Source organism: Mustela nivalis (assembly GCF_964662115.1).
Source record: "Mustela nivalis genome assembly, chromosome: 1".
Taxonomy (NCBI): Eukaryota; Metazoa; Chordata; class Mammalia; order Carnivora; family Mustelidae; genus Mustela; species Mustela nivalis.
The window spans coordinates 6251646-6323734 of NC_139020.1; positions in this window are offsets into that span (position 1 = coordinate 6251646).

Here is a 72089-nt window from a genome sequence, read left to right on the forward strand (position 1 = left end):
CTAGGGCCCGGGGTGGGAATGACCATGAAGGGTAGGAGAAACTTTCAGGGGGTGGGATCCTTCTACATAATTTTTGCTGTGTTGATTATGTGAGTGTTTGCATTGGTCAAAGATCATCCAACTGAACAAACAAAACGGATGCACGTTACGTGCATAAATTATGGATCAAGAATGCTGACTTAAAAACAAGCAACATCAGAGTCATTGCTTGGGAGAAGGGAGAAGTGAGAGTCTGGGTTGAATTTGGATCTTGCCCCGATGATGGTGTTGCGCCTGAGCCAGGTCCCTGAGCGCTGCTGCTCCATCGTCAGAAGGAAGCGACGTCCCTGACCCTGTTCCGAGGCACGGGGCTCAGCTGATATGCTCACTGGCCACCATGCAGCACTTAGAACCAATTACCAAGTGTAGCTGAAGTGCTGAGCAGCAGCTTTGCTCATAATGATGGACCTGTTGGGCAGGTGGCTATGAAGCATCTAGCTGGGTAGAGATGACCCATTAGATACCGAGCCTCCGCTTTCATCTCATGCTTGTTCAGTATCCGCACAACAGGCGTCCTTTGAAGAATGACAAGTCAGCAAGCAAAGTCAGGGGAATAGGAGTTTCCTTTTAGACTCTCCACATTTCCTGCCCTCCCATGACTGGACAGGGTGGTAAGCTGCCCTGATGATTTCCCAGGCAGCCCACAGCATCTTACCAAACGCCTCGAGCTCTTTGCTGCTTGTTTCCCCACCTGAACCACAGCTCGGGAAGGCCTGGTGGTTAGCGTGTGTGCGCACGGAGACAGACCCGGGTTTGAGTCCTACCAGGCAGCAATGATGAGTAGACGAGGAATGGCCGGGAGCTTGGGGGAAGCCCGGAGCACCTGGGGGAGGGCTAGGGGGTGTGGAGTCAGAGGTGGGGGCATCAAGCTGGTCTATGGGGTCTTCACTGGGTTACTGGACTGCTGTGCCTCAGTTCTTCAAATAGGGCAGACTCTGCTACCAGCATGTGGCGAATAATTTAGATAAGCTAATGCTTTTGGAGCACCTGGGTTGTTGCTGGGAACACAAGTGCTTATTAAACAAAGCAAAGAAATGAGTAAATGAGAGGTCATAGACAGAAAATTCTTACCACTCTTTCCGGGACTTTGTATGTGCTCAATGTATCTTGGAAAGTGTCTACTTTGGTAGAATTAATTAAAACAGAATTAGGTATTAAATAACCAGTTTAATGGTTTTAAACATGCAGTGAGCTTCATGAGATGATCTTCTGTGCCTTGGGTCTTAATTTTTTAAATATGCCCCCCCCAAGAAAACCCAGGTCAAATTCACCTGTTCCCAGTTCCACGTGTAAAGGACTAGAATCATCAAACACAAAGGCCAACAAATGTTGAAATTCTTAATTTTCCTTGCAGACATACCCAACTGTCTCCTTTCTCTCTCCACACCCCATACACAGATTTATCCAAAGTATCCAGAGTCCTGTATCTGTTCCTCAGTGGATTGGACAATAGATGAATATACATCTATGTCTTCTTAATGAGGTCACAAGAAGGGGAAGGCACTGGTAAGAATGGACAACACAGGATGCCTGGGTGGCTCACTCGGTCGAGCAGCTGCCTTTGGCTCAGATCATGATCCCGGAGTCCTGGGATTGTGTCCCACATCGGGCTCCTTGCTACACAGAGAGTCTGCTTCTCCCTCTGCCCGTCACTCCCCCTACTTGTACTCACTGTCTCTCTCTCCCTTTCTCTCTGAAAAATAAATAAACAAAAAATTAAGAAAAAAAAAAAAGAATGAACAAGACTAGTGATGGTAATTTTTCCTTTCCAGGATCCTTAACCAAGTATGCCCGTGGCCCTCTTCGGCAGCCCATGAGCTCGTGGACCCCTTCTCAGAATAAGGTTTTTAAGTGCATGAAATAGAACACATGCGTTATAAAGGAAATAAGTTATATTGAGATATAATTAGAAAATAATGAGTTATAGAGCCACCTGTATGCTCTGTCGTAACCAGACCCATAACAGGACGCACGGGTAGGACTAACACCCATACCCATTTTGAAGTGGTGACAGACATAAATGATGCGTCCGGGTATCCACCGTACCTGGAACCTGGTGTGGAATGATCTGTGACTTCTGTTGTCAAGGTCGCAAGGACGGCACACACACTGCAGTTGTTCCCTACAGCAAACCGGAAGGAAATGATGAATTTCAGTGAGGCTGGTCGGAATTAAAAAAGGCAAGGTTTAACCCTTCAGATTCCGGGATGCAGGTAGGGGTCCCGCCTGCTTGATTCGGCTCCATGGCATCCCCTCTGTCCCTCCCCCCTTCCTTCCTCCTTCCCGGGTGAGGTCCCAGAAGACAGGGGCGGGGTCTGCCCTGGGCCCCGTGGTCCCCTCAGCACTGGAACCCCTACAAATCGTTCTTCCTCGGTGCATCTAACAATGGAGTCCTTCTCTTCTCAAAGACGTTGGTATTTATACCAGATGACTGTGTCTCAGAAAGACACAGGGCCCTCATGCCCAGCAAAAGGCCAAAGAGGCAGTGAGAGTTGTTTCCTTAGAATCTGACCCAGTGCTATTTGGACATAAATTTCTTCGAGCCCAAATGTGAGAAGGGCCAGAGCTGATTCTTGAGCTGCCGCAGAGCGGCCGCGGTCCCTGCGGAGGGTGATGGGTCCCGGCCCCGCAGCAATGATTAAGACCCCACACCAAAGCGGACTTAATTAAAGTGCTTTAATAATCTGTGGTGTCGCTGAGGGTAATGAGGGGGAGGCCAGAGCAGGGGGTCAGGCAGGAAGCGCCTGTCACGTTGTCAAGGCAACGGGGTCCCTGGCCAATCGCAGGCAGGGCTCAGGCCTGCGCTCTGAACCAAGGGTTTGGTCAAATCCTCTGTGGTTGTTGCAGCAAATTTGGCGGCGGTCGGGGGTGGGGTGGACACCGAGAGAAATCCTAACAGAGAGAGAGGAGAGAACAGAGGAGACACACAGAATGGGAGAAACACTTTTGGAGCTGTTAGTGGTATTAGAAAAAGGAACATTTCTCTTTGAACAGGTTTGCTGCCCCTGCTGCGGGTAGGCTGGCGCTTCTCTCGGCTCGCTTCTCTGCTCTGAGCGTGGCACCGGGAGGTTTGGCAAAACCAACCAGAGCGAAAGCGACCTCCAAGCCACTGCATCCAAAGCTGATCTCCTCTCCTGTCACAGGGTTGCTCTGTACAGTTGCACAGGTTGCACCCTGCACCAGGCACCCAAAGAAGGGTTCCTTGGGGCTAAACTTGCCTTTGTTCATTACATAGTCTATGAGCCTGGATGAGCACCTGGTCTATCTGGAGGAAGGGGAGCCTTTTCTAACATGGACAAAAGCACCAGATGGGCTAAAGCAGCCTGTTTCCTCCCACATTCTCCATTGTGTAACAAGAATGGGGAGGCTATTAAACATATATTTAAATGCAGCAGTGACTTCTCATCCTCTACCTCCTACCTTTGACGCAGACAGAAAAGGCCAATTTCCTGACAGGTAAACAGAAATGTGTGGTGATTCACAGTCGGTCGTGGGGTCTGCGTGGGCACGAGGTGGGCCCTTGCCCGCGCCTTCTCTGGGATGCTGTGAGGACCCTGTAGCTTCCAGGAAGTGACCCCATGTCAGCTCTGTGTTCGGAGCTCAGCTCCCCCACTGGTGAGCTGATGCCTCGGGAACAGGCTTCACTTCTCAGGGCCTCGTCTGTGCAATGACAGGGGGCTTGGCAAGGACAGCAACTTCATACGGAGGGTTGCCGCGAGGATTCAGAGAAATAAAGTCTGCGGAGTATTTAATCTGCAGTGAATGTGTGTGCATGTGTGTGGGCAGGGCCTGATATCCCAGGCTGTGTCCCCACGCCTGGGACCGTGGTAGCTGGGGAGCCCTGAAATGGAAGGGCTGCCTGTAGGCAGAATCCCGGTCACAGCTACGCATGGGATGCTACAGGGCTCTGTCCTGACACCCGAGGAAACCTCCATTTGTTAAAACTCCTGTTTCCCCAGGTGACCTGACCCAGGCTCAGGAAGGGGTGTTTTCCCTTCCTTCCTTCTGGGGGGAGCGAGGAGCGGACAGCTGTGCAGGAAACTGTGGTGTGTGGTGACAGACTGAAGCAGCCAGGAAGTGACTTCAGAGTGAGTGGTCAGAAGGGGCTCTTTCAAGAACCAGCCCCGGGAAGGGCCCTGATTCAGGTCTTTGGAAAGACCATGTGTGACTCCTTCTCTGTGAAGAAGGAATTGCGGGAGGGCCAGAGCATGAACAGAGAGTCCCTGGGGGGTCCTGGAGGTCTGTGGGGAGGTGCATAGATGGTGGTAGCTTCCAGGGACTGGGGACGCGGACAGAGAGGTGGTCACCACAGTGACCCTCCTCCAGCGCCTGGCACTGCTCCCTACGGGATGCACTTGTAGTTCCTTGGTCACAAATGTGATCTGATATCCCTTTATATGTTTATTGCGTTTGTTTTGTCTTCTCTGAAATGTCAGAGAAAGTATATATATCACCTATATATTAAAATTGGCATGTGTGTTTGTTTGAACTTGACTTATTTCATAGGGGTTCTTTATATATTCTGATTCTAATCCTTTTTTGTTATGTGTATTAAAGTATTGTCTTTTCACTTTAAAGTATTAATTATTTATTTTAGAGAGAGAAAGTGGAGAGGAGCAGAGGGAATGGGAGAGAGAGAATCAGAAGCAGACTTTGCACTGAACACGGAGCCAAAGGCGGGCCTCAATTTCGTGACTGTAAGTCATGACCATATCCGAAACCAAGAGTCAGACGTTCGACCGAGCCACCCAGTGCCCCTTCCTTAAGGTATTTTACGATGAACAGAAGTTACTAACTTTAAAAGAGTCAAAATTGTCAAGTGTTGGGGCGCCTTGGTGGCTCAGTGGTTTAAAGCCTCTGCCTTCGGCTCAGGTCATGATCCCAGAGTCCTGGGATCGAGTCCCACATCGGGCTCTCTGCTTAACAGGGAGTTTGCTTCTTCCTCTCTCTCTCTCTCTCTGTCTGCCTGCATCTCTGCCTGCTTGTGATCTCTGTCGAATAAATAAATAAAATCTTTAAAAAAAAATCGTCAAGTGTTTAATTTAAAGTTCGTGTCTTTGGTGTCTTTCCTACCCGTGTTGGGAAAATACTCACATCACTTTTCCACTTTTCTGAGTCTGGCGTTTGAGTCCTAGAGCTACCTGAAGTCGTGTGGATAGCGTGAGGGGAGGGCTCAGTTTCGTTTCTTCTGCATGGAAAGGCTCCAGCTCTATTGCTTGAGCCATTCCTATTTTCCGCATCAGTGAGGACACTACAGATCACTGTGGATGCAGAATGGGTGCAACTGCGTTGGAAGACTCTGGCACGATCTGGTGAACTTGAACTACCATGCCACGGGAAATGCAGAAACATCTTTGCAAGCAGCACTGTTAGGAAGAGCAAAGCCTTGGAAGTAACCCACTCCCACCAGCTGTACAGTGGATAGATACATTGTGGCAGAGTCACGGAATGGGGAATCTTAGCAGTAAGGAAGAATGACTTATAACTATCCACGCTGTGCTAATGAGTTTGGCACTCCAGCCTTGAGTGAAAAATGTGAGTCCCAGACAATTATGTTCAACACGATAAACCTTTGGCAGAAGTAGAAGACAGCTAAAACTCAAAAGTATGTTTTTAGGAATACTTATGTGTGATAAAATGATGGTATTAGAGAAAATAAGGCTAACCCAAGTTTCAGGGTAGTTGGTGCCTATAAAGGGGAGGTGTGTGCAAATGGCCGTGAGTCCTGGTTCGTGCTCTGGATCTCCTGTTGCCTGAGAAGCCCCAGGGTTTATTCTGACCCTGCATGTGCGTATACACATGTCTAGTCAGGAGAGACCATTTCTGTGAGCCTGAGGTCGGAGGGAGGGAGAGAGGGGGACGTGTTTGGGCTGTTTCCCGGGTGGCCTTTCACGCTGGCCCTGTAACGTGTTACCCCGGAAGGGAATGCTATCAGCGTCCACTGTTGGCGATGAACGTAAACGAAGACTTCTGTGTCCTGGGCAGAGCTGGAGGACGAGTCTCTGGAACCGTGAATGGCAGTTGCGTAGCAGGAGCACAGAAAGGGCAGCCCATGGGTTTTAGCAAGAGTAAAAGAAACCTGATTTTGAAGGACTTCAGGACACGCTACCTCAGTATGGGCTGCTTTGGTCCACTGATGCCTTTGAGCTGAAGGCACCAGACAACAGCAGGTGTGGGGTGAGGTTCTCTCTGAGCCCCACCGTCTGCCCGAAGGCAGCTCCTCCAAAAAGACCTCAGTCATCATCAGTCTCCTCTTGGGAGTGTCTTCCACAGGGAAGATGGACCCCGTCATGGAAGACACGAGACCAGAAGTAGGCACCGCACCCAGACACACTCTGTCCCAAACTGTCAGACTCCCCAACGAGTCTTCCGAGGGCCCCTTCTGCTTCTGTCTTACCCTATGAAGACATGTATAAACTTTCAAATCTCACCCATTTGGGGGTTTTCTCTATGATGCCCCTGAGTACATTATATTAAAAATGAATACATTTGTCTACTTTCCTGCTGTCAATGTGCCTGCCGTATGTTTCTTTCATATACACAACTACAGAGCCTCAGAGGGTAGGGGAAAGTCCTTCCTTCCCTACAGTTCATTAAATGTCATTTTGTGGCCATATGGTCCAAAGTGCTTACTTTTCAGATGGACGAATTCTCTGTAGCGAAGAACTGTTTCTGGGGCAATGACTGTGTGCCTGAGAGGCACGATCCTAGGACTTTTGTGGATTGTCCCATTTCAACCTCACGTGGAAACCCCACCACGTGGTCCTCCTGGCTGGCATGGGCACCACGCCTGCGTTCTTCTCTGGCTTGACTTCAGTGGTGCAGGAGACATTCAAAATCCCCTCTTGGGGACACCAAACAAATGATCAAGTGTGTACAGAGGAGAAGCAGCAAGTGTGCATACACACAGACAACGAATGGTCTTCTTCAAGGAGGCTGAAGAACAGGCAAACCAGTCTCTGGTGATAGAAACTAGGACACCGGCCACTGCCCCGGGACATGGGATGAACCTTCTGGAAAGGGGGACGGTGTGCTCTTTTTCCCCATTGCCGTGGGGGCTGCACAGGTGTTTACATTTGTCAAAATGTATTGTGCATTTCACTCTATGAAATTTGCCTCTGGAAAAAATGTTTCATATCTCAAAACCTGAAGAAGAAACCTTTTCAAAACCTTAAAAAAATTAACACAACCACCATGCAGGTTCTGAAGACAGAATACAGGGGTTTAAATCCTTTCCCTGCTGTAGGATAATACCACCATCGCATACCGCGGTATGAACCACCCCAAGTTAGTGGCTTCAAATGGGACTGTCTCACAGTTCTGGAGGCTGGAGGTCTGAGGTCAGTTTCACTGACCAGAGCCAGAACCAGGGTGTGGGCAGCGCTGAGCTGCCTCCAGAAGCTCCAGGGGAGCATCGATTCCTTGGCTGGTCCAGCCTGTGGAGGTCCCCGCGGTCTCTGGCTGGACGTCCCTTCCTCTGTCCTCAAAGCCAGCGGCATGACTTCTTGCTTCCATAGTCTGCTGCCCTTTCCTCTGTCGGATCTGCCTCTGCCTCTGCCTTGTGACAGCATTTAGGGTACATGTAGATAATCCAGGATGATCTTCCACATCGAAGTTCTTAAGGGAATCACACCTGCAGAGTCTCTTTGGTAAAGTTCACAGGTGCCAGGGATTAAGATGCAGACACCTTGGAGGTCAGTATTCAACCCATTACATGCACCACTTGCTCGCTGTGTGTCTGTAGGCAAGTTTCCTCGCCTAACTGTGCCTCAGGATCTTCAGTTTTATTTCAACTAATTAATTAATATATTTATTGAGGGGGGAGGGGCGGAGGGAGAGGGAAAGAGAAAAATCTTAAGCAGGCTCTGTGCCCAGAGTGGAACCTGACGTAGGGCTTGATCTCACATCCCTGAGACCATGACCTGAGCTGAAATTGAGAGTCAGATGCTTAGCTGACTGAGCCCCCCCGGCACCCCAGGATCCTCATTTTTAGAATGGAGATAATTATAGTGCCCACATTATGACCATGAGGATTAGGTATAAAGTGCTAGACAAGCAGGGCCTGGCACATAGTAAATGCTCAGTAAATGATAGCTCTTGGTATTATGTTATTATCATTATCATTCTTATGCCTTTTCATCACGCCAGGCACATGCTAAGTGCTGGGAATTTGAAGATAAAAAGACATAGTTCTTGTGCTCAGGAGTTTAGGATCCAGTGGAGACACAGGAATGCCAGTAGTATGTAGTTGTCAGCCTGGGCTGCGTGACAAAGGACCTCGGGCTGGGAGCTTCAAGACTGAGACGTAGTCACTCATAGTTCTGGAGGCCGGAAGCCCAAGACCAAGCTGCCAGCAGGGCTGATCCTTCTGACGCCTGTCTCACTGGTGTGTGGGTGACATCTTCTCCCTGTGTCCTCCTATGGCCATCCCTCTATGTGTGTGTCTATGTCCTGATCTCTCTCTCTCTTCTTTCTTAAAAGATTTTATTTATGTTTTGAAGGGGCGGTGGGTGGGAGGTTGGGGGAACCAGGTGGTGGGTTTTGGAGAGGGCACGGATTGCATGGAGCACTGGGTGTGGTGCAAAAACAATGAATACTGTCATGCTGAAAAATAAATAAGTAAATAACTTAAAAACAAGATTTTATTTATTTATTTATTTGAGAGAGAGCAAGAGAGAGAGAGAGAGAGAGAGAGTGAGCGCACAAGCAGGGGGAGCAGCAGAAGGAGAGGGAGAAGTGGCCTTTCCGCTGAGCAGGGAGCCTGATGCAGGGCTCGATCCCAGGACCCTGAGCCCCAGGCAGACGTTCTACTGTCCTGATCTCTTACGAGGACGCAGTCAGATGGGAGCAGGGCCCACCCTCACCGCTGTATTCTACCTCAGTCACCTCTTTAAAAAATCCCTTTCTCTAAATACTGTCACTTTTCATTGAGGTCCTGAGGGTGAGGACTTCAACAGGAGTTGTAGGTGAACACAATTTAGCCCATAATACAAGGTACAGCAAAATAGTTCCAAAAAGAAAGCACAATACGGCCAGGAACAGGTGGGAAAGGAGTGGCATCTCCTCGTGAGCACCTCAGTGACCCTTTCATGCATGAAAAACCCCCAGCGGGGGACGCACGGGGCACTGAGCCGCCTGAGCCTGGAGGGAGGCAGGTCATGGAGGATGTGGGTTCCTGCAGGGGAGACAGCTGGGATAGACCGTCCAGAAGAGGTTAGGGGAGGCGAGGGCCGTGAGGAGGGACACATCCTACTTTCCCTCACTTTGCCCCCATCACACGAGGGCTGGAGCACTCGGACTCTGCGCACACCCAATGCCATCCCATGGTCGCGTAAGCCAATGGTTCCCAATCTCTGGAGCCTGGACTGACTGCCCACCGTTGCCTGGAGACATGCCAGCAATGCAGAGCCTCGGGCCCACCTGGACCCACTGCGTCAGAAACTCTGGAGGTGGGTGGCGAGGAGGGAGGGGGTCCAATCAGGTCCCGCAGGCGATGCTGATCCTCCCTGGAAGTCTGAAAGCAGCGGCTATGATTACACTGACCTGATTTTAAAGTAAGGGATCCGCGTGAACCCTGGACAGAGGACAAGGACCAGGCTGGGGGGGGGAGTCCCGTGTGACCTCTGCAGCAGGAGACCCCGGCCCAGATCTGGCTCCCACGTGGTGCACCTACAGAATGGGAACCCTGGCCGTCACCTCACGGGGGGGAGCGCAGGGGTTCCGGGGGCCATGCACAGCATGTGATCGGATGTTCGTGAACTGCAGAAGTTCATCTTCTTCCCTGCCTCCGCCAGCCCCTGGCCAACCTATCACAACAGTGTGATAGTACTGTGTTTCTATCTGAAGAGATCATGGGGGAGGAAGGGCTGGCAGGGGCACCCCATTTTCCCCCTACAAAGCTGGTGAATTGCCAAGAGGGCGTTGGTTATTCTTGCTCGGATTTGCAGCCCAAATCAAGCTTAGGAAACATCCAGAGGGGCTGGGAGAAGCAGAAGAGATATGTGAAGCACAGAGCCAGACATCAGCTCTTGTGTTCAAGTGACCAAAAGGGGCATCTGAGGGCCTCTCCCTGTGTGTCCTTCGCTGTCCTCTGCTGCTGTGAAGCACAGACCACCACAGAGTGAGCGGCTTAAAACCACAGAAGTCAATGGCTTCCAGTTCTGAAGACCGGGAGTCTGAAATCAAGGTGTCAGTACAGTGCGTTTTTTTCTTGGGGGCTCAGAGGAAGACTCTGCCTTCTTCTACTTTCTGGAGGCCTCAGACCTTTCTGGCTTCTGGGTTTGCAGAGATGCACACCCATCGCAGGGTGCTGTGCCTGGGCCCCCACATCCCCACACCATCCTCCCTCTGTGTGTCTGTGTCCCAAATCCTCCTTCTTATGAGGATGCCAGTCACTGGATGGAGGGCTCAGCCTGATTCAGCCTGATGTATCTTAACTTGATTATATTTGCAAGTAAGGTCCCATTCATGGTACTGGGGTTCGGGATTTCAACACACTCTTTTGGGGACACAGTTCAGCCCTTCCCACCCGGTACTGACAGCCTAGGCGGGTAGCAACAGGCAGGTGGGCGGCAGGTGGGCGGCAGGCTCTGCCCAGCTCAAATCTTTGTTCCTCCCGGGAAGGGGAGTTTGCTTGGGAGCCCCCCAGTGCTTACGGAGCAGCCTCAGCTTCTCCAGACCTGCAAAACAGAAAATGAGGAAATGTCTTCAGCCATTTTCTAGAACTGGCAATTGCCTGCTTAGCTTCATTTAATTGAAAAAAAAAAAAAAAAAAGAAGGAGAAGCAGCAACTTAGGTCTTTATGACTTTTTTCGTTTTTGTTTTTGCCCAAAGGCAGCTTAATAAAACGAGGGTGGGCGGGAACAATAATGAGGGTGGTCTGAAAATAAAAGCTTTAACTGTCCTCCGCATCTGGACGGAATGTACTGGAAGGAAGTCGTATATGTTTAATGATGTGTTTGTTAGTATTCGTGCTCCCTGTGACTCTTTGGGGGCCACTTCTTAAAAAGCATGCTTTTAGGGGAAAAACTGCAGGGTCAGGGGACGAACATGAGCTAAGCCAAACCTCCACCAATACCTTGCCAGTTATACTTGGCCATGCTCTGGCTAAGGCAGCAGAGAAGGGGCTGAGCTCACCTCCCATAAGTAGTACATTGCACAACCTCAGGGGTTGGGGAGGAGGTCTGGGAATGAGGATGTCACCCCTTCCAGAGTTTTCCAAGTCTCTTAGATTCTGCCTGTTGCCATCCTTCAATAGAATGGGTGACTTCCGGCCCAAGAGAAGGTCTCATCCCTAACACTGTGCTTGCCATTTGACCTTTCTTCCTTTCATCCAAAAATATGAGGAAAATGTTCTGGGCCAACTTGGAAGCATGGCCCACTAGACGGTCAGCCATACCCCAGCTTCTCTTGAAGGGCCTTCTAACACACAGGTTGCCAAATTAGGTTGAGTCCCACAATTTTACCACTTTGGCCACCTGCCCCCCATCTCCGTGGACTGGCTGGTGACCAGTGAAATGGGCTGGCACAAAAAATCTGCCTTGAGGTCTCTGGTAGGCTGTATAATGCTCCCGGCCACAAAGATGTCCCAATCCCTGGAATCTACGAATGTGCTCCCTTGCATGGTGAGGGGGACTTTGTAAATGTGATTAAGGATCTGGGGACGGGACAGGATTCTGGATCCTTGAGGTGGGACTTGCATGCTCCACAGGTCTCATGAAAGAAAGACAGAGGGAGATAGGACGCAGACAGAAGTGGAGAAGGTCATGTGTGATGATGGAGGAGCTGTGTGAGCCAAGGAACGCAGTTCCAGATGCTGGGAGAGGCAAGACAGCAAGTTCTCCTAGCCCCCTGGGGACAGAGCTGGGTCTAGGGAGACTGCTTTTGGACTCTGGCCTCCAGAATGTGAGAGAATAAATCACTGTTGTTTTTAACTCCTAAGCACATGGTAATTTGTTACAGCAGCAAGAAGAAACTAATACACCATGCTAAACAATTTCTTGGTGAAGTCATGAGCCCCTGCCCCCTCTTCCTGGCAGCGTTCAGAGACCGCTTCTCAGAGTGTGTCCATAGAGGAGATGGTGGCTCTGGGCAGCAGGGTGCACGGGAGAATCCCTGAGCCCCTCTCAGCTCTAAGACTGCTGTGTTGGTGTGCTAGGTTGCATCCACAAAGTAACATCGACTAAGGGCTTAAACAACAAAAGCTTATTGTCCCACAGTGTGGAGGCTGGAAGTCCAACATCAGGGTGTGGCAAGGCTGGTCCCTCCTGAGGCCTCTCTCCTTGGTGTGTAGATGCCATCTTCTCCCTGTGTCCTTGCATGGTTGTCCCTCTGTGTGTGTCTATGGGCTAATCTACCTCTTCTTCTCAGGACACCTGTCATACTGGATTAGGGCCCACCCTAAAGACCTTGTTTTACCTTAATCACTGCTTTAAAGACCCTACATCCATGGTCACATTCTGAGGTCTTTAGGGTTAGAACCTCAGCATACGAATTTGAGGGGGACACAATTCAGCCCATAGCAATGGCATTGTGCAATGACATTACCAACATTTCTATTCAAAGGTATTTATAGATACACCCAGCTTTGAATTTCAGAGCCTGTATGGCCATGTATAAAAGGAGGGAAAGGCTAAAAGTGCAAACTGACGATGCCAGAAAGTCCCTACAGCTTTAAGCCTTGCCTCCAGTCATTTCACCTGGGGAGGACCCAGCTGGGTGTGTGCCAGCTTCTGGGGGCTCTGAGGGTGGTTTCTCTGCCCACGTTTATGTCTCTGGGCCCTTCTGGGACTTCTCTTCCTGATGGACAGCAAGCCACACTGAGCTGTCCAAGATGCATCAGCCAAAAAAGCCAGCCAAACAGGCAGAAAACCCACCCCACAGACTGAAATAGAAACTCACTTGTTTTCCAATGTGTGACAAAGGAGGGAGGTATTTAATTTTGAAAGAAGCTGAGCCAGCTTTCTTCTTGGTCATTTTTTTCTGGAACAAAATCCTCCCCAGTAATCTCCAGGGGATGGTCTTCCTTCTTATCCATCTATGGACATTTAGAGGGGATAATTATCTGTCGTTAGGGGACTGTCCCATGCACTGTAGGAGATTAATAGCATCCTGCACCTACCCAGTAGATGCCAGTAACCATCCCCACAGTGTTTGTGCCAACCAAAAATGTCTCAAACATGGCCAATTCTCCCAGGGAGGATATCACCCCCAGTTGAGGAGGACTAATCTAACTCAACAGTGAAGAAAAACGGAATGATGGAGAGAATGGGCTTGGGTCTTGGCTTGGTCTTCTTTGTTCAGAATACCATCACTTGTAAGTGGTATGTGGATAATGGATAGAAATGTTTAAGGTGGATGGCAGGAATACCGGGGAAGGTAGAAGTCTCCATCCTCAGTGTACACAGGGGAGAGGAGGTCAGTCTTGTTGGCTGTTGAGTCAGTTTGTCCTCTGGCCTTCTGGGGGCTCCAGGTGAGCACAGAGAATGCGCCAGAAGAAGCTTGAACTCCTCACCCCCTTTACTCCTCCCCTCTGAGCTCTGAGTGAGGGCACCTTGCCTGTGTGTAAGCTCAACTCCCTACACGTCCCTCTTTCCTTTCGCTCCAACCACATGCTGAGTTGCTCCCTGAACACCCAGGACCTTCCTTCCTCAGGGCCTTGCCGTGTTACCCCCACGCAAAAAGCTTTCCTCCTACAGTTCTGTTTTCCTGGCTCCTTTCCATCATCAAAGTCTTAGCACAGCTATTGCTTGACCATCCACCTAACCTGCCATCTGTTTGTTGCTGGGAATATAGAGGCCCTAGCTTGAGACTCCATCGGGGGCTGGCCCTGCCTGCAGCCTCTCATCTGGTTCTTTATGGTTGAAAATGTTTCTAAAAGTTCAGGACATACCTGTGTTGGCCACCACACCTCCCATCCAGAGCAAAGGACACCCCTTCACACCCAACCCCAGGCCCTTATTCTGAACACCAGGGAGGTCTCTTCCCAGCACCTTTTGGGGTTTACGTTGGGATTTTTAAATGTCTATGCTGCGCTCCAACCATGCCTGCCTTCCATGGCCACAAAATGTATACTTTGTTGGGAGGGGCTTTCCTGTGGCTTATCTTAGGACCTCCAGAAGATTTCTCATCCTTCTTTCTGCCCAGAATTTAAAGGAAGGCAGAAAAGAGTGTGTGTGGAGGTGGGGGGAAGATCGACAGAGCTGAGAGGAAGATGATCTTGCCTAAGTTAATTTCCTGCCTTTATAAGAGCTGGTTGTCATGGCTGGAGCAAGATGGCACCCAGCCTTGCATCTCAAGTGATAATAATCAAATCCAGCTAAGCCCCATGCCCTTTACACTGTATTATTTGGTAGCTCCCATAGTCCTGCCCCAAAAGAGAGCTTCCTAATTAGGTGTCCAGGAAACTGGTGTTAATTGAGTTCTTATCTATCTTCCCCACCTTCTTTGACCCTGGGGTACATCAATTGGAGTGGTCCTCGAGTGAGAATGTAAAGCCAACCGGAGTGCTTTAACATCCCTCCTAATTAGCCCCAATTAAGACATTGAGAATGGCCTGCATAGGACACACAGGTGGCAGACTTTCTACTTGTAAAGTTTATCTGACAATTTGGTCTCTGCCTGGGACACTCAGTCCCCTACAAACCTTACTTCTCCAAAATCCATCTGGGTCCACTGTAAATAGAGAAAGTGGCTATGTAAGTACGAGGAATAAGGACAAATCTACTTAAGAAGGTTATGTTTAGCAAATATTGTTTTGGGGATGTTATAGAGGTCACTCGCCCATGTATATGTATCTTTTAACATGGAATTCTAAAATGCACAATGTGCTTTAAAGGGAAAGCATGAGAATACATATATATATGCATGTTTATTGTGTCTATGGCCATGCCAAAGACTTTCAAAAATGAAGTTCTGAAAAGACCTTTATTCTAGTGGCACGAATAAAGATCTTTATTTTTTATTTAAAGCCCAAATAACAACACTTCTTTTGAGGTCTGCGGTTAGCATGGCTCGTTGTTCTTAATAGGAACCCATGAAGTCCTTATTATGCACAACATTACTTTACAGGAGTCCTCAACAATTACCTAACAAACAAAATGCTTAAAAACTTGGGCTTGGCGCACAACTTGAAATGAAACATGGAGCAGTCTTTCTTTAGATTAGGGTGAAGTTCATAGCCAAATGGAGAGCCACGTGTCCAAGAGCCCTCGCAGCTGTTTATTACGCAAGAACAAAGGGTACGTGCGTAACTTATGTAACAACTAGGGGAGCCTGGATAGCTCAGTGGTTAAAGCCTCTGCCTTAGGCTCAGGTTACGAACCCAGGGTCCTGGGATCAAGCCCTGCATCCGGCTCTCTGCTCCACGGGGAGCCTGCTTCCAGCTCTCTCTCTCTGTGTACTTGTGATCTCTCTCTGTCAAATAAATAAATAAAATCTTAAAAAAAAAAAAACCCTTATATAACAATTATAGTGACTGAGACAAATCTCAGGAGCCATCCCATTTCTGTGGCGGGGACTTTTTCCCAGGAAGGAAAGCCTACACCTGCCTCCTGCCCAGACCGCCCATCATATGCTGTATGAAAACTGCCTCCCTCGGTGGGAACGTGCCGGTTCTGTGGTGAAGGAAGCAGGACCCAGGTCTCGCTGGGCATTAGCTTGGAAGAGCAAGCAACTTGGTTATTTCTGGAGCAGTGGGTTGCTCAGATGAAAGCCAAGCAGGGGGCAGCTTCAGGCCACGGGCATTGTCCCGGGTCTGCTCCCAGAGGAACGAGAACTTTGTGCGCACGTTTGGTGAAACATACATAACAAAAACTTAACCGTTTTCTCCATCTCTAAGTGTACAGTTCAGTGACATTCAGTACACTCACAGTGTCGTGCGATACTCATCACATCCGCCTCCAGAACTTTTTCGTCTTCCCAGACCTGCACTTCATCTCCATTAAATAATCATCCCCCCGTCCCCACACCCCTCAGCCTCTGGGAAGCTCTGTTCTGCTTTCTGCCTCTGTGAATTTGACAACTCTAAGGACCTCACACATGTGGAACCATGCAGCCTTTTGTGACTGGCTTAGGTCACTTGGTATCATGTCTTCAGGCTTCCTCCATGTTGTATCATGTTTCCGAATTCCCTTCTTTTTTAAGGCTACGTAATATCCCATCGAGTATACATACCTCATGTTTCTTATCCATTCATCTGTCAATAGACATTTGGTGAATACAGAACTGTCTATATCACTAGCTTGCCCGTGAACAGGACTCATTCTAAAAAAACGGTTTCTGCAACTTTACTGGGGAATTTGCTGGAGCTCTTTAATCTGATGGAAAAAATAGGCGATCAAGGACAAAAGTAAGTGGGCAAAGAGCATATACTTAGATACGGCAAATATGTAAATCGGGTGTCATTTCTCTCCCAGTTTTTTTTTTCTTTTTTTTTTTGGTTATTGTTGTTGTTCTGGAAGAATATTCAGGGTACAGAGTCTGCATTTCAAAAATAGAATTCATGAGTCTAATCATATTAACTCAACGGGGAGCATAAATGCCAAAACAGACCGTGTGAGTCATTTCTTGGATCCTAAAAGGAATCTGTCTCAGACAGGAGTTTTCTCTTCTTTGAGGTTTGTTTTAAGAAGTTCCAAAAGCAAACAGCAAAATAACAAAATGCCTACAGCCACAGATCTCCAAGCTGCCTTCCAAAATAGCAGCCCCGATGCCGGTTATCAGGGTCTGGCTCCAGGCTGGAAAGGACTGCCTCCCTCAAGCAGGTCAGGCTCGCCGACCTTCCCCGGGTCTTGACAGATCATGCTAAGTTTATTTGATCTAAGAAACCGTGCTGCCGAGTGAGGGGGTGGGGTTTGTGGAGAACACGAGTGTGAGGAAAAAAAACCCCAAAGAATCTGGGGCTTTTGGAAAGTCATAGCCATTTCTGAGAATAAGTCTTAGCCAGTAGCACCAAGTTGCTCTGCTGACTTTTCTCTTTCTAGTTGCCAGCCAGAGTCTAGAGCAAGTTTCAATGTAGGGCTTCAGTGTGGGAATGCAGAATAACAACATGTTTGTCCCTGGGCAAGCCGGGGCTGGCTTCTGGGTTCGGGTCTGACCTCCTGGTCTCTAAGACAACTGCCCCTCTCTGCCTTCCCCGGTGCATTCACGGGGGCTCCCTCTCCCCCCAGCACGGCTGGGTCCCAGCATGGGTTTGTCTCTCCCTTCTAAAGCCACTGCTGAGTTGTCTTATTGGCTCAGCTTTACCCATCTTCCGTGTATGGGGAGTTACACCTCCCCATCAAGAATAATCAAGCACAGGTCTACAGGGCCACAAATATGCGATAAGTTCTCCGGCACCTGCGAGCATGGCATGAGCATCCTTTCCCTGGATCCGTGTGGGTCAAGCGTGCTGCTGACATTAGTGCCTTCTTCCCCCATGATCAAGTAAGTTTGGTGATCAAATAAGTTAGGGCAACACCAGGTTGACCGATGACAAATATGCATATTTACCAGAGAAATTATCAGAAATTTAATATGCGTTGGGGATCACCAGGAGACAGACGGGTGAGGGATAACACGTTGTGCAAACGTAGTTAATTACCAAACCTTCTCATCAAAGTGCGGCTCCTTGGAACTGTCCTCAGGGCCCACTTTGAACACCCCAGTTTAGACCCCTGGTACATCGGAGTTCTCTGCGGCTTGTAACACATGGTAGGTCATCAACATGGTATCGAAAGTGTTTCAGGGACTAGATATTCTATGTACTCGTGATCCCCGTCCTCCTCCGGGGGACCCCCTCCCCTCCCCCAGTCTGTAACCCCTGCTGGGTCTTGATCTTTTGGAGCAGTACAGGGGAAGGAACAGGGAGCAGGTCCGGGAAAGAGAGAAGATGGTGGGATTTTCAACAGAAAGCTTTGAGAACTGCTATTGCATGAAAAAGGGAGAGAGAAAGTAATACAAACATCCCGAAGAGGGTGGCCAAGGTTGGGGAGGACAGAGTCTCCAAGAACTGAAATGTGATAGAGAGAGAACGGAAGCGAAGGTAGGAAGGTTTACCGGGTGTTGCGAGCGAATGCTTGCTTTGGCGTCTGGGAGAGAGACTTCCTTCCCTCTCTGACTTACTCTTTGCCTTGCGGGTTGTTTGGTGTTTGAATCAGATGTCCTGCCCCGGCCAGCTTCAGGGTGCTAGCCAGTCAATGGAGTTCCTGCAGATTTCACGGATAGTAATATTAACCCTTTCCTATCATCCCCTACCTGTAGGTCTTCTGGCTTGCTCTCCCCAGAGTAGGATACTGGAACCAGAACCGCCGTGGATCTGGGGATTAACTCTCCAGATGTACCAGGTGCGTCACCCCGATTGAGTCAAATGACCCCCAAATCTCTAACTCGTAATGTAGAACGGGCCAAGGAAAGCCAAACTCAGACAGTCTAAGGGATCCCTTTTTTTCCAGAAGCTTGGACAGCAAGGTGAGCATTCGTTTCTAGTAGGTAAGCCTGACAGGTAGGTCCCCCCTGGTCTCAGCCCAGCTATCCCAACTCAGGAGCACCTCCAGGGGAGTCAGAGCAGGCCCCAACCTGTTGACTTCCCTCCACCCCCAGATAAATATGGTGTGTAAACCGACGCTTCCAGCCACACTTAGATTTCAAGGGCAAGTCTGCATCCAGGGGTCCTGTCCAATTTTATGAAATCAAATGAGTGCCTTTTGTTTCCTGCTTATAATTGCTGCCTAAAGCATCTGGGCAGGTGACCTCAAGGCCTGCTTTGAAATCAATCTCCAAAGCACACAAGGATTCTTTTTGCACCTTTTGTCTTCCAGGGACTTAGAAATCAAGGATCTGATAAGCACAGTTGATGATTAAACCTAATGAGCGGGCTCCCCAGGGAGCTTTGATTCCCTTTGACAAAGGCTCTTTGAGCTCCTTTAAAACTAGAATTGGTTTTTGTTTGTGTTTGCCTTAGCCTTCTCTGTCCAAGATCTTGACTGAAGTCTCTGAAAGACTAAGGTTTGCTGGAAGGTTCTGTAAGTTGAGGCACATGTCCTTGGCAGATTTCTGTGGGGTCTAAATGAAATGATCCCTGGGCCACCCCGGGGAGCATCTGGGTGGTGGTGGTACCAGCCAAGGCCATTTGGAAATGGTACCAGCCAAGGAAATGATTTGTGTCTGATGTATCATTCGATATGTCCAAGACCAATTTGTGATTTTTTAAAATTAAAATAGTTTTGGAAAATTGGAGGGGATACAGGAGGAGGAGTATCAGACAGCAGCTTGACTTGGTCATCCTGGAACAGCCAGTTTGCCTTTGGATTGGCTTGGCTGTGGGTCCTGGGCATGGAGGGCGTGTGCATGTGCTTATCAAATGGACAGCATTGCCTCTTACGTGAATAACATGTGTCATGAGATAGACACTTCTTCCAGGATTTACTCATTTGTTCATGCAAGGTGTAGCGTTGCCTGGTGCTGGTGAGGTCTAGCAATGGTTCCTGGCTCCCATGGGAGCCTTCGGTCATGCACTCTCAGGGGCCCCTCAAGCCAGAGAGGCTGACCCACCAGAGCAAGGAGAGCCAAGGAGCCTTCGGAACACAGATCATAACTTTCTTGTGTAAGCAAGACACGGCTCGGGGAATATCAACCGTGGAGGAAGGTTTACCATGGAAAACAAGAATTTCCCCAACCTACCCTCTCCACAGGGTCTAGCTCTGCAGAAATAACCCTTGTAAAGGCATCCTTTAACTGTCACTGTTTCTCATCCTTGTGGTAATCCCTGCCAGTTACTAAATTAGGTATAGGTGAACCTCCTAAAAAATACCCATTTATGGCAATATCTATATATTTCTGTCATAAAAATTAGAGATGTCTATCTGTTCTTCTTCCCTCCTGCCAATATAGTTCTTACACTGTTTTGGTTTCTCAACTTTGTAAGTCAAAATCACAGCTTTGTTGTCTCTTGAACAGCATCTCTTAGGCTCTCACTTTGAAAAATAATGACAGGAGTGCCCTGGCCTGTCCCTCCTCTCCCCCACCAACTCCATCCCTCCTGGGAGAGCTAGACCTCATATCCCCACCCCCAAGCAGGTTCTGGAATCCCACCAGCTCCCACTTGCTCCCCTCTCTAGAAGCCCGTCTCTCTCCCCATCCTTCCCGAAGAAGTCAGGTGCATCTGTTCAGAACTCTGGCTTCGGCATTTGGAGAGGTCTGGAACATACCTTTTCAGCACATGGCTGGGGTATACATGGTCTGCAACGTGACTTCAGATCCTGGAAGGCACTGACGTGACACGGCAGCTCCTGGCTGTGCAATGACATCAGGAACACAAAAAGTTGACATGGGGTCAGAGTTCTGCAGCCGGCCCCATGGAAAGTGGAGTACATTATACCCAAAGATGTCATTCGGGGCTAGAATTCATTCCACAAATATTTATTGAGCTAATTCTTCTGCGTATATTGCAGTTCTTTCCTTAGCTATTTTTACTATTTGGATGCTTTTACATATTTCTAATTCCAGGAGTGTTTATTCAGCGTACTGTTTCCAGAAAAAGAAGGGCTTCATACACGAGGGCAGCAGGCCAGGGCCTGTCCTGGGGAAGTGTCCACATGAGACCCACAGCAGGCAAGGCCTTTTCTTTCCTTCTGATTTACAGGTCAACAAACGGGCTAGGAGGAGCTAGGGTTAGCTCTAGTTGAAGGAGTGATGCTTGCTTGCTGAGCATAGGCTCCTCATCTTCCTCCCCTCCCCCACCCTCGCTCCCCCGCCCCCTTCCTTCCCTCTCTCCTTTCCTCCCTTTTTTCTTTCATCAATCCTTATTTCTTTGTAAAAAATTTGCCACTCAAATTTGTTACGGTATAATCAGCATACACTGTCATATTAGATTCCGATGCACAGCACAGCGATTCCACGAGTCTGTACATCAGCAACGCTCACCACCGTAAGTGCACCCAACATCTGCCATCAATCCTTATTTCTAATGAAGACATCTAGAAAACAAAAACACGAATTTCAGTAACCTTATAGGCATCTTTGGGATTAGCCCCCAGAAAGTAAAATAACCAAATCATTATTTGATTTTTTAAAATTAACTTTAGTTTTTTAAAGCATTTTTGCGTTCCCAGGAAAATTGAGGGGAAGATGTAGAGACGTCCCACACACCTCGAGCCCTGACCCTCTACAGGCACAGCCTCCTCCTTTATCAACACGAGTGGACATTTGTGACAGTCGATGGGCCTACATTGACATAATCACCCAGAGTCCATAGCTCATGTTACAATTCAGTCTTGGTGTTGCACACTCTATGGGTTTCGACAAAGGTATACAGGCCGACCTTGGAGATATTTCAGGTTCAGTCCAGAACACTGCAGAAAGGTGAATATTGCAGTAAAGTGAATATCACATCAAAGACAGTCAAATGGATTTTTTGGATATCCAGTGCTTATAAAGGTCACATTTATAGTATACAGTATTCTAAGTGTGATATTATGTCTAAGAAATGTACACCTCCATTTTTAAAATACCTTTTATTACTAAAAAATGCTAACCATCATCTGAGCTTTCAGCAGTTACAACTTTTTGCTGGCTGGGAACTCCTCCCTGATGTGGAGGGCTGCTGACCGGCCAGGGTGGTGGTTGCTGAAGGTTAGGATGGCTGTGGCAATTTCTTAAAATGAGACAACAGTGAAGTCGAACGCATCGATCGACTCTTCCTTTCACGAGTGATTTCTCCGGCACAGGACGCTGTTTGATACCATTATACACACAGATGAACTTCTTTCAGAACTGGAGGCAATCCTCTCAAACCCTATTGCTGTTTTGTCAACTAGCTTTATGGGATTGTCTAAGTTTTTTGTTGTCATTTCAACAGACTTCACAGCATCTTCACCAAGAGTCGATTTCATCTCAGGAAAACCACTTTCTTCACTCATGCATGAAAAGCAATTCCTCATCCAATCAAGTTTTATCATGAGATTGCAACAACTCAGTCCTGTCTTCAGGCTCCACTGCTGATTCTAGTTTTCTAGTATTTCTACCCCATCTGCAGTGACTCCCTCCACCGATGTCCTAAACCTTCACTTTGTGAAAAATGTAGCATCTGCAACTTGCAATAAATTCAAATGCAGTGAATAACACGAGATAATGACATCCCCTCCATGGAGGGGATGCCCTAAAAACCCTTTGCACTCTGCTTAGGTATCCCCTTGCCATCAACTCCTGGAAACCATTTTTTTTTTTACTGTCTCCATAGTTTTTACCTTTTCTAGAATACTATATAGTTGGAGTCATACAGTATAAAGGTTTTGTAGATTGGTTTCTTTCATCTGGTAACATATATTCAAGGTTCCTCCAGATCTTTTCAAGATGTGACAGATGATTTCTTTTTTAGTGATTGATAATATTCCACAGTTTCTTCATCCACTGAAAGACATGTTGGTTGCTTCCTAGTTTTGCTATATATGAATAAAGTGACTGTAACCATGTACAGGTTTTTGTTTTTGTTTTTGGTGCAGACCTAACATTTCAACTTCTTTGGGTAAATACTAAAAAGTGTGATTTACTGGACTGTGTAGTAAAAGTATGCTCAATTACATAAGAAATTGCCAAACTGTCTTCCAAAGTAGCTGTACTATTTTACATTTTCACCAGCAATGAATGTAAGTTTCTATTGCTTCACGTCCTCACCAGCATTTGGCATGGTTAGTGTTCCAGATTTTGGCCATTCTAATAGGTATGTACTGGTGTCTTATTGTTTTGATTTCCATTTCCCTGATGACACAGGGTGTGCAACATGTTCTCATACTTGGTCTCTGTATATCTTCTTCGGTGAGGTGTCTGTTAAGCTCTTTGGCCAATTTTATAATTTTATAATTTTTAAATAAACATTCAATGTATTATTAACCCCAGGGATACAGGTCTGTGAGTCACCTGGTTTACATACTTCACAGCACTCACAATAGCACATGCCCTCCCCCAATGTCCATAACCCCAACACCCTCTCCATATCACATCCCCACCACCCCGGCAACCCTCAGTTTGTTTTGTGAGATTATGAGTCTCTTATGGTTTGTCTCCCTCCTGATCCCATCTTGTTTCATTGATTCTTTTCCTACCCCCCAAGCCTCCCACGTTGCATCTCCACTTCCTCATATCAGAGAGATCATATGATAGTTGTCTTTCTCCATTTGACTTATTTCGCTCAGCATAATACCCTCTAGTTCCATCCACATCATCCCAAATGGCAAGATTTCATTTCTTTTGATGGCTGCATAGTATTACATTGTATGTATATACCACATCTTCTCTATCCATTCATCTGTTGATGGACATCTAGCTTCTTTCCATAGTTTGGCTATTGTGGACATGGCTGCTATAAACATTCGGGTGCACGTGCCCCTTCGGATCACTATGTTTGTATCTCTAGGATAAATACCCAGTAGTGCAATTACTGGGTCATAGGGTAGCTCTATTTTCAATTTTTTAAGGAAACTCCATGTTGTTTTCCAGAGTGGTTGCACCAGCTTGCATTCCCACTAACAGTGTAGGAGGGTTCCCCTTTCTCTGCATCCTCGCCAGCATCTGTCATTTCCTGACTTGTTAATTTTAGCCATTCTGACTAGTGTGAGGTGGTATCTCATTGTGGTTTTGATTTGTATTTCCCTGATGTCTTTGGCCAATTTTTTAATTGGGTTTTTTGCTTATTCTTGAGTTCTTTGTGTATTTTTGGATAATAGTCCTTTATAAGATGTGCCTTTTGCAGATATTTTCTCCCAGTTGTGGCTGGTCTTCTCATTCTCTTTACATTGTCTTTCACATAACAGGCGTTTTTTTATTTTAATGAAGTCCAGCTTATCTTCCATGGATCATGCCTTCTGTGTTGTATCTAAAAAGTCATCACCATACCCAAGGTGATGTACATGTTCTCCTGTGTTATTGTCTAGGAGTTTTATAGTTTTGCAGTTTATATTTAGGTCTATGATCTAGTGTGAGCTAATTTTTGTGAGGGGCGTGAGGTCTGCATCTGGATTAATTTTTTTCTTTTAAAGATTTTATTTATTTATTTGACAGACAGAGATCATAAGTAGGCAGAGAGGCAGGCAGAGAGAGAGGTGGGGAAGCAGGCTTCCTGCTGAGCAGAGAGCCTGATGCAGGACTCGATCCCAGGACCCTGAGATCATGACCTGAGCCGAAGGCAGAGGCTTAACCCACTGAGCCACACAGGGGTCCCTAGATTCATTTCTTGCATGTTGAGTTGGTTGAGAAGACTATCTTTGTTCCATTGTACCACCTTTGTTCCTTTGTCAAAGATCAGTTGACTCTATTTCTAGGCTCTCTGTTCTGTTCCATTGATCTATTTGTCTATTCTTTCACCAATAATACATGGTCTTAGTCACCGCAGCTCCACATTAAGTCTTGGAATTTGGGTCGTATCTGTCTTCTGACTTTGTTCTTCTCTTTCAATATTGTGTTGTCTATTCTGGGTCTTCTGCCTCTCCCTATAAATTTTAGAATTAGTTTGTCATCATTTGATTTTCTAAGGGGCATAAAATTAATTATGGGAAAAAAATACAAAGGCAAAAAGAAATGCTTCCTATGTGCTAGAGTTTTGTAGACATCATCTCACTGAAGTCCTTCAACAGGCTGTGAGGGGTAAGTATTCTTTCTGTCCTTTGTTTAGACAGGGGAACACCAAGTCTAGAAGGGGTTAATTAGCCTGGGGTTATTCAGTGAGTAAATAACAGACCCAGAATTTGAACTCTTGCCACTATTACCAGCAGCTACTGATTAAGAACACCCAATATGAACCTTCTAACAAAAACACATAAATCAATCTTACAAATAACATGTTCACATTGTTCCCAGTAAGAGACTATCAAAATTCATCTAACCTAACATTTCAAATCACTTTGACCTAAATACAACTCACCTGGTTTAACTGTATTTTGAAGATGACACATTTGCCCTGAGTTCATGCTCACTACCAAAGATGTCCACAACAGCATTTTAAAAATGGTCTTAGTTAAAAAATCCTAGTTTAAACAAAATGAAAATGGATAATATTTCCAATGAAGAGCTCAGAATTGAAGTTCTAGATAATGCTCATTCTCTTTTCTGAAGTTTTTCTATAAGGTGTATCTAGGTGCTTCTCTTTTGGGTCTCTTTTGCCTTCATATTTGTCTTTTCTTTAATGCCCTTATTAAAAAAAAAAAAAAAGAAGTGAGTGTACTTCTCTGTGCCTCAAACATGCCCAAATAATTGTTGAGACCTAAGATGAGCAGTTAGCCCAAGCTATGAATGAAGAAGCCAGTGTTGTTTCTGTTGCCCTTGGTCTTGAGTTGAGCAGTTCCTCTTTCAAACACCTTCCTAGATGGGTGGATCTAGGTAGTGATGGGACCAAGGAAGGTGCCTCTACCAAGTAGTGTTATTTTCCATGAGACAATAAACTTAGCACATCTTTCCAGGTCCAAGGACAAGGACTTCTGAAGTTAAGCTCTGTTCTACATGACTCTTTCAGAGCGAGGAAGGATGTTCGCTTCTATGGAGGGTTTTGAATGAGGGGAGAGATTCTGCCCAGGATCAGCCTTCCAGAAAATGCCCACATGGAAATACAGGTCTTCAAAGCTCTTTCACTTGAGAAAGAATTTCCATCCCACTGGTAAGTTCAAACAGTGTGTCCACTTTCTCTCAGATACAGAAAGATTTGTCAGTGTGATGTGTTGGAAAACTTGCCTGGGAGTGAGGTGTGTTGATGTGGTAATAATGAATCACTCCCGTAAATGAGAAATGAATGAACTAAATCCATGAGCCTCTCTGAGGCCTGACTCTGCCAGCACAGGGTGAAGAGTGCAGAAGTGGCTGCTGCCCGGGCCCTGTGGGCACCGGGAGTTTGGGCCCATCCTGGCATCACAGCTGTCTGCGACCAACCTGGCCTGTTCAGCTTGGACAGGCAGGAGGCCAGCAGACTGTTCTCCCCCCTTGAGCACAGGATATCAGCTGGAGCTGACCTCATGTCACCAGCCACCAACCACCCTGTCTTCCTCCTTTCTTAACTCTTTAGCACCTGAAGAACTGGTTCCTGCCTTCTGTCCTAATTTGACCCCCTTTCCCAGAGAGAGGTCGGTGTGTTGGCTGGTCTACCCGAAGCTGAGCGCCAGGGTTGCTGTCCCATTTTGGATTCAACCTGTGCCTCAGGGCCTTCCTTCCTTCATCTGTACCACAGACGACAGACCTCAGCAGCTGGGGTGCGGGGACCCTAATTAGTTAATGTTTGTGAAGCTCTTTGAAGACAACAGTGCTCCGTAAAAGTTGGTCCTCATTATGCTAAGACAAGACCATGTGTTCTAGTCTTTCTGGTAAGAGTGTGGGCCTTTGTGTTTTCCTTTTTTTCTGGAAGCCTGATTGGCTTGAATAAGTTAAACGACTCCTCTCATTCACTCAGGATAACATGGTGTGGAGAGGGAGAGAGACAGAGTGTGATGGGTGTGGTGTCTGTGTGCTGTGTGTGCATGTGGTGTGTATGTGGCATGCCTGTGTTGTGTGTGTGGCCTATCTGTGTATCTAGGTATGTATGTGTGGTGTGTGTGGACTGTGTGTGTATGTGTGTGTGGTATGTGTATGTGGTATGTGTGGTGCAAGTATGATATATGTGTGTGTCCGTGGTTTGTGTGGTATGTGTGTGTGTGGTACAAATGTGATACATGTGTGTCGTGTGTGGTATGTATGGTGTAAGTGTGATATGTGTGTGGTATGTGATGTTGTGTGTGCTGTGTGTACTGTGTGTGTGGCATATGTGTGGTATGTTTTTTGGTGTGTGTGGTACAAATGTGATATGTATGTGATATGTGTGTACGTGCTGTGTGTGTAGAGTGCTGTGTGTGGTAAGTGTGTGTTGTGCATGTGGCATGCATGTATGTGCAAGTGTGTGCAATGTGGGGTGTGTGGTGCAGGTGTGATATGTTTGTGGTGTGTATGTGTGGTGTGTGTGATGTGTATGTGGTGTGTGTGTGGTGTGGTATATATGTGGTGTGTGGTGGAAGTGTGATCTGTGTGTGGTGTGTGTGTGGTTTGTGGTGCGAGTGCGATCTGTGTGTGGTGTGTGGTGTGAGTGTGGTGTGTGGTGGAAGTGTGATGTGTGTGTGGTGTGTGTGTGGTACATGTGTGGTGTATCTGTGGTGCGAGCGTGCGGTGTGCGCGCTGTGTGTGGTGCGCGTGAGGCGTGCGTGTGGCATGCGGGCGGCACCGGGGCGGCGGGGCAGGGGCGGGAGCGAGGCCGCGAGAGGCAGGGGCAGAGCCAGGGCGGGTGCGGCGGGGTGAGCGGCTGCGGGGGTGGGGGTGGGGGTGGGGGCGGCGGGGTGAGCGGCTGCGGGGGGTGGGGGTGGGGGTGGGGGTGGGGGGTGGGGTGGGGGCGGCGGGGTGGGGGTGGGGGGGGCGGCGGGGTGAGCGGCTGCGCGGCAGCAGCCGTGAACTTTTGTTCTGGGAACACCGCCTCCGCCGTCAGGCAGGCCGCCAGGCGCTGCGCCGCCCCCGCGGAATCCGTCAAGCCCACATGAAAGGAATTCTCCGCCAACGGACAGAGGGGTTCGTCCTTTTTTCCCGTATTCTTTTTTAAACAAGCCCGAAGTGCGGCTTCTGCGCTTCTCGGGGCTGATTCGCGGCCGCCTTCATCTGGGTCCCCCACCCCCACCCCCACCCCCACCCCCACCCCCACCCCGGCCCGGGCGGCTGGTGTAAACGGACCCCGCTCTGCGCGTCAGTCCCAGGGCGGTGTGACCCGGGCAGCGGGGGGGGGGGGGGGGGGGCGGTGGCACACGCGGCAGGTGGCAGGTGACCGCATGCGGTCCCTCCTCACCTGCTCACACCAACGCGCAGCGGCAGGGAGGACCCGGCCGGTGTGTGCCGGTCGCTCCCAGGCCCTTCGCGGGAAGCCCTGCGGCCCTCACGGCGCGGCTGGGAGCCCAGACAGGGTTCCCTGTCACAGCGGCCTCCGGGCCCTTCCTTTCTCTCCCAGTGTCCCTGGAGGCGGGGTCCCCCGGCTTTGAAAACCAAGTTCGCATACCCCGGAGTCACCATTTCAACCACTGCGAGGGGGCGGTTCAGAGGTCGGGGGTGTGTCACAAGTTCGTCTCTGACTCTAGGACGTTTTCACCCCCACCGCACCCCAGAAATGCTGTCCCGGCCGGCAGCCCCTCCCGCCCCTCCCCTGCAGCCCCAGCTCTGGGAACCACCGCTGCTTTCTCGCCATATGGATCTGCCCCTTCTGGACATGTCGCCTGAATGCAAGGAGGCCCTAGGGGTCTCCTGTGACAGCTTTCTGTCACGCAGCAAACCGGGGACAAGATTCATCAGGGTCCGCGTGTCGGGCTTCCTTCGTCTCCCGGCGGGGGATATTCCCCTCCCCCCGGGGGCTGCAGTGCAGGTGGGTCGTGTCTCCTCCGCGGTCGGGCAGTCGTGGCTCTTCGGTGTTCTGGCTTGACGGACCTGCCTAGCAGCTCCCCACCGAGGCCGGGGGTTCTGTTGTCCGCTGTCGCTGTCGGAATCCTCCTGCAGAGTTGGGGGAACGCGCCCACCCTGTCCTTGCTGAGCGTGTGACCAAAGGACGCCAGGGTCCGGATGCTTGGCTCTGCCCTAGATCAGGCAACCCCGTGGGCGCAGCATCCCTTCGCCTCACCTGGCTGCAGTTTCTTCGTCTGTAAAACGAAGGGCTTCAACCACACGGGCTCTAACACCTCCTTTGGCTTTAAGGTTTTTAGGCGTCTCAGCAAAGTGATGAATAAGCAGCCTCATGATACGTTCTGGAAAAGGTAGAGAAAAGCAAGGTGTGGGCTGACTTGTTTCGGTCCATCCATAACTCAAACTGCTTCATATATATATATATATATATATATATATATATATATATATATATTTCTTTTCAGCCTAATAGTATTCATTGTTTTTGCACCACACCCAGAGCTCCATGCAATCCGTGCCCTCCTTAATACCCACCACCAGGCTCCCCCAAACTCCCACCCCCCGCCCCTTCAAAACCCTCAGATTGTTTTTCAGAGTCCATAGTCTCTCATGGTTCACCTCCCACTCCAACTTCCCTCAAACTGCTTTTTAAATAATAATCTGGGTCACTTTGCAGAAGGCCTTTGTACTAGGTTTCCAAAAGATAGAAAATGACCACAAAGGGTGGGGAAGAAGCGACAGGCCAGATTAAAGGAAGAAACAGAACAGGAACAAATGCAAAGTCTGACATTGAGCTCCCCAACCCACCAGAACAGCGACCAGCTAGGGAAGAGGAAGCCAGACAGGGTCACTTCTAAAAGGCTTTTGGTCGACTCTAGATAAATCTCATCATGAGCCACCATTTGGTTGAGCTGCCAAAATAGCCAACGGGATTTTCAATGATATTAATAATAGAGTAGTGTGGTGGCGGAAACAAGGGAGGTGACACTGGTGAGACCACCGCTGGTATGGCTGTCACATTCTGAGAAGAAGGCCACCGAGAAGATTAAGGCTGGAGGAGATTGGATAGGAAGGTGGGCTGTTCCAGGAAGCCCAGGGAAGGCAGAAAGAGCTTCACAAATGTGAAGCAACACCCACTGACCAAGGCACTTGGCCTGTACCGTGTGGACCTGGAGGGTGGCTGGAGTTGTGAGATGGTGAATTGTCACCCAGTGCAGGAGGAATTTGGTGGCAGTAAAAGTCTCTGGGACATGCAGAGTTCTGGTGAGGTGCATCAAGGCAGGTGCCCACTTTTCGGGGGCAGTGGCCAGGGACCAAGTCACGACTTGAAGACCCTTTTTCATTTATGGAGGAGGGGGGCATGCGGGGAGGCATGGCGCCCCAGGAGTCCTCCTGGCTTTCGCTGGGCGCTGCCGCCCAAAAACCAGCCTACTGCAAGCTGGCTTTACACTTTTATCGGCAATGCATTGTTGTGTCTCGTACCTGAAACTCCCAGCGGTAAATTACCTGCTGAGGCAATTGTGGATTACTCTGAAGCAATCAGCTCTCTGTCTCAGTCCCCGCAAGTCCGCATCTGAATCAGGTAGGGTGATTCACAGCCATTGGAAGTCCACGTTGGCTTTTTCCCGAAATACCAGCCAGGTGCCCTTGGTGACCCGTCAGGCCCAGGGCTGGATCGGTGAGGCCCATTGGCGGGGACTTTTGGACCCTAAGAACTTTGGGAGGAGGAAAAGGAGCCCTTTGGCGGCTTCCAGGTTTAGGGTCTGAAAACCATTCCATTTAGCGTGGTTGGCCCTTCTCCACCAAAGTTGGTCAAGTGTGGGACCAGGGAGGTGGGTAGCCTCCCTCACAGTGGAGAGGGCCTGTGGCATTCTCGAGGTCCGTGGTCACTTCTTAATGATCCTGATGGGTACACGGTCTCCAAGGCCTGGGTCCGGCTCTGTAGAGGCAAATGTTCCAAGGGGAGCGCCTTCTGACGCGTAAGTAGTTAAGTACCTTAGCCACAGATGGCCAAGGCCGGGTGACACCATTCATTGTTTGGATACCACACTCCTCCCTGCCTTGCTCAATGCAAATAAAGGGCCAGGCCCGGGAGGGAGGCCTTGCTTCGGGAAAGCTCTGTGTGGCGGGACTCACTCATAGGAATCCTTATTGTTGGTTCTGTTGGGCCTGGGGCTGCCTCAGTCCTCAGGGTGGGAGGTGTGAGAAGGAGCTGGAGCTCAAGCCACTTGGAGACCAGAACCACACATTCCAAAGTGCTTAGTGCACAAGGAACCCCTGAATTGGGAAAACAAAAGAACAGGCATGAAGAGGCATCATTCAGCAAACACTCTGGGAAGGCCAGGCTCTCCCGGGATATTCCCGTGACCCTTAAGACCAAGTGTGAGAAGGAAAGGTGTGTTAGCTTAGTGTTCTGAGCTGTGAATGGGGATTAGACCTGCTTCCTAGGGTGGAGATGAGTGTTAATACTACAAGTGCAGTGCCCCGTACAGTGTCTTGTACCTAGGGATTCATGCACGCACGAATCCGTCCAAGCAGTGCACATGGAGCTCCTACCTGCCAGGGACTGCTTTGGAACAAGACAAAACTCCTTGCCTCCGAGAGCTGAGGTTTTAGTGGATTAAGGCTACAGAAATAGTAGCTATTTTGATTACTTCTGTTATTATTAACAGTTGGATTCAGAACTCACCGCTACACCCACTTTTATGTCTACTTATGGCTGGCTTCCCAACTGCGTTGTCCTCTGCAGGGCTGAAGGGTGGTGAACTTTCAGTTTGTGGGAAAAAGCCTCCTCTCAGTCCCTTTGAGACCCTGTAATAGTCTTCATGCCTTAGTCCCCTCATTTTCTTTCTTACTGTGATGTTGTTTTGTTTTTACAAGATTTTATTTATTTATTTTTGAGAAAAAGAGTGAGGGAGAGAGCGGGAGAGCACAAGCAAGGGGAAGGGCAGAGGGAGAGGGAGAAGCAGACTCCGCAGGGAGCCGGATGCAGACTTGATCCCAGGACCCTGGGATCACAACGTGAGCCGAAGGCAGATGCTTACCCAACTGAGCCACCCCAGTGCCCCTCTTACTGAGCCACCCCAGTGCCCCTCTTACTGTGCCACCCCAGTGCCCCTCTTACTGTGCCACCCCAGTGCCCCTCTTACTGTGATTTTAAAGAAGCCGTTTTGACTGAGGGTTGCTGGAGGGGAGGGGGTGGGAGGGATGGGGTGGCTTGGGTGATGGACATTGGGGAGGGCATGTGCTATGGTGTGCGCTGTGAATTGTGTAAGACTGATGAATCACGGACCTGTATCCCTGAAACAAATCACACATATTTGTTAATTATATGTTAATTAAAATAAACAAATAAATAGCCACGGCCTCCAATTTCTAATGAGGAAATTTCACATCTTTCTTCCGATGAATTATTTAGCCCACTATGAACTTGTGTTGAACTATGATTTTATGAGCAAACTGTCCTCCGTCATTAAGAATTAGCAAGGAGACCCCAAATGGGACTGTGTAGACAGCAGAGCTGGGTCACCAAGTCACAGTGTAAATGCTTTTAGTCACCACTCCTTGCAATTCCAGCTTCAGGTCTCAGGGATCTGATGAGTACCCACGTTCTGGCCCACTTTTCCCGCTCAGCCAAATGTTGTTTCCCAAGGGAAATGATTTCCAGGTCCCAATTTCGAGCATGAGTCTGTTTTCCCCTAGGAAATCTGGAAGCTCCAGAAGCCAGCAGGACTGTGCCGTGAGGTGTTGGCCAATCTCATCCTGCAGACGTAGGCGGGCGAGGCTGGCCTGATGGCAGGATGGCAGCTGGAAAGGGCTCTGGCCCGAGGCCTGGGCCCTGCTTTTGCTGACGTCGGAGCCCTGGAGCAGAGCTGCTGACGTGCGCTCACTGGGCTGGCTGTTTACTAGACTGCTTTTTAACAGCTGCACTTCCAGTAAGACCTGAGAACACAGCATGACACCCTCATTTACAGCACTGAGCGTGTCACTCAGGTGGCATGTATGCCAAGAAAGGGAGAGTCCAGGAAAGGTGAGATTAGCCGACAGTGGGGTAAATCACCTGATGTGCAGGGAGAGCCAGGGCAAACCAGATGGCTGGCGCTGAGGCTGTAGAGCAGAAGGGCTGATCTGAGCAACATTTCTTCTTGAGAAAGTCCAAATAGCCAAGGGCCCTTGCTCTGGGAAGAGGAGTTGGGCTCAGGTCGGGTGATTTGTCCAGAGTGACACGGACAAATCATTCCTCCTCTTTGAGCCTTAGTTTCCCGACCTGTTCAGTAAACACGACCCTTCATTGATTCCTCAGTGGGCAGCACTTGGCCACAGTGTTAGGAATGGGGGTCCCTGGGTCCCAGTCCTCATCTTTCTGGCTGCGGATCCTCGGGAAAGGCCTCACTCTGCAAAGAGTTGGTCTTCTGTGTTAAGGGGACACATTCATGTGCCTGTGATGGCTCAGGGCTGAGTGGAAGGTTTTTGTGAGAAAGCACAGAGTTCCTGGCAAAGTGGCAGGTGCCCAGTGGGTGCTCACTGTGCAGGAGCTCTTGTCAGTATTAGTACCGTGAACAGGCTTTTGTACAGTATGCGCTCCGAGTGCCTTCCATCTAGAACATTCCATTACTAGCCCTGTGAAGTAAGAGGAGGAGTATTATCTATGAGTTGCAGGTGAGGAAACAGGCTGAGAGACTGTCCAGGGTAACATGGACAGATGGGGGCAGGGGGAGGACTGAAAGTCACGTCCTCTGCTTCCAAATCTGGTGTCTTTCTAAGGCAAAAGTGATTTACTAGTTGACTCTTTAAAACCTGAAAAAAAAAAAAAAAGAACAGCACAAAGGTTCGTGGTTTGCTGTTCCATTTTTGCCTATGGTTGGCTGCTTGGAAAGCAGTGGACACGCACAGTCCAGATGTGCTGTCTGGGATATGGACACGGTGTCCCATGTAGGGGACAGGCTCCGGAGCTGGAGTGGTTCCTTACATGTGCCTGGCAGAGGACGTGTCCACAGCTGCCACCTGGCATAAAGGGGTCCTTCTCTCCAATTCAGTAGTTCTCTTTTTTCTAGGCCAAGCTGGGTGAGCCCTTGAGAAGATAGGAAATCCCTGGTGAAACTGAGGAATGACCCAATTCAAATCTCCCAGGGGACAGGGGGGCTATTCAAGTTCAACAAAGGGAGGAGAGTAACCTGGTTCTTAAAGACATTTGTGATGAGTGGCGGGGATCTTTAAACCACCACTACAGTGACTTTTAACTGGGAATTGCCAAGCACGTAAAGGTTAGAGGCAGAGTAGACTAGAGGGCTTGCCAGCACACTGCCACTCCATGTGGCCCAGGTACAAGAGGACCTATGCAGAGGAGAGGCGGCCCGGGCAAGTCTCATCAGGCTGCAGGGGCCCTTCCCGGACGCTGCTGGCATCCTGGAAGCAACACACCTCCTCTCTCACACGTAGGCAGCTTATCTTGGGTCTTGTTTTGGCTTAGAAATCCTTTAATCTCCCAGGATCATTTTAATGGATCAGCCTCTATTTTTATTCTTGGATGGCAAAGTGAATCAGAGACTCAGCCGACTCCGCTGGACCTGTGCAGGCCTGTCCCCGAGCACTAAATTCCTTGCAGCTTCCAGCAAGTTACAGACAGAACAGAGAGACTGAAATGAAAACAGCGACAGGATGGGGCCTGCTCTTAACCATGAGGCTGGGTGCATAGTAGGCACTCAGCAAATACTTGTTGGAAACAAACACCAAAGGATCCTGCTTGCACCAAGTAGCTTTCTTCCCTGCTGTACAGCATGTGAAACGAAAGTCAATGTTGGCCAATAGGTTGTTTTCTGAATTGATGAGACTGATGCTTATAATTTTCCCCAAGTGGAATATTTATGGATGTGGGTACATGCCAGGGAACTTTCTAGGCTTGGTGTAGTCTTGAGAACCTTTGTTTTCCTTTCCTTATCTGTGGTCATTGCATTTACACTCCACAATCTAAGGGGAGCCCCCAGGGATGTGGGTATTCTCTGGAGCCAATGGTACTGTCTGCATTCTCTTGGTGCTTATCAAAATCCATTCTGGTCCATGAAGAAATGAGATTTGTGTCTTTCTAGATGCCATCGACTGGGAGCTGGGGAGTTACCAGAAAGCAGCAGGGCTGCTGTCAAAATCCTCTGCAGCCTGAAGACTGGGGAGTTAGACTGTTGGCAGGCGGAGCAAGGACAAGATGTTCCAAGGGGATACTGAGGACTCAGAGTCTGGGGCCTCGGGCATTTGGGGCAGTGTAGTGAGCTTGCAGCAGTCCCAGATGTCCTGAGGAGAGTGCTTTCGAAAGAAGAGCTGGGCATAGCTATGGTCAAGCACAGAAGCCCACTGTATCCCCTGGTTGGCTCAAGCAGTCGTGTTTTGTGTGCTGAGGCTGTGACTCACTCACCTTCCATGGATGCCCCTTACTGCTTAGACCACAGCTAAGCCGAGGGAAACAAATCTAATCTGTTCTTCATTCACGGGTCACCATGTCTATATTAGTCAGGATTTTCCAGAGAACAATAAGATCTATCTGTCTGTCTATCATCTATCTCTCTATTTTAACACATTTGTTTTAAGGAATTGACTCATGTGGTTGAGGAGGCTGAGAAGCCCCAAGATAGGCAGTCAGTAAGTTGGAAACCCAGAAGAGCTAATGTTTCCATCAGTCTGAAGCTTGGGGGAAAAAAAAAACAAAAACAAAAACCCCAATGTCCTAGCTCACACAGTTGGGCAGGAAGTATTCTTTCTTATTTGGCCTTTTTGTTCTATTCAGATCTTCAGTTGGTTGAATAAGTGCCCCTTGTATTAAGAACAGAAATCTGCTTTACTCAGTCTACTGATTCAAATGTTACTCTTATCCAGAACCCTCACAGACACACCCAGAACAGTGTTTAGCCAGATATCTGGGCACCCTTGACTCTGCCAAGTTGACCCATACAATTTAACCATCACAGTGTCCCATACCACAATTCCCATCCTTGGAGAGGTTAAGCTTGGTTCAGGGGTCTGCCCAAACCAAGGGAAGCTACACTGTGGGACGAGTGATGACCTATAAGAGGCTGAGGGATTAAAAAAATGTCCTAAGCTGGAACCATACAGGTAGCAAGGATGGCCTCATTCTCTCTCCTGGAGAAATGGATGAAATCAACTTTTCCAAAAGGAAAAGCAAGAAGATACCTAGACAGAAACAGAGACCAGTTGGCAGGAGGGGATGCATGCTAATGGGAACATCATAGTGAAGATCCAAAAATACCTGATGTTGATAGGATGAGATAATGTAGAATCCAGAGCCACATTCAGTCCTGAACAATCTCCCTAGCTCACCCTCTATGGGGCCAGTAGTACATTAGATTCTGTCCTTCCTCTATGTTGCTTATTACCAGGTTGTTCCTTAAATGAATCATAAAACCCCAGTTCCTAAGGCTGACTGAATGAGTCCTCTCCTTACCATTAAATGAGATGAACCAATTCGTCTACCACGCATGATAGACTAATGCCAATTACATTATTCTACTTGACTTTTCAGATTGATTGGCATCCAACATCAAGGAAAGACTCACTCAAATCCTTTTTCATCTGTTCCCTAATTTTGTTGGCTGGATAAGAGTTATACTGATGTAAGAGAAGCAGAGGGGAAAGAGATAACAGGATGGGGTTGGAGACCTTGTCTCTGTGGACACGTAACTATTCATAGATTTCACAGGATAGGGAAGTTGGGGGTCAAAGGCTGCTTTTGCAGTTTTCTCTGCTATATTTGCCACCAGAGGCTTTTGAGACTACTCAGCTCACTAATTTACTTTGATGTTCAACACATCACGTATAGATCTTCCCTGAATGGAGGGTTGGGTTCATGGAGGGAGGCATGAGAACAGAAATGCTTACAATGGCAATATTACAGTCAGAGTTTATGTTAGCTAGAGAAGCGTGGACAAATAAATACTTGTTCACTTGATAAATATTTTTTGAACACCTGCTGTGACAGGTAGGGTCTTAGGTGCTTAGAAGATGTCAGTGAATAAAATGAACATAGGACAATACACTGTAGCAGGGGGAACAGTCAATAAACAGTAAATATAATAAGATAGTAGTATAAGAAATAATAAGTAAAACACAATAAAGTAATAATTATACTAAAATAAGCCAACGTCATGGTATGTTGAAGGTGATGAGTGTACTGGAGAGAAAGGAAACGTTAGAGCAGTGTAGCAGTCCCACTGAGATAATGGTCCTTGTAAAGAGGCTTGGCTTGCAAGAGGTGAAGGAGTTAGTCACTGGGACATCTGGGGGAGAGTGTTCAGGCAGATGGGACAGCCACTGCAGAGGTGCAAAGACAGGAACATTGGGCATGTTCCAAGAATACCAAAGAGGCTGATGTGGCAGAAGCTGGGGAGGCAGGAAGGAAGTGGGAGGCCAGGGCAAGGAAGGAACAGGGCAGACCACATAGGGTGTTAGGGAGAAAGAGAAGGATCAAGGAAGGCTTTGGGTCTCAAAGAAAAACATAATAGGCATCTTGGTACTTCATTAGTTTAACCCATTATGGCATTCCCTCTGTGGGAAGGGGAGCTGGAAATCCTAACTCCCCACCTCCAGAAAGTCTCTGCGTGGTTCCCCTCTTTAGAACACCATTGTCTTATGGAGGCACAGGTACTGATGGGTGAAAGGCAGCTGTCTGCATGTTGGGACAGGTAAAGGGTTCAAGATCAATATTGTAAACACATGGAAACTCCATCACATTTGGTATTGCCTGAAATATACAAACCCTCTTCTAAGGCCATTCTGTATTTCTATCACTCATATGCCAACAAGGGGATCTTAACTTGAAATACACTGCAGGGGCGCCTAGGTAGCTCAGTGGGTTAAGCCTCTGCCTTTGGCTCAGGTCATGATCTCAGGGTCCTGGGATCGAGCCCCACATCGAACCCCACATCAAGCTCTCTGCTCAGCGGGGAGCCTGCTTCCCCTCTCCCACACCACCACCTGCCTCTCTGCCTACTTGTAATTTCTCTCTGTCTCTGTCAAATAAGTAAATAAAATCTTAAAAAAAAAAAAAAAACAGAGAAATACATTGGAAAATGAGGTACAATTTTTGGAAGGCTCTTAAGGAGTGGATCTGAAAGAAGCAAGTGGGGTTCCAGTAGACCTTGCAGCATGTTCATTTCAGGTCACAGAACCAGCATCACCTTCCCCCAGCGTGGATGGAGCCAGAGTCTGAGGAGCAGTGATTATAGGACGGGTAAACCCCTTAGTTGTTGTGGTTTTATTCCTCATTTGAAACATTCTCCATGGCTTCATCTGGTGTTTCTACTAATCTATCTTGCACAGTAACTATGTTTTCAGATTTAAAATTCCCCTTTTGAGTATTTGCAAGCCACTGTAAGAAGTTAATGAGGGACGTGTGGTGACTCTTAAGTTATTTGAATGTTCATACACCTTCTCTGGGGAAGTGTCTGCTCAAGGATTTTGCCTACGTCTAAAATTAGTTGGGTTTTCCCATTGAGTTGTAAGAGTTCTCCTATTTATTTCTGTACTTCTCTTTTCTCCCCGAATTCCTCAAGATATCTCATCAACTCTCTCTACACTGCCACTGTAATTCCTTGTAGATAGCAGGGGCTTAATAAATATTTATTGGATTATCAGCTAGTATTAGGCTCTGCCTGTTGAGTGAGTGGCTTAACTTGTTGATTTTATTTATTAATTTATTTATAATTCAGTCCTGTTTAGGTGTTTAAGTTTTTGATTGATAGCATCTCTTACTGTTCTGTTTTTTTTTAATTTGACATCACTTCTTTCCAGTTCGTTGACCTTTCAAAACATCCAGGATATTAATTTCTATTTTTTTAAAAGATTTTATTTATTTAATTGACAGAGAGAGATAGACATAGTGATAAAGGGAACACAAACAGGGGGAGTGGGAGAGGGAGAAGCAGACTTTCCCCTGGGCAGGGAGCCCAATGCAGGACTCGATCCCAGGACCCTGGGATCTTGACCTGAGCCGAAGGCAGATGCTTAACGACTGAGCCATCCAGGCGCCCCATGGATATTTATTTCTAAATGTTTTAAACCAATCTGGTATATATTACTTGAGTTTGGAAACTATAATAAACTTTACAGTTAATTTTTATAAGACAGGAAGACCTGACGTTTTCATGATAGGTGGTCCCTCTAGTAGTTAAAATGTTTATGATCTTAAAAAATAGAACATTATATACTATCATCTTGTGCTTTTCTTTCCTTCTACAGTTTATGAGACATTTCTTAACCAAGAACCAGAGCCTAAGGGGCAGAAATAAAAATATAAATACTTTTATTTGAAGATAAATGTGGTAAGCATTGACAGAGAATATCTGAGGCTTTTAAAAGCTTGTCTCCTTTCCAATTTTGTCAGCCAAAACATTATAAATTTATGTTCTACTTTGAAAGAGCACCTGCAATGATGTCATCTTCATATTCTTAAATTAGATCCTAGGCAGACTGGCCAGTACAGGAAAGCCAGAGAAATATTTCCACTCTCCATCCATCTGAACTTTGCCCCAGATTCTTGCTCTTGGATATTAATTACCCCATCCTGCAGAGAAGCTCTCATCCCCACGTAACTCAGAGAAGCACAATCTTGAGTTCAAATACTCAAATTTAAATTATAAAGTCAATGAGTTTATTATTTTTCAGTTGATTGGTTTTACACTCAAGACAATTCAACACATTAAATTTTTTTTTCTGACCTCAAACATAATATTGGCTTGTTGTAGATGATCTAGCATAAAAGTATAAAAAACACAAAAATGGTCTGAAAAAATCTCTCACAAAAATAATTATTATTAAAGTATATTAGAGGTGCCTGGGTAGCTCAGTCGGTTAAGCGTCTGCCTTCGGCTCAGGTCATGATCACAGGGCCCTGGGATCGGCGCCACGTAGGCTCCCTGTTCAGCAGAGAGTCTACTCCTCCCCCATCTCTTTCTGCCTGCTGCTCCCCCTATTTGTGCTTTCTCTCTCTGTCCAATAAAATCTCTAAAAAAAAGAAAAAATCTCTTAAGTTTACTAGCAATCTTTCATTTTTATTTTTTGGGCATATATATATATATATATATATTTATATATATATATAAATTTACTTTCTCCAAAAAAGAATCATACTGAATATATGCTTATGTATTCTGCATTTTATTTTTTTTCCCAGAATGATTTTCACACATTGTTATAAATTCCTGGCAGCTGCATAGCACTTCTTTGTGTGGTTGTGTGCTGTTTGCCCATTACGTTTGCGTTGTGTCTCAGTCAAGTTTGTTCTTTCCTTTTTGCTAAAAAGAATGAAATGAAAGAATATATTTTCTGCTTGGTTATGTTGGTATATGGAAATGCTATCGACTGTTGTACATTTATCAATTTTTTTTTAGTCTGGCCCCTTTACTAAGCTTTCTTTCAAATTCTAAGTGTCTCAGAGTAGATCCCCTCCAGGGTTCTGGATGCAGAATTGTATATCATTAGTATGTAATACATCTTAGCCTCCTCCCTTCCAGTACTTAGAGCCCATATTTCTTTTTGAGATCTTATTACATGAGTCATGTCTTCTTAAGCAACGTGAACTAGCAATACTTGAAGCAGACACACCTGCTCTGTTTCTGGCTGTAATAGGAATAATTCAGTGTTTCACTATTAAGAGGTTGGCCATTTGCTTACATAACTATCATGTGAAAGGAGTATCCTTCAGTTCTAGTTTTCCCCAAGGATTTTTTAAAATTCAGAGGTGTGTTTCAGGTGGGGGCTACTGACATAAAACACCAGGATGTCAGATTTCCTAATCTCGAACTCTTTTGCCTTCCCAGGCAAAAGCCCATTTTCCTGGATCATGATAGAAAATTTTTTCCAGAGACCATTTATTTTGCTGTTACTTTATTTAGGATTTTAAAATTACTCCTAAGTGAGGCCAGTTTATAGTTTTCTTTCTTTCTTCTTTTCTAAAATTATCTCTATTAGATGCTGGAATTAGGGTGACTGTTGCTTCATGAAATAGATCACGTTGCTTTCCTTTTTTTAATGCTTTGAAAAGTGTATATAATCTAATTCCTTAAAACTTTGAAAGAAATCTTTGAGATACAGCAAATGTATTTTATATTTCCTCTATGGTTATTCATCTATCGACATTTAATAACCCCCCCAAATTGCCTGTGTCCTTTAAAAAATTTTTTTGTATTATATTTTGGATGAAATAGAATAACACAATTTCCTATACAGAATTTGAGAGAAAAGTACAAAGTCCTACCATTCCTGTCCTCTGGCTTTGATCTTGATTGCGTTGTGGGCAACTTCATTCTGTCTGTCCCCCCATTTGTGTTCCAACTCACTGCCCTTCCTTCATTGTTTTGAACAAATCCCATCATCGTTAGGTTCATCTGTAGATACCTCAGCATGAACGACAGGGATTCTAAATAATAATGAAAATGTTGCTACCTACCTAACGCACTAACAGTAATTTCTTAACATCGTCAAACATTCACTTAAATTCCCATTTCTCCAGTGTTCTTCACTTATTTATGATTTAAGTCGGGCATTATGATTGGCTGATATGCCCTCAACATTTTTTTTTTTTGGATTATATGTTGCTCCCTTTTATTCTTTTTTCTTTAAGTTTCTTATTTCTAAATTCTTATTTGCTCATTTTTTTCTTGATCATATGTGCCAGAAATTTACTTATGTTAATGCTTTCTCATTTCTGTATTTGTTTAATTTCCCTTGTTTTCTTCATTATGTTTCCCTAGACTTTATCTGCTTTTTAAAGGAACCAGTATTTTATCCCATCATATAGGACACTGTCCTCTTTGGCTCCTTCAAAATATGTTTATGTTATTGCAATTTTGGTTGCAATAGAATCCTTCCTTTTCTCCCCTAAAATGATTAGTTTTTCATCTTAAATAGTTTTGGCTCATCTTACATAAAAAAGAAAAAAGATCGGGAGAGAGGGGTGGGGTTATGGACATTGGGGAGCGTATGTGCCATGGTTGAGTGCTGTGAAGTGTGTAAACCTGGCAATTCACAGACCTGTACCCCTGAGGATAAAAATATATTGTATGCTTATAAAAAAAAATTTAAGAAAAAGAAAAAAGAAAGAAAGAAACTGATGTTTATTTTCCATTAAATAGCTAAAGCCACTCAGTGGTTGCTCCTACCCCTTTGATGGTCTAGGCAGTGGGGGCTGGTCTTTAGCAGGGAGCTGCTGGACAGACACAGAGGGTACCCATATACTGCCAGGCCAGCCTGTGACCTGGGAGGCAGAGCGGTGAACTGGAGCTGTTTGTTCACCTTGAAATCCCTCCTGGGACACATCTATTTCAGCAGCGACCTGCTCTTCCACATAACTCCTCTTAGATCTCCCCCTGGGAGATGGGGTCACAATGCGCCTAAATTCCTGGGTCAGTGGCCACCATGTCAGATCCATGACATGGTGAGCTCCAGTGAGCTCCTGGCCATTTTCCACTCATTGTAATCTATCCCCAGAGCCCTCACAGGTTAAAATTTCTATTGACCCTCACTCACTGGGCCAGAGACTCTCATGGAGCCACCAAAAAACTTTCTCTTCAGTAGTAAGAAAGGAGTATCCTTCAGTTCTAGTACCTTTCTGTTATTAATACTCTTTGCTGTTCTCTGTCACCACAGCCTGTTCCTAGATTTTGGTTTTCTGATATTGTTTCATGGAGATACTACCTTCTTGTGTTTTACCAGAAAATGACAAGTTTTGGCAAGGATGTGGAAAAATTAGAGCCTTCTTTCATAGTTGGTGGTAATTTTAAAATAGTGTAGTGGTTTTGGAAAACAATTCAGCAATTCTTCAAAATTTAAACATAAAGTTACTATATGATCTGACTATTCCACTCCATGAGCATTGAAAATATATATCCATACAAAAATTCATACACAAATGTTCATAGAAACATTATCTATAATAGCTATGGAGTAGAAAAACCCAAATACTGGTCAACTGATGAATGGATAAAAAGAGATGTTCTACCATTCCTTGGAATATTACTCAGTAATAAAAAGGAATGAAGTACTGACACATACTGAATATGGATGAATCTTGAAAACAATGGTATGTGAAAAAAATCAGTCACAAAATACCACATATTATAATGATAACATTCATGTTCAATGTCCATAATAGGTAAATTCATTGAGGACAGAAAACAGATTAGTGCTTACCAGGAGCTTAGAGGAGGGAGAAGGGAAGAGACTGCTAATGGCACAGGTTTTCCTTTTAGGGTGGGGAAAATGCTTCAGAATCAGATAATGTTTATGGCTGCACAAATCTATGAACATGCTAAAAACCCATGAAACCACTTTAAAAAGGTGAATTTTGTGGTATGTTAATTACATGTCAATAAGTCTATTATTTAAAAAGTAATGCATGACATTCCTTTATTTTAATTTCACAAAAAACATTGTCCACTTTGGACAAAGTTATTCATGATAAGATCATTGCATGAAGTATAGTCCTAGCTTTGGTAAAAAAAAATAATAATAATAAATAAATAATAAATAAAATAAAAAAGAAAATAAATTGAAGTTCAAATTAAAAGTTTTAGAAAAACAAATTGAAAGAAAGCAGAAGAAAGGGATAATAAAGATAAAAGCAACAATTAATGAGTTACAAATTTAAAAAATAGCAAACATAATAAATTCAAAACTAGTTCATGAGAAAAAACCACAACAAAGTAGACAACTCTAAGAAAAAGAGGAGAGAAAACACAAATATAAACACATAAATGACAAGGGGGAAATAATGATTGAAAAAAGGCAAGTTAAGAAATAAGGACTTCCACCTCAGGCCATGAGGTAAAACAGACCCAAACTTCCCCTTTCATTGTAAACAATTTGAAAAGTGGACAAGATAGATTAGACAACTGTTTCCAGATGCTGGACAATAAGTAGCACAGTACTGTGATCCCTAATAATAGGAAAACTAAAGAGATAAGTCTTATAATTGCCCAGCATTCTGCCTGCAGGCACTTTTCAAGCCCTTGACACAGGAGAGGCAACAGAAACAGAGCCCATTGGCCTCATGAGTTGAAGAGAGAGAGGTCAGAGTTTAGGGAGGCTGGGGCCACTTGAAGTCACAGGGCAGAGTTCCAAAGAGGAGGGACTTTCCCAGAAGAAGGGCTGCAGACATCTGTGTACAATCTTTTTGAGTGTTTGCTGAGTGCTCAGCTGCTCCTGGGTATAATGAATCTAAACAGAGATCAGAAAGAAATGAGTGGGATGTTGTAACCTGACTGAGTACCAGTCACCCAGGGAAGGAAAGGGAATATTTAAATTTGGACAGTCAGAGTAGAGAGGCCGCAGTGACAACCTGGGCCAATAACTGAAGACTCCAGAGAAGTCACGTCATATTGTTAGGACTGAACTCTTGGTGGAGTGAGGCTTTTCTAGACTTGCCTCCTAGAAAAGCTTAAATCCAGGCCTCACAGGGATCAATCTGGTGTTCAAGTAATTTAGGTACTTTCCAAAACAGTACCACTCTGTACAAGAAAACAAGGTTCAGACATAAAACACAACATTTACAGTATCCTGAAAAGATGAGGAAAAAGTCCCCCAAATGTCCAATAACAGGGAGAGATATCAGTCTTTAGAAGCAAACCAGAAATGACAGAGATGAAGGAATTAGTAGAAAAGGAAATTACATCAAGAATCATAACTATATTTTTATATTTAAAGGAAAACAGAAACACAATAAGGAGAGAGCTGGGATAGATTTAAAAGAATAAATGGAAATTAAAGAGATGAAAAATATAATAGAAATTTTTCAAAAATTGGTGGAAGGAATAATAGTATATTAGATACTATGAAAGAAAAAGCCAATGAACCTGTAGATGTAACAACAGAATTTATCTAAAATGAAGCATAGAGAGAAGAGGCCTTACCAAACAAAACGAAACAAAACAAAAAACCAAAGTGAGCATCAGTTATCTATGGAAAAAATCAAGTCCTCTAACATGATGGTAATTGAAATCCCTAAAAGAGAAAAAAACCAGAAAATTATTTGAAGAAATAATGTGTCCAAATTTGATGAAGATTATATAGCCAGAGAAGCTCAACAAATCCAAAGTTGGATAAACATATACACACACGACACCACAAAACATCATAATAAAGTAGCTAAAAACAGTGAAAGAAAAGTTCTTAAAAGCGGAGAGAGAGTGGGCATGTGAACAAAAGAGCAAGGGTAAGAATGACTGCAGATTTCTTGTCAGAAACTATGCAGGCCGGAGAGATGACAAATGAATGATATATTGAAGAGACCTAGATAGACTGATAACAGATAGGTGGTAAATAGATAGATAATAAGTTCTGGCAATCTTAATTCTGTATTCAGGGAAAACAAGCTCTTGAAAATGTAAGTAAAATAAAATCTTTTCCAGACAAACACTAGCTGTAAGAATTCACTTCTAAGAGATATGCTCTACAGTAAATTGAAGCCAAGTTTTTTAAATCATAAAAATATGAAACCTGGGGCACCTGGGTGGCTCAGTGTGTAGAAGGCTTTGCCTTTGGCTCAGGTCATGATCCCAGAGTCCTGGGATCGAGCCCTGCATCGGGCTCTCTGCTCTGCAGGGAGCCTGCTTCCTCCTCTCACTCTCTCTGCCTGCCTCTCTGCCTACTTGTGATCTCTGTCTGTCATATAAATAAATAACATCTTTAAAAAATATGAAACCTGTGATCACATTAAATCTTGCATATATACAGAGAAATGGAGAGAGCAAAACATTGGTAAATATATGCTAATTGTTTTTAGCCTCTTTAAAAAATTCCTTCAATTAAATACTTAAGTTTTTAGATTTTATTTATTTATTTATTTATTTATATATATATTTATTTATTTATTTATGAGAGAGAGCATGAGCAGGGGAGGGGGAGATGGAAAGAGAGAATCCCAAACAGGCTCCATGCCCACTGCAGAATCTGACAATTCGCACAATCCTGAGATCTCAACCTAAGCTGAATTAACAGTAAAACGTTCAACTGACTGAGTGACCCAGGTGCCCTGATAATTGAATACTTAGGGCAAAATGTAAAGGTGTAGTGTGGGCTTAATATTATATGAGAAATAGAATGTGACAATAACAAAATGGCGCAAATAGCAGGTGAAAAAGAGAAGTGTAATGTCTTAAGATCTGTATATTACATATCAAATGGCATAATATTATTCCTATTTGAACTGTGATAAATTAAAATTGAGTATTGTAAATCTTAGAATAATCACTTCAAAAATAATAAAACAAAATGTATAGCTTATCAGCCAACAGTACATATATAAAGAAAATAGTAAAAAATATAGCTTTAATCCAAAAAAAAGTAGGAAAAGAAGAAAAACATAAGAAAGGGATGGACAAATAGAAAAAAATAGCAAGGTGACAGATTTAAATTCAATAATACTGGTAATTATAACAAATGTAATGGTCTATGTTCTAATTAAAGACAGCTTTTTTGTTGTTTTGTTTTTCACTAATTTTATTTTTACTTATTTAAAAAAAATTTTTTTCAATGTTCCAAGATTCATTGTTTATGCACCACACTCAGTGCTCCATGTAATATGTGCCCTCCTTAGTACCCACCACCAGGCTCACCCAACCCCCCATACCCTCCCCTCCAAAACCCTCAGTTTGTTTCTCAGAGTCCACAGTCTTTCATGGTTCATCTCCCTCTCTGATTTCCCCCAATTTACCTTTCCTTTCCTTCTCCTAATGTCCTCTGTGTTATTACTTAGCTCCACAAGTAGGTGAAACCATATGATCATTGACTTTCTCTTCTTGACTTATTTCACTCAGCATAATCTCCTCCAGTCATATCCATGTTGATACAAAAGTTGGCTATTTATCCTTTCTGTTCGAGGCATAATATTCCATTGTATATATGGACCCTATATCTTCTTTATCCATTTGCCTGTTGAAAGCCATCTTGACTCTTTCCACAATTTGGCGATTGTGGTCATTGATGCTATGAACATTGGGGTACAGATGGCCCTTCTTTACACTACATCTGTATCTTTGGGGTAAATACCCAGTAGTGAAATTGCAGGGTCATAGGATAGCTCTATTTTTAATTTCTTAAGGAATCTCCACACTGTTTTCCAAAGTGGCTGCACCAACTTGCATTTCCACCAACAGTGTAAGAGGGATCCCCTTTCACTATGTCCTCTCCAACACAAGTTATTTACTGTCTTGTTAATTTTGGCCATTCTAACTGGTGTGAGGTGGTATCTCAATGTGGTTTTGATTTGAATCTCCCTGATGATGAATGATGATGAACATTTTTTCATGTGTCTATTAGCCATTTGTATGTCTTCTTTGGAAAAGTGTCTGTTCATGTCTTCTGCCCATTTTTTGACATTATTATCTGTTTTTTGAGTGTTGAGTTTGAGGAGTTATTTACAGTTCTTGCTTTTAAGATAAAAAAGAGAGGCAAAATATGTGTAATCTATAAAAAAAATCTACTTTAAATGTAATGACAAAGATATGTGAAAATAAAGGATGGAAATAGATATATCATGCAAACGATAACAGAATAAAGCAAAAATGGCTTTATTAATGTGAAAGAAAATAGATTTCAGAAAATTATTAACAGAGATAAAGAATTCACCACAAAACATGACAGTCTTAAATGTGCAAATGTGCTATAAATAAAGCAAGAACTGACAGACCTGAAAGACTTGGAAAATTGCCAATTTTTTTAGCACTCCTTTCTTAATAATTTATAGAAGAAGTAAGCAGAAACTTGATGAGGATAATTTTATTCATCAATTTGATCTAATTAACATAAACATATTACTCAACACCAGAAGAATATCCATTCTTTTCAAGTGCATGTAGAATGTACACAAAGATTGACCATGCACTGGGTCATAGAATAAGCATTACTAAATATAAAAGGATTGAAACATACAAAGTTTATGTTTTACCTAATGACAGAATTTAGTAAGAAGTCAACAAAAGAAGAATGTCTGGAAAATCTCTAAATATTTGGAAATTAAACAACATACTTCTAAATTATCCATGGGTCAAAGAAGAAATCAAAAAGGGGATTATGAATATTTTGAACTAAATAGGAATAAAAATATAACATATTAAAATTTGTGGGGTGCAGCTTAAAAATTATCTAAAATTCCATCTTAAAATTCTAGTATATTTGCTGCTGAAGTGAGCACCCATCTTAAAATTCTAGAAAAGAAAAAAGCAAATAAAGCTTAAAAATAAGAAGGAAATAAGTATAAAAGTAAAAATCAATGAAATAAAAAACAGAAAAAAAATAATAGCATGTGTGAAACCCACAGATGGTTCTTTGGAAAAGAAATTCAATGAAACTGATGAACCTCTAACTAGACTTATTCAGAAAAAAAGAGAGAAGACACTACTTACCACATCAGGCATGAAATAGAAGCATCACTGTGGATCCTATAGACTTTAAAAGGAAAAGAAGGAAACATGAACAATTTTACTCCAATTACTTCAGTAACTTAAAAGAAATAGATAAATTTTTTGTGATAATATTTCTTAGGTTGTATTAAAGAATATACTCATTCTTAGGAGATACATGCAGAAATATTTAAGGTGTAACTCACTTTCAAATGGTGCAGCAAAATTTGGACAATTGGTGAATCTAAGGGCAGAGTATACAAATGTTCTTTGTGTTCTTCTTTTACTTTTTCTGTATATTTGAACATTTTCCTTTTTAAAAAATATTTTATTTATTTGGGATAGAAAGTGAGAGAGAACATGAGTGGAGGTGAGGGGCAGAGGAGCAGAGGGAGAAGCAGAATTCCTGCTAAACAGGGAGCCTGACAGGGGGTCCCAGTACCCCAAGATCATGACCTGAGCCAAAGACAGATGCTTAACTGACTGGACCACCCAAGCGCCCCTTGAGCATTTTCATAATACAAAGTTGGGAAAGATAAACCAGGCACAGACTTGTCAGGAGAGGCTTTCATTCCAGGTTCATTATTTCAAACAGACTGATGATGGGAAGGACAATGTCATGGCTTTTCACTCAGAGAGCAGTGTTGTGACCTTCTCTCTGGGTCAGGATGAAGTTTCTCAGTGATCCTGGAATCTCCTATATGACAGGCACAGAGAGGAAGGACCTCGGTCATCGGGGGCCAGTCTTGATTTTCCACCAGCAGACTAGGGCAACAAAAATACAGAGTAGTTTTCTGTAGACATCCAGCCACTAACAGCAACTAGTAAAATGGCTGGGCGGTCAGCATGGGCCTTGCTTTGTAAACAGACGCCTGACCTACTTAATACTTCCCAGAGGTTGGAGAAAGAGGCCGTGACTCCCACAGACACGAAACCTTGGCCTAACTGGATATTAATTACTCATAAGAGCTTTGTTGACCCAAACTTCCCATAACCCCACTTTGGTATGAAAGGAGGGCATGTCCAAAGAAGCAGAATTGCTGCTAGGAAAATGACAGAGATTTATTCAATCCTGAAAGTCCTTTTCCAGAAATGATGTCCCTAATTGTGCAAGAATAAACAAAACATGACTGGTAAATCCCACATTTAGGGGTTGGGAACAGCTTTTCTATGCTGTTAAGGTGCTGTGCATTTGGAATCAGGAAAAACTGAAAGTAAGAGTAGTTGGCCATCTGAGGCCAGGTTGGATGAGACAAGTTCCCAAATTGTGATGTATCTCTCTGTGATTAGAGCACCCGTGAAGGACACAAAGTGTGGTACCTCACGACGTTAGTAATGCACAAGGGAACGAGGTCTGATGCCACGAGTCTCCTCTTCGCCGCGGGTCCTGACTGATGCCGGGCATCGAGCCACCCTGTCCATCTTGAGAGGGAAGGATGAGGGACGGACACCAAACATCTCTGCAAGATGCAATCAAACCAGCTACTATCATTTCCTTATGATCCATTTGTTCTGCAGATAGGGCTCCTCAGCTGTTTGAGGATGTGGTTGTGGTGGAGAAAAAGACAAAATACGTGGTATTTTTTATGCAGCTCACATTACGGTTCATCTGGCAAAGTCAGTTACTTAGATAAAGGGAGGATGTGAGGAAGATTTCGGACTGGGGAAATGTGGATTCTCGTCCCAGCTGTGCAGCCGGCTGGTTGGGGCCTGAGTGACGAGTCCTCTGACCAAGCCCTCTCCCTCCACAAGACCTCAAGGCCTCGTCCTGGTGTGCAGAACCCGGCCAGATTTCCAGGAGCAGCTCTTCCAGCCCCATCTTTGAATGGGACCCATTTCTTCTCTAGCCCTCTGTCAGCCAACGCCCAGCCTGTAAAGCTTTAGACTAGCAATGGAAAGAGGGTCCCTAGCAGCTCCCTGACTTTGACCATCTTTGATCTGAAAGACTGGAAAATTTCCTTCAGACAAAAAAAGTCCTGTGGCACATACATTCATGACCCATACTAAGTTTCTGTTCCTTCTGGGAAATGTGTGCCTTTTAACAAGTCAGGGCTGTTTTTACTGTAGCCCATCACGGCACGGTGATCTACGGTAAGAGGTGCAGAGGGACACAGGGCTCTGGGCTGCTGTGCTGACACTCAGATGGTAGGGCAGTGGACAGGTCTGCTGGGTCCCCGTGTCAGGAGGAAACCACCCGCGACACCTGTCATCTCCTACCTTAGGGCCCTCGTGGTGGAAACGCCGAGGACAAAGCTATAGAAATGGTCTGATATAATGCCATGATTTCTTCTCATTTCCAGAACATGATCAATGATTCGTAGCACAAGACTGGGATCCGGAACTCACAGATACCTTGTACAGATCAATAAGAGGACGCAAGAAAAGCCGTTTAGCAATGGGCAAGCGTCCAGAGCAGATGATTCACCCCAGAGCAGGGGTGGAGAAATGACGTCTCCGGAGGCCAAATCTTACCCCTCAAGCTATTTTATAAATGAAGTTTCATTGGAACACGGCCATGCCCACTCATTCCTGAATCGTCAATAGCTGCTTTTGCATATAACAGCAAGCCTGGGTAACTAGAGCAGAGACTGTCTGACCTGTAAGCCAAAGATGTTTGCTCTCAGACCCCTACAGAAAAACATGCAGACCCTGTAACAGAGGGAACCGAGACGCCAATAAGCATAGAGAAAGGTGTCAAATTATCAGCCAACAGGAAAATGCCAATTAAGCCTATAGTAAGATACGCTTGCACACCCACCAGAATGGCTAAAATGAAAAAAGATTGGCACCAAACGCCAAGGGGATGGCTGCAGCTCCTGTACGCTGCCAGCCGATGGGGGAAGTGGCATGACACTGGAAAACAGTGTGGCCGTGTCTAGTGCAGCTGAGCATGCAGAAGTCCATGGCCAGCATCCCGGGTGTGTAGCTGGGGGAAGGGAGGGCTCTGGCCGCCAGGAGAGACATGCATGCCAATGGTCATAGCATCTTCGCTTCTAATATCCACACAAATATAAAACAACCCAAAGGGTCACTAACAGCAGAAGAAATGAAACTAATGGTGGTAGAGTCACGTGATGGGACAGTATGCAACAATAAAAAAACCCCAAACTATCGCTTTATACAAGGACATGTCATAGATGCAACACTGCGCGGAAGAAAGCAGACCCTGGAATGCATAGTGTATAATTCCATCTCTAAATTTTAAGTGTAAAGTAAAATGTGGTGCCAAAGGTCTGAGCAGCAGTTACCTCTAGGGTTGGGGGATTAGTTATGCAGGAGGGGGCTTCTGGGTCTGGAAATGTTCTGCGTCTTGCTCTGGGAGATGCTTACATGGCTGTAGACATATGTGAAAGGTCATGGAAGAGTTAAGTGCCCCTAAGATTTGAGCACCTACAGTAGAAATGGTGTATATCTCAACAAAAAGTAAAAATATTAAAGAAAATATATGGGAATCTATTTGGCTTCGAACCTTAGGTCAGCAGCTGTTTTTTTTTTAATTTTTTAAAAAAGATTTTATTTATTTATTTGACATACATAGATCACAAGTAGGCAGAGAGGCAGACAGAGAGAGAGGGAAGCAGGTTCCCTGCTGAGCAGAGAACCTGATGCAGGGCTCAAGCCTAGGGCCCTGGGATCATGACCTGAGCCAAAGGCAGAGGCTTTAACCCACTGAACCACCCAGGCGCCCCTGTTTTTTTATTTTTTAAATACCAGTTAGTGAACATATAGCGCTATATTAATTTCAGGTGTACAATATAGAGGTTCAACACTTCCACACAAAACCCAGTGCTTGTCACGACAAGTGCACTTCAAAGCTCCATGCTCTGTTTCTCCCTCCCCCCATCCCCTCTGGTAACCCCCCGTTTGTTCTCTATAGTTAAGAATCTGTTTTATTGTTTGTCTCTCTTTCCCTTTATTTGTTTGTTTTGTTTCTTAAATTCTCCATATGAGTGAAATCATATTTGTCTTTTTCTGACCCACTTATTTCATGCAGCATTACACTCTCTACAACCATCCATGTTGTTGTAAATGGCAAGACTTCATTTTTTTAATGGTTGAATTATATTCCACTTGTGTTTGTGTGTGTGTGTGTTTGTGTGTGTGTGTTACATCCCTATATACCACATCTCCATTATCCATTCATCCGTAAGTTGCTGCTGTAAATAATGCTGCAGTAAACATAGAGGGGCATGTATCTTTTCAAATTAGTTTTTTCATATTCATTGGATAATTACTCAGTAGTGGCATTACTGGATCATATGGTAATTCTATTTTTAACATTTTTTTCCTCCAAAGATTTTATTTATTTATTTATTTGAGAGAGAGCACGAGAGGGGAGAGGTCAGAGGGAGAAGCAGACTCCCTCCCAAGCAGGGAGCCCGATGTGGAACTCGATCCCAGGACTCCAGGATCATGACCTGAGCTGAAGGCAGTTGCTTAACCAACTGAGCCACCCAGGCGCCCTCTATTTTTAATTTTTTGAGGGGCTTCCATACTATTTTCCACAGTGTCTGTACCAGCTTGCATTCCCACCAATAGTGCATGAGGGGTCCTTTTTCTCCACATCCTCTCCAACATTTTTTCTTGTCTTTTTGATTTTAGCCATTCTAAACTGTGTGAGTTGATATGTCATTGTGATTTTCATTTGCATTTTCCTGATGGTGAGTGATACTGAGTAGCTTTTCCTGTCTGTTGGCCATTTGTATGTCCTCTTTGGAAAAATATCTGTTCATAGCTTCTGTCCATTTTTTAAAAAAAAAGATTTCATTTATTCATTTGACAGACAGAGATCACAAGTAGGCAGAGAGGCAGGCAGAAAGAGAGGCGGAAGCAGACTCCCCGAGGAGCAGAGAGCCCGATGCGGGACTTGATCACAGGACCCCGAGACCATGACCTAAGCTGAAAGCAGAGGCTTAGCCCACTGAGCCACCCAGGCGCCCCTCTTCTGTCCATTTTTAATGGGACTATTTTTTTTTAAATTTGTGTTTTTTGAGTTGTATGTGTTCTTAATCAATTTTGGCTACTAACCCTTTGTTGCAAATGTCATTCACAAATACCTTCCCCCATTCAGTAGATTGTCTTTTAGTTTTGTTGGTTGTTTCCTTTGCTGCGCAGAAGCTTTTTATTTTGATGTAGTCCCAAATAGTTTATTTTTGCTTTTGTTTCTCTTGCTTCAGGGGACGCATCTAGACAATATTGCTATACCCAATGTCAGAGACATTACTGCCTGTGCTCTCTCCTAGGGTTCTTATGGTTTCAGGTCTCACATTCAGGTCTTTAATCCATGTCGAGTCTAGTTTGCATATGGTGTAGAAAGTGGTCCAGTTTCATTTTTTTGTACATCACTGTCTAGTTTTTCCAACACTTTTTTTTGAAGAGAGTGTCTTTTTTTCTCACTCAATATTCTTTCCTGCTTTGTCAAATATTAACTGATCCTTTAAATGTGGGTTTATTTCTAGGCTCTCTATTCTGCTCCATGTCTGTTTTTGTCCCAGTGCCATGCTATTCTGATTACTGTTGCTTTATAGTATTTCTTGAAATCTGGGATTGCGATACCTCCAGCTTTGTTCTTCTTTAAGACTACTTTGGCTATTTGTTTTGTTTTTTTTTTTTGTAGTTCCATACACAGTTTTAGGATTATTTGTTCTAGTTTTGTGAAAAATGCTGCTGATATTTTGATAGGCATTGCATTAAATTTGTAGGTTGTTTTGGGTAGTATGGACATTTTAATAATACTTTTTCTCTCAACCCATGAGCATGAAATACCTTTATTTGTCTATGTCCTCTTCAATTTCTTTCATCAGTGTTTTATTGTTTTTATTGTCTTGGAGTTCATCTCCTTGGTTAATTTGTTCTGAGGTATTTTATTCAAACATATTAAATTTGTTCTGAGGTTTTTAGTGCAATTGTAAATGGGATGATTTCTTCACTTCCCTTCTTCAGAGTGAAGTTTTAACTAGAATTCACGCTATAATACCTTTTTAGGCTTTGCCATTAGTAAAAGCAAACTTTCAGAATGTAATTGTGCATCTGTGCTAAAATCCTTCACAGTAACCCTCCCCTTTCTTCCCTATACCCTCCTTATATCCTCACTTCCCCGTTCACTTCCTGTCCCTTCTCCAAAGCTAAGGGGAATAACTGCGGGTTCTTCTGGTTCCCACACCTAATCCCTGATGGGGACACATCGTAAGATGCCCAACAAGGGGACCACTGGCCCAGGCTGACAGTGATCATTGCACCCGTGACTATGAGGAGCCTTCTCCATCATCCAAAGGTGACTGTGATGGGGGAAGTCTCTCCACAGTGTCACTTGTCCCAGGAACATCCAGGCAGACAAACACATAGGGACAAGGTCTATCTGGCTGAACCCAAGCCTGACCACGCAGAGCACATACAGGAACTTTGACACGCCCCAGACAGAAATGGACTCCTACTCTGTGATGCACAGGGTGCTGTTGGATGCGGGTCCTCAGATGTGCAGGAAGGTCAGTGAAAGCAGCCCCGAGAGATTCCTAGCAGGTGATTCGGGTCGTCGGCCACTTTCTGTCCCCGCAACACTCAGTTATGGTCTGATGATCTCACATGTGCCGGGATTACGGGTCATGTGGTCTTGGAGGGCGGGGGTCCCATCACGAATGCCCCTGCCCCTCCCCCATCACTGCATGGGAAGTGCTGCTTCAAAGAAACCTCTGGAAGAATAAGACAGAGGCAGGGTGGCAGGTCTGCATTCTGGCCCCTCCCTCTTGCTCAGTCAGCAGAGCACACCACGGGGAGGTCACTCCGGCTGCTGTGGGGTCACTCCCGGAGGCTAACTGTACACCCAGGATCATGGGACCAGTTCATGATGGGCTCCCGCAGGCCCAGAATGTTCCCTAGGAGGTGACTTTTACAGTCAGTATCTGAGAGGAGGGACTACATGGTTCTGTGCTGTTTGTCGGGTGATGTCTATCCCACAGAAGCACGAGGGCTGCCCAGCCGACAGATGGACATCTATCCTGTCCCTGCATTGGGCTTGTGGCTTCTGGCTCTGAGGGTTTGCAGGGCCTGCATTTGGAAGGGCTCTGTGGCATGGCAAGAGATTGCTCTGGCTGCTGAAACAGGACACCGTAAGCCAGGAGGCTTAAACCCTCAGAACTGCGTTCTCTTGGGGATCCGGAGACCACGGGTCTGAAATCAGGGTCCCTAGAGTCAGTCCCTTCTGGAAGCCCAGAGGGAGATCTTTTCCATGATTCACTCCTAGCTTCCGGCGCTGCTGTCACATGGGGCGTTCCTGGGCCGGAAGCTGCTTCACTGAAGCACTGATTCTCCGCTGCCAGGCTGAGTCTGTTTTCTCCGCTTGTAAGGACACCAGACAGGTGGGATTGGGGGTGCTCTGTAGCCCGGTGTGACCTCATCTCAACCAATTACGTTGGTAGAGACCCCATTTCCAAGGAAGCTCACCTTCTGAGGTTCCAGGCAGACACGAATCTGGGGGTAGCTGTTGAAGCCCCTCAGGGCCCGAAGCACAAAATGGGTGTGTCTGTCACCTACCTCTGCGAGTCGCAGAAACACCTTTTGTGACTACATCCTGGAGAGAACCTTAGCACACATGTCAGAAAGGACAGGGGTCTGGCCGTAGCAAAGGTAAGAGGCCAGGGCTAGGCAACATGTTGCCATCAGGGTCCCCCAGCTCCCATGGGGTCCTGTCCCTCCCTCCATGGGTCTGGGTTATTCACTGTTGTTGCGTCCTACAAAATGGGCCTGAGGGTGGCCAGCAGGCTTCCCTCCTCACCTGATAGTCTGGGGTCCATCATGGAGCCCAGGAGCAGGCTGGTCGCTCCGGGAGGCATGGTCGCTCTGGCCTGCCCTTCCAGGAGGGGGCGCGGCCTGTGAGTTTCTCTGGGTCAGCTTAATTCTCAGAAGATTTCCAAAAACGACCTGATGGCTGTCGGCACCTCAGGATTAGAAGATTCTAGGTGCTTGAGATTCCCAGAAACAGGTTCCCGAGGGGGATCAGTTGGACCGTGAGGACAGGAGCCCTGCACAGGGTCAGAGGGAAGAGTAGCTGTGTGCGGGGTGTGCGTCCATTCTGCCTCCTGCTCCTGCCCTCCCAGCGCTGAGCTGCTGGTCTCCAGGGAGCTAACGTCACCAACGTGCCTTGCTCACCTGTCTAGGCCATTTGGTGTCCCGTGGTTTTGCCTGTGTGGTGCTCTCTGCCAGAAATGCCTTTGCCCCTGCAGTTGCTCTCACCCCAATCCATGGTCATCGAAGAATCTCTGTTCCTCCCTGTCTGGTCCCACCAGCGACAGCACATGGGGGCCAGGAAGGGTCTCAGCTCCATGACCTGAGGGATCCAGACCTTTCTGTGACAAGGTGTCCAAGAGATTCCCCTGCTCTTTTAAGCGTGAAAGGACCACCGGTCCCTGCGGCTCATCATCAGATTCACTCAGAGACCTCCTTCTCCAGGGAGCCCTCCGGTTCTGCCCTGCCATCCCATCCCACGGCAGCCTGCAGCAGGGACAGGTAGAGAGACAGGGTGGCCCAGTGGTGAGGGGACATGCCACATTCATGAGTGCTTCCAGTTTCTGAGCCTCTGTCTCCTGCTGCCTGAGACTCTGTGGGCGGACATGGATTACTTGTGGGGGTTCCCACTGGTGGCAGCATCAACTCAATCAGGGAGGACGTGAGTCCCTTTGGGAATCCTCACCCTGTACCGATTCATTCCTGAAGCTGTCCTTGAGGTCTCTGTGGTGGGAGCAGCTGGGAGGTGAGACCACCTGCTCACGAGGACCTTCAGGGATGGCGGAGACCTGGTGGAAACCTGATGGGATCCCAAATGTACAGGCGTCCTCCACGCCCCACTCCTCAGCAGCTGCCCGCTGGGTGGAATGGGTCCACGCCTGCTGACCTTCCTCAGGGCCCACGCAGAGATTTTCTGAGGGTTCCTGGAGATGCCCAGACAACACACAGACTTCTTACCAAAGGTGCCAGGCTTTCCTGCCGCCTCTCCTGACCCCACAGCTGCGCAAACTCAGCCCCAGACTGTCCTCCTCCTCCATCTCCACGAGGACCAGCCCAGGGCCAGCCCCCAGTGCTCCATGCTGACCCTGTGAGCCCCCTCCCAGAATAATCCAGCCCCGTCTCCCCCCACCCTCGTTCCCCTGCCCCCACCGTCACGCAGATCTGAGAAGAATACATCACACCCGTGCCCACCAGCACCCTGTGTCTCCAGGTCTGCACCCTCCCCTGGTGTCTCTACCCTGCCCTAGGGAAGGGCGGTGCAGCAGCCCTGCTCCCTGCTCCCTGCCCCTTGCCCTGTCATCTTTGCTCTGGTTCCCCAATCCCCCTGGGAGCACAGCCATCAGCATGTATCCTCCTGTGTTCCCTGCCTGGAACAGTCTGCCCCCTGCCCTCCCAGACCACCTCCTGTCCCCCTCGTCTCGGCCTGAATGTCCCCTCTGGCTATGGCCCCTGACCCGTCTGCCATCCCACTTCTGGAATTCTCTGCAGAGCTATAACTGCTACTCCCTGTCCCCTTGTTCTTGATTCCCTGGCCTTGTCCCTCACTAGGACAGAAACACTGGGGGTCCTTGGGCCTCATGGGCTTATTTTCTCCATCAGTGTCCTGCACGCTCCAGAACAGCGCCCAAGACATCGGAGACGCTGCAGAGATACGCCATGTGTGGGTGCGAAGGCAGGCAGTCAGCCCCAGGCGCAGTTTGGGTCAAATAGATGCACAGGGGTGGGTCCTTCTCCATCTTCCTCCTTGACCATTTCCTGCTGGCTCTGGGCCCAAGGCTACCCCCCTGCCTGCACTCCCAGGCCTTTGGGGGGCTGCCCAGCACCAGCAGTCCATGGAGGCCTGCATGGCCCAGGTGGACACTTGGCCCCATTGCTGGGACAGTCCCCCACTGGGCTCAGATGCTACTTCCCTGTCCTCCCTCCAGGCCCAGGGATGGGACCGTCCCCCTCCCTCCTGTGGCTGGAGCCTGGGAGCCCCTCCTGGGTCCTGCCCTCCTCCCTGCTGTCGCTGGGGACTGTTCCTCCTCTGCACCCCGTGGGACAGTGCTCCCCGCTGCCACCTTCCCTGCTCCCTCAGGGCACTCTGCTCTCTGGGAGGAGGAGCACGGAGGCCTTCCTCTCCTTACACACGGCGCACACACGCGTTTCTTTTCAGTCATTTATTGATCTATAGGTACATTTTTGAATTCATTTAAAATTTAAAATGAATCTATTTTAAAGTTTGCAAATGTAATTTTACATTTTTCGTGTCCTCACAAAACAGCTGCAAACGTCTAGGTTTGGCGTCATGGGATGTGAGCCTGTGCACGTGCTCTGGTGCATGGGCCGGTGTGTCTGTCATCATGAGGACACTTGGTATTTCGACTGCTTAAAATTCATGAATGTTAAACAACAAACAGTATCTTAAACAAACTAACAAGGATGAAGGGAATCTGTTACAGAACAAGGAAGAAATGGCTATAAATTCTTAAGATTTCCTATCAATAAATTTAAGACTATACTACACTATGAATTTAGGACTGAACTATAAACTGAGAACTAACATTTTGTTTAGGACTAAGATTTGAATTAAGGGCTAAAATTGGGGTTTAGGACTAAACTATGAGTTCAAACTAAAATTTAGTTGAGAAATACGCTAGCGATTTTTGACAGCTGTGTGGGATGTTGTCTAGTTGAAATTTTCTGCTCTTTTTCTTTCAAGCAATTCCACGTTATTCCCATAAGTACGGAGTTCCTTCTGCACATCCGTGAGGCTAGTCCTGACCCACAGAAATGGTCGCGTTTGGAGTCTCTGTCCACGTCCACAAGAGAGGATGTCTTCCGTGCTAGTGACGGGGATTTCAACGCCAACACGATCCTCCAGTGCACCGTTGTAGAGGGTCTGACGGGGACAGTCGGGACTGAGGACAATAGGCCCGGAGGTCTGTCCGGATGTGCGGCGGCAGGGTGAGCGGGCTACACGGCGGAGCGTCCCTGGGGCCCCAGGGGAGACCCAGGCGCCTGCCTAGAGAGCGAGCCGGGGGCCATCCTTCCCGGCCCTCCCCGCAGAGGCTGAGCCGGGCTGTGGCTGTTGAGCGCCCAGCGGCCCTGAGCCTGGTCCCAACCACAGCTGACCCCGGATCCCGGTGCCCTCACGGGGGGACCTCCCCGCTCCCCGGGGGCCCGAGGACCCCAGGGACCCCGTGACACTTCCCCAGCTGCGCGGGCTGCAGGCGGAGCGGCAGGAGCAAGAGGGTCACGCGGGCAAGGCAGGCGGTGGGCCTCCAGGCCGGCCAGCGTCTGCCTCAGGCGGTCATGTTCTCTCCTCAGCTCCCAGAACTTTCTCTCGCTGGACACGGCGGCCTCCCAGGCTCTCGCGGCTCTGTTGTGCTGGAAGAGGACCAGCTCGCGGCAGTGGGAGCGGTGTCTCTGCAGCTCTTGGCGCATGTCTCGGGCCATCTCCTGGTAGAGGTTGCGCAGGTGGCAGGTGAGCGCCAGGTCCCCGCGCAGGCCGGCCAGTTGGTTCTGCAGGGCCTCGCACTGAGCCGCCCCTCGGAACAGGGCTTTGTGCAGGCGCAGGGCGAGTTCGTCCTGCTCGTCCAGCAGCTTCTGCAGGCTCCGCCTCAGCTGCTGAATGTCGCGGTCCAGCTGGGCCTGTTCCCGCTGCAGAGCTGCCTCCCGGGTGTGCAGACGGTGGTAGTGTCGGCCCAGCTCGGCCATCTCTCGCCTTTCTGCCTCCAGGCGTGTGGCTCTGTCCTGTAGACCAGCGTCGGGACTTGGAGGGGACACAGGGAAGCCAGTGTCCTCGGTGATAGTCTGTGGCTCAAGGGCTGCCCGGCGGGCGGGGTGGTCGGCAGTCTTGGCTCCGCTCTTTGGCCAGACTCCGCGGGTCCCGGCAGCGGCGTCACCTGCTGGGAGGTCAGGCGGGGGGCTGGCCTGCAGCCCGGGTCCTGCCCTGGACGGTGACTGGCGGGGTGGATGTTTCGGGACCGGCTCCCCGCGTGCCCTCGACGGCTCCGGCCTTTCTTCCCCCTCCTCCTCCTGCCCTCTCTGCCTCCCTCTGGAAGCCTGTTGGCTGCGCAGTCCCGGTGGCTCTGGAAAAGCCGTGTGGTCGCCGCCGTCCGTCGCGCTCTTCCTCCCGGGTTGTCCTCCATCCTCGCCTGCTGTTCCTACGGCGGCGTTTTCTCCAGGGACCCGGGGACGTTGAGGGGGCTGGGTCCTCTGGTCCTTCTTCAGGATGTCGGCAGGGCCCCGGAGGACCAGCCTGCTCAGCTGGTGACGCATGGCTGCCAAGCACAAGGTCTGTAAGGAGGGAGGACTGGCCAGCGCTCCGGCTGGCCCGCGGCCGTCCTGGGCTTGGGTCATTAGGCCCGTATCCTGGCGGCCCGCTGCGCAGACGTGGGGGCGGGCAGAGCACCTTTGTCCCGGCGCCTTCACTCTTCTCGGAGGGAGTCGTCTCCTCCGCAGGAAAAGGAGCAGCAGGGTCCCTAGCAGCACCGCCCAGGACCACCCAGGGATCCGTGTCCAGCTTCTGGTCGTCAGCAGCAGCGCATCCCACACGTGCTCCAGGACCACCTGACACGTGGATCCGCTGGCCGAAGGAGGGGCCTCCATGGCGGCGTCGGGCTCCATGGCTACGCCTCCGAGTGCCAGCGTCCTGGGGCCCCAGCTGACCGCTCAGAACCCTGTGGAGAGTTCTATCTCTGAGGTCGACCTGTGCATGGCAACCAGGACAGAGCAGTTGGCTTGGGGGAGGGGAAGCCAGCCAGGTTCTAGGCAGGAGTTCCTCCTGACTTTGCTGTCCAGGACCAAGTGGTGTCAATCACAGAAGCCCGGGCTGGTGGGAAGGGCTCATGCCCGCCTGGGCTCAGCCCCTCCAGGTCCACCTGGCCTCCCGCCAACCTAGGGGCTTGAGGCAGGGCCTGGTCCCTTTGCTCTGGGCCCACAGGAGAAGTCAGGGCAGACAGAGTGTGAAGGCCTCCTCCCTGGCCGAGGCCCGTTCTCCTGATCTGCCACTTGCTTCTGCTGCAGCCACTCTGGTCCTGTCTGCAAAGGTCCCAGGTTCTCCCTTGTCTGAGGCTCCCTCCCTCGTCTGTGTGGTCACTGTGGGCAGGCAGGTGACTGTGGGTCTGAAGCCAAGGGTGTCCTCAAATGTATGAACTCAGTAAACAGGATTCCAAGCTTAACCACTGGGGAGAAAGCGGTGGGAACTGGCAGGGTCTGAGTTTCATGGACTCTGTAGGGCCAGCCTGTCCTTGTTCAATCCAAGTGTGTTGCCAGGGGATACTCTGCTCCAGGGTGACCCAGTGACCTGGTCTGTTTGCCCTGTGGGGCCGCCCATGTATAGACTGTGCCTGCCAAGGAGGGCTTGTGGGTGGATATGTCCTTAACAGTGGGGACAGGGAGAGAAAATTATAATATGTGACACGCCCACATGGGCCCCTCACTAAAACAAATGGTTAAATTCCTCCTCCTGAGTATTGGCCAAGGTGGCTGACCAGAGGCTGGTGTAGGGGGCAGGGCTCAGCAGTGCCTCTCAGAGGACATGAGCTCTCCCTGGACCTGGTGAATAAGGCCCTTGTCCTTTGGGCCTGGATCGTGTTTTCAGGAGTCTGAAGATGGGGGCTCCAGTCAGGACCATCTTTCCTCTTCCCTTCTGGCCCTGCAGGGGTGTGTATGGGGGAGTATGGCGGGGTACAGGCAGCCGGGCCTGTGCCTCCCCTTCTGCAGCCGCTTCACGCCTCTGGTCCCCGACCCTCAAGACAGATGGCGTCTCAGGTCTGGGATCCCAAGGTTTGGGAGCAGAGCACCACAATGTCCCCAGACCCACCCGGGAAAGGACAATGGCCATGGGCACTGGGGCACCCCAGAGGGAGATGCCCAGCCTTCTCAGAAGCAGGGGATCTTGTCATTATCCTTATGCTTGAGAGGTAGGAGCCCGAGCATCGCCACCGGAGCCTGGGCGCTGTCTCTTCTTGTCCGTTCTGATGTGTTTGCTCCTCTATTATAAAATAGATCCAACAGGATTCTTTCACATGCGGGAGGTCGGAACTCATCTCAATGTGCTTCAGCCTCCAAAGGGACTCGGGTGAGGTCCTTTCTGAGACCAGGAGAGAGGCTTGTGCCAGAGCCGGATCCCTGGGTCCAGGGATCAGGATTTGGTTTCTTGCTCCCTTGTGGCTCTACTGCTATCTCTGGGATCGCTCAGGTCTCTAACCGAGGAGCTCCCGAAGAGACACCATGGCCCTTGGCAGCCTGGCATTCCAGGTTTCTTGGTGCTTGTGATTTTAGAAGGAGGGAGGTCCCCTCTTTCTTACTGTGTGTCTTTGTCTGAAGAAAAGACCCGGGCCCGGGCCTGCTGGGGTCTCGTGCCTAGTCCTGGACTGGGGGGTGGGAGTTCTTTCCCACATTGAGGACAGTGGTTCCCAGAAGGCACGAGCAGGGGCCCGAGATGCCGAGTGGCCCTCTCTATCAGCCCTCACTACTGGGTGTTTGGAGATCCGCCTCCCAGATGGGAGGAGTTACAGAGGTCGTGGAGGTCAAGGAGGAAAGTTCATCAGGGGAAAAGAAAGAGCTTCTAAAAACTTCTGCACACTGACAACCTCACAAGTCTGAAAACTTGAAAGCGATATCTGAATAGTGACACGAAAGGCAGGCCCATCCCTCCAGCACAGGCTGTTGCTGGCGAACACAGAACTTTCTCCCGGCCGTGCCCTGCAGATTCATTCCGGATTTGACATTTCAAAGAATGTTCCACCCACGGCTTTTCGCTGAGAGATGAGAGTGTCTGTGAACTTAATATTCAGGTAGAGAAATGGAGTGCCTGGAGAAAATTACCCCCTCTGAAAGGCTGTCCTCTGGGACTTGTTTCTTAGGAGAACTGAGGAAAAAAAAAAAAAAAAGCAAAATGCAGAATTCCTCTCTGACATCCTCACTGCCCACGAGGTTCCCAACTCCAACGAAGCATGAGTTCTCTCTGTCCTGATCCTGCTGCCTCAGGCTGGTGGTGGTGGGTCACCCAGAGCCCAGAGAAGTGGCTCCTCACAGTCCGTGAGTACACTTGCGGAAGAGGAAGCTGTGTTTTTATTTATCATGAGCTTCCAGCTGAAGTGTAGCATTTCCTTCGATCATGGAACAGAAGCCATAAATTACAGCGGCAGCTGCAGGACCCGGGACGTCCTCACCGGTGGAGAGAGATGCTTCGTACCGCGTGGTTCCTGCTGTGGGATCTGGGGACACTGCTCCTGTCCCTGCTCCACAATCGCAGTCGCTACCAGACCTGCCACTGGGTCTTACTACACATGCATTAGTAGAGAAGCATGTGCACTGCTTTCCTGCAATTATAATTCAATACCCATTTTGATATTTGTGTGTTTTCTGTCATCCTTCTGGATTTTATTTTATGCATCTCAACATGCATAAAGGGGTCCAGGAGCCTCGGTGGCCTGCTGCGGGGAGCCACGGCTCTTCCTTCCTGCTGGTCTGGGCTGAGTGTGCTGTGGGCTTGTACGGCAGCCGTCACAACCACACTGTGAGGGAGGTACTGACGATGCCCCCACTTACCCGATGGAAAGACTGGGGCTGGCAGAGTGGACGCAGTCCACCACAGGAAAGGTATATCCATCCCAGAGCAGCGCACAGAGCAGAGTAGAGGTGCAGGTGGCTGGGTTGGAATCGAACTCCAGAGAATTTGGTTTCCCCCTTTCTTCACCCTCCAGCACATCCTCCGACCCCAGCAGCCACCCCGGTCTCTGGAAGCGCCTGTCCCCAAATCACGGGGAAGCAGGGTTTGTCTGAAATCATGAACTGAATGTTACCCAGAAGTGGAAACCCGCCCAAGAGAGATGAGTACAGTGTTCTGCTCCCCTGATTTTTGAGTAGAACCACGAGGTGTTACTCAGTTTTGAGTTACTTAGCGAGGCTGTAGCAAGAGCTCCTGAGGCCGGGAGCATGTTCTGGTGTCTCCAAGTGCACACGCCTGCAACCGGCTTGGCCTGTGCAGGACCGGGCTGGATGCTGGGCAGACGCATCAGACTGAGGCAGGAAGAAGCAGCGAGGTAGGAGAGGATGATTGTGGGTGAGAAAGCAGAGGACAGAGAAGGAGGCAGGAGGCCAGCAGAGACAGCCTCTGAGTGGGCAAATCAGAGAAGCCAAGGGGTGCACGTGGGTTCAAAATCTGCTCGGGCATCACCAGCTCTGGGAACCGCACTCTGTGTCCCAGCCATGGACTGGAGACGTTGCACCTGCCTCGGAGAAGAGCAGGGGTTGTTAACTCTGCATCAGACTCAAGTGGACGCCCGTCCGTGGAGACACAGGTGATATGGGCCTGGCGTCCTCGGGCACCACGAGTCTTTGCTGGCTTGGGTTTTGGGGGTGGTACTTTCCCAGTGTTTTATCAGCGTCCTGTGTATTGCCCCTGAAACCGTCCTCGTCCTTGACCAGACCCCTTAGCTGCTGGCACCAGCCAGAAGCCGCAGCACCAGAGACAGAACCGGCACAAACCAGCTGCGAGCTGGCCACACCTTTCCTCTCTGGAGTTCCTGACACAAGGAACCTGTGCCCTCCAGCATCTGTTAGGTCTGTCCCACAGGGGTGACCTGTCTTTCCTGCTCTCTCTGTGCACACACTCAGCATCCTGACAGCGACCCCCGAATCATGGAGCAAGTCCAGAATTTCTGCTCTTGGCTTCCCAGCCCGGAGCTGCAACAACAGCTTGGGTTTCACACTTCACAGCGGTGCTGTCCTTTGCAAAAAAAAAAAAAAAAAAAAAAAAAAAACCCGGCCGCCCTCTGTCCCTAGCTATCACTCCCCGGCAACCTTACTTATACTGCTGAAGATGGTAAATGGCAAGTCCTTTTTTCCAAACATCCTTTGGGAAAGTACACATCGCCCTGGAAACAAGGCCAAGCCACCTTGTGGGAGGACCCCTGTGGAACTGCTGCTGTAGTCTACTATTCTTGATGACCTGACCTGGCCGCCTGGCCAGGGGTGGGTTCCTTGCCCTGCGTGTGTGGCCACTCCTCTGATTTCCACGCTGGCGGGAATGAAGGCTCCTCCGTGGTCAGGAGCTCAGGAGGGAAGGCACAGAGTTCCCCAGGCTGCTGGCCAGGCCAGGGTGTCTTTCTGGGTGACTCACCCAGACTCACGTGTGTCCCACGCTCACTGAGCAGCAGCTGGGCCCAGATGGCCAGGAGAGGGGTCAGGGTCTTTGCACGGCTCCGCTCAGGGTAGGTGCCAATAGCCCGCTGAGGCCCAGGGCATCAACGTCAGGCTTAGCAAAGGTTCTCTGTACAAAAGGACTTACCCAGAATTGCAGAAGGACATGGCCTAACATTAAGATGTTTTATGACTCTGCTTAGCCAGGAGCGGGGAGCTGGGGAGAGGTGGTGATTCATTCTCCCATGGGGGAGCTGGACCCCGTCATCCCCACAGCCACGGAGAGGCTGCAACAGCCAGAAGTGTTTGCTTTCCCTCCACCTCCCACCAAGGAGAAGCCCAATTCCAGCCTGCAGGTGAACCTCAGGTCGGCTGGGCGGGCGCTTTGTTTTTCTGGGCGGCCTGCGCATTGCAGAGCCCAGTTCCTGCCCTTATAGGGGCGCTGCCCAGCAGAGACGGACAGACACCGCATGGAGGACAGAGGGAAGCTGTGTCCTGGGAGGTGAGGCCAGCATGTTGGGAGCACAGGGAACCAAATCCCCCAGGGAGGGCTGTCTCTGAGGGGTCCCGGATGCCTCTTTTGAGACAGGTGAATGAAGGAATCACAGGAGGACACAGCCCGTGACATTCCCCAGGGTCTCTGGCGTGGACCCCATGACAAGACTCTTTGACAGTCTGGTCCTGAGCAAGTCTCTGCCTCTTCCCGGAAGCACGTTTTCTCCCTGGTTAGATTTCCCTCTCTGCTGGGCCCAGAAAGCTCAAGGCTACATTTGGGAGCCAGGGGTGTGAGTTCTTGAATTCCTGAAACCCATACAGAGCATTCTGACCCCTCCTCACCCGTCTTCCTGTCTTAGTTCTGTGTCCTGATCCCTCAGACCCTCGTGTTTCTGGTTTTCCATTTTAGGGCTTGTCTGTCTGTCCTGCCCGGCTGAGGGTATCTTGGCTGTGCCCATGCACACGAATGTCCATGTCCCCCAGGGAAACCCTCTCTCAAATGCACCCAGAACCAGAACAGGTGGGGGCCGGGCACTGGGTTTGCAGTTCTAGAAACAACCCATCTGGCCTGGGAAGGGGCTGGGAAGGGGGGGACAGCTTCTACGGGCACAAGACTCTCTTTAATGTCTTAAAGGCATGAACTAGAACTGCAACCATGCATGAACACCATTCTCCAGAACAGACCACCGAGCCAAAAATCAAGTTGCAGAGGGACATGTATGAGATGATATTTTTAAAATATCAATATTTTTTAATATTGTTAAATATAAAAATATTTAAAAATTTTTAGTGGTGTTCAGCAGGTTATTTGTTTGTTAGATGGCACTCTGGTCTCCAGACTGAGGGCGCGTGGCTTCTCAGATCAGGACCTGCCTTGAAGGACCCTACTCCTTCCCACATTTCCAATGGATCACCTACACCTGTGGGAATTGACCGCTGAGCCCTGGGATACAGACCCAGGTCTTAGCCAAGACACCAAGCAAAGCCGGATGGTCCATGTGGGGACACAGGAAAGCCTCCTCTTAGGGGTTCCCTCAGGACAGAGCCCTAATTCATGAACAGAGATGGGACTTCTTTCTGGGCCACTCATGGGAGGTGGGAAGCCGTGGCTGGGCAGGGTGAGGGACGCCTCACAAAGCCTGAGAGGGTGTCCCCTTTGGGTCCACGGTGATGCTGTCATCAGAGAACAAAACCAGAAAGGGACAAGTGTCGAGGAGGAGGTGGAGAAACGCGGACCCTTGTGCCTCGCTGGTGGGAACGGAAGTGCGGTGGCCACTGTGGGAAACAGTAGGGAGGTTCCTCAGAGAATTAAAGCTGGAGCTACCACAGGATACCGTGATTCTGCTTCTGAGTTTATACTCCAAGGAACCGAAGGGCTGGGACTCAAGCAGACACTGGCACACCACGGTTCCCACCAGCGTCCTTCCCCATAACCGGAAGGTGCAAGCAGCCACAGTGTCCACTGATGGACACGTGGCTGAACAAAATGTGGTCTTAGCCACGCCTGGGATCCTATTCAGGCTGGAAGAGGAATGAAGTTCGGATGTCCTGAAACCTGCTACGGCGCGGTTGACCCTTCATGTTGTCACGCTCCACAGAGCAGGCCCGTCCCCAGTGACAGACGCCGTGTGATTCCGCTTAAGTGAGGCGTCTGGATCACTGAGGCTCTTGGACCCAGAAAGGAGGACAGAGGGCACCAGGGGCTGGAGGCGGGGGGAGGGGGGAGTGTGTGTTTCATGGGGGCAGAGGTTCTGTTTGGGAGGACGGAAAGTTCTGGCAGGGGGTGATGGGAGCGGCGGCAGAAGGACGGGAATGTGCTTCATGCCGCCGAATGTTACACTTAAAAATAGGGAGGGGCGCCTGGCTGGCTCAGTGGGTTAAGTCTCCGGCTCCTGCTTTCAGCCCAGGTCATGCTCTCCCTATCCTGGGACCCGGCCCAGAGCGGGGGCCGGCGGGGGGGAAGGGGGTCCACACTCAGCGGGGAGTCTGCTTCTCTGCCTCTCTCTCCCTCTTCCTCTGCCCCTCCCCCTGCTCATATTGGCACGCTCTCTCTCTCTAAAATAAATAAATCCATCTTTAAGAAATAGGTATAATGATAAATTATATATGTATACTTTATAAAAACAAAACATTTAAGGCATGCCAAAAAGCCTCAGTCATCAAGATAAATAGTTGCACGCAATATTATTTTTAAAAATGAAAATTCATGTAGCAAACCCATGATGAGCACAACGGCAACCCCGTAGGGCGAGAATGATCGTGGTGGCTCCTTGGACGTCAGTCATGTGCCCCCGGTCAATCCCGTGGCTTCAGCCTCTGGAAAGCTGCCTCCGTGCTGCACACAGCTCTGGGCTCAGGGTGCGAGGAGCCGCGATCGAGCTGAGAAGGAAGCCCGAGGTCAGAGCCCGAGCTGGAGATTTCCAACCCGTCACTCCTTCTCGGGGGTTTCCTAAGAACCAGGGAAATGCGTTGCTTTGGCTCCTGTGATTTTTGCTTCATCTATTTTTTTTTTTTTTAATTTCCATTGTTCCATCTGTGATGTGATCCTTTGGCTCTGTGATCTGGTCTAATAAACCCTAACTATTAGTGTTACCCTGACAGTGCTGTACTCAGGAAATGGAACCAGAGAGGGACCTTGGCATGAGGTCTTCGTCCTCCCGGGAAGAGCTTGGGTCACCACCTGCCTCTTGGTCAAGGTCAGCTCTGTCAGGCTTGTTCTCACTGGTGCCCAAGTCAGCCTGCTGCCTGGCACACAAGGAAAGCACTTCATAAATCACTCCTGAGCAAGTGGATGGAAAGTGGAAGTCGAATCAGCACATCACCCTTTAAAAAGTGCACACAATCTTTTTGGCGGCTGTCCTTGAAAGTTGTACCTGGGGCAAATGTCAGGTGAGAATTTGTTGCCTGAAATGAGAAAGCGTATAGGTTCGGTGATGCTGCAAACACCGTATCTTAAATATCCATATTTCTAATCTCCAGTTGAGGTGGACAACAGTAAAAAATGTATTCTTTAACCCCAAAGAGGTGAAAATATACCTTGTTACCAACTCCTAGGACAGAAGCTGTGTTTGCCTCTGATGTGTCCATAAATGCACAGCTCATTGAGCTCTCAGGTACCTGCTCAGGGGACAAAGAATTTGTGTGTATGGTGGGAAGCTTTGGCTTATCTTCAGGCTAAAGAGTCTGCTTCCCTGAAGAGTTGTCACTGTGCCTGAGCAGGGTGCTTCCTCCATGGCTGGCCTCGCCCAGAGGCATCTCAAGTCTAAGGTTCATCGTGTTCCTCTGAAATGGGCATTGCTGGAGGGATCAGATGGACCGTGAGGACAGGAGCCCTGGGCAGGGTCAGTGGGCGGAGAACCAGTGTGCGGGGTGTGCGTCCATTCTGCCTCCTGCTCCCGCCCTCCCAGCGCTGAGCTGCTGGCCTCCAGGGAGCTAAAGGCACCGATGTGCCTTGCTCACCGTCTAGACTGTTTGGTGCCCCGTGTTCTTGCCTGTGTGGTGCTCTCTGCCAGAAATGACTTTGCCCCCCCCCCCAGCTGCCCCCACTCTCATCCCATCCTCATCTAAGGACCCATGTTCCTCCCCCTCGGGTCCCGGCAGAGACAGCGCATGGGGGCTGCGCAGGGTCTCCGCACCAGAACTGAGGGATCTGAATCTTGCTGTGATGAGGTGTCAGTGAAGTTCACTTTCTCTTTCCTTCTTTCTCTCTTTGTTTCTTTTTCTTTCTTAAAGATTTTACTGATTTATTTGACAGAGAGAGATCACAATTATGCAGAGAGGCAGGCAGAGAGAGAGGGGGGGGAAGCCGGCTCCCAGCTGAGCAGAGACCCTGATGCGGGGCTCGATCCCAGGACCCTGAAATCATGACCTGAGCTGAAGGCAGAGGCTGAACAAGCTGAGTCACCCAGACATCCCCTATTTTTTTCAAATTCTTTTTTAAAATTCAATTAGCCAATGTATTAGTTTAATATTAGCTTCATTAGTTTCAGATGTAGTGTTCAACAATCTATCAGTTGCATATAACACCAGTGCTCATCACATCACGTGCCCTTCTTAATGTCCATCACCCAATTACCCCAGCCCCCCTGCCCCCTCCCGTCCAGCAACCCTCGGTTTGTTTCCTAGAGTTAAGAGTCTCTCATGGCTTTTTTTTCCCCTCTCTGATGACCTCCTATTCAGTTTTTCCTTCCTTACTCTATGACACTATGCACTGTTTCCTATATTTCACATATGAGTGAAACCATGATAACTGTTTTTCTCTGATTTACTTATTTCGCTCAGCATATTACCCTCCAATTCCTAACCAAAGAGATAAATAATCTGTTCTCTAAAAACGAAAGAACATTATGAAAGAAATTGAGGAAGACACAAAGAAATGGAAAAACATTCCACGCTCATGCTTTGGAAATAAATATTGCTAAAATGTCTATGGTACCGAGAGCAATCTACACATTCCATGTAATCCTTACCAGACTACCAACAACATTTTTCACAGAGCTGTAAAATTTGTATGGAACCAGAAAAAACCCTGAATAGCCAAAGGAATGTTGAAAAAGAAAGCCAAAGTTGGAGGCATCACAATTCCAGACTTCAAGCTCTATTACAAAGCTGTGATCACCAAGACAGTATGGTACTGGCACAAAAATGGACACATAGATCAGTAGAAACAGAACAGAGAACCCAGAAATGGATGCTCAACTCTATGGTCAACTAATTTTCGACAAAGCCAGAAAGAATATCCAGTGGAAAAAAGGACAGTCTTTCCAATAAATGGTGCTTGAAAAATGAACGGCCACATGCAGAAGAATGAAACTAGACTGTTTTTTATACCATACAAAGAGAAACTCAAAATGGATGAAAGACCTAAATGTGAGACAAGAAACCATCAAAATCCTAGAGAAGAACACAGGCAGCAAACTCTGACCTCAGCAACAGAAATTTCTTGCTAGACATGTCTCCAAAGGCAAGGGACACAAAAGTGAATATGACACATTGAGACTTCATCAAGCTAAAAAGCTTTGTGCAGCAAAGGAAAAGGTGACAAAACCAAAAGGCAATCTATAGAATGAGAGAAGATATTTACAAATGATATAGCAGATAAAGGGCTGGTATCCAAGATCAATAAAGAACTTACCAAATCAACATCCAAAAAACCAAATAATCCACTCAAAAAATGGGTAGAAGTCACAAACACATGCTTTTCCAAAGAAGAGATACAAATGGCCAACAGACACATGAAAAAATGCTACACATTACTTCCTGTCAGGGAAATACACATCACATGCTCTTTCAAGTGTGAAAGCACCACTGGTCCCCGAGGCTCATCCATTAGGATACAGCTCAAGGCCAACTCCTCCAGGGAGCCCTCCAGTTCTGCCCTGCAATCCCAACCCATGGCCACCTGCTGCAGGGACAGGTAGAGACAGGGTGGCCCCAAGGTGAGGGCACCTGCCACATTCATGAGTGCTTCCAGTCCCCGAGCCTCTGTCTCCTGCTGCCTGGGACTCTGTGGGGGGACACGGATTACTTGTCGGGGTTCCCACTGGTAGTAGCAATGACTCGATCAAGGAGGACGTGAGTCCCTTTGGGAATCCTCACCCTGTACCCATTCGTTCCTGAAGCTGTCCTTGAGGTCTCTGTGGTGGGAGCAGCTGGGAGGTGAGACCACCTGCTCACGAGGACCTTCAGGGATGGCGGAGACCTGGTGGCAGCCCAAACGCACAAGCATCCTCCACGTCCCACTCCTCAGACAGCAGCTGCCCGCTGGGTGGAATGGGTCCACGCCTGCTGACCTTCCTCAGGGCCCACGCAGAGATTTTCTGCGGGTTCCTGGAGATGCCCAGACAACACACAGGCTTCTTACCAAAGGTGCCAGACTTTCCTGCCACCTCTCCTGACCCCACAGCTGCGCAAACACAGCCCCAGACTGTCCTCCTCCTCCATCTCCACGAGGACCACCCGAGGGTCACCTCCCAGTGCTCCATGCTGACCCTGTGAGCCCCCTCCCAGAATGATCCATCCCCGTCTCCCCCAGCCTCGTTCCCCAGCCCCCACCATCACGCAGATCCGTGCAGCACACACATCACACCCCAGCCCACCAGCGCCCTGTGTCTCCAGGTCTGCACCCTCCCCTGGTGTCTCTACCCTGCCCTAGGGAAGGGCGGTGCAGCAGCCCTGCTCCCTGCTCCCTGCCCCCTGTCCTGTCACCGTTGCTCTGGTTCCGCAGGCCCCTGGGAGCACAGCCTTCAGCATGTATCCTCCTGTGTTCCCTGCCTGAACAGTCTACACCCTGTGATCCCAGACCACCTCCTGTCCCCCTCGACTCAGCCTGAATGTCCCCTCTGGCTATGGCCCCTGACCCGTCTGCCATCCCACTTCTGGAATTCTCTGCAGAGCTATGACTGCTACTCCCTGTCCCCTTGATCTTGATTCCCTGGCCTTGCCCCTCACTAAGACAGAAACGCTGGGGGTCCTAGGACCTCACAAGCTTATTTTCGCCATCACTGTCCTGCACGCGCCAGAACAGAGCCCAAGACATTGGAGACGCTGCAGAGACACTCAATGTGTGGGTGCGAAGGCAGGCAGTCAGCCCCAGGCGCACTT